This window comes from Populus euphratica, unplaced genomic scaffold (assembly GCF_000495115.2).
Source record: "Populus euphratica unplaced genomic scaffold, PopEup_1.0 scaffold116.1, whole genome shotgun sequence".
NCBI lineage: Eukaryota > Viridiplantae > Streptophyta > Magnoliopsida > Malpighiales > Salicaceae > Populus > Populus euphratica.
The window spans coordinates 94,309-150,381 of record NW_011499995.1 but is presented as its reverse complement, the minus strand read 5'-3'; the positions used below and the strand labels follow the sequence as shown (position 1 = coordinate 150,381).

General features: G+C 30.9%; 6 protein-coding genes across 7 annotated transcripts; 2 read left to right on the top strand and 4 right to left on the bottom strand.

Moving 5' to 3' along the window:
- Positions 1 to 100: 100 nt before the first annotated feature.
- On the bottom strand, positions 101 to 2,536 carry DRB3 (dsRNA-binding protein 3). The gene is made up of 4 exons (XM_011047458.1): positions 2,187 to 2,536; positions 1,748 to 1,995; positions 1,374 to 1,593; positions 101 to 1,281 (listed from the first exon to the last, which is right to left on the bottom strand). The coding sequence occupies exons 2-4, from the start codon at positions 1,991 to 1,993 to the stop codon at positions 320 to 322; spliced, it is 1,428 nt and encodes a 475-aa protein (XP_011045760.1). The 5' UTR covers positions 1,994 to 1,995; positions 2,187 to 2,536; the 3' UTR covers positions 101 to 319.
- A 999-nt stretch (positions 2,537 to 3,535) lies between these two features.
- On the bottom strand, positions 3,536 to 10,446 carry LOC105140579 (DHHC-type zinc finger family protein). 2 transcript variants are annotated; one of them, XM_011047457.1, is made up of 5 exons: positions 10,078 to 10,446; positions 8,752 to 8,934; positions 5,248 to 5,544; positions 4,531 to 4,674; positions 3,536 to 4,405 (listed from the first exon to the last, which is right to left on the bottom strand). In XM_011047457.1, the coding sequence occupies exons 1-5, from the start codon at positions 10,171 to 10,173 to the stop codon at positions 3,881 to 3,883; spliced, it is 1,245 nt and encodes a 414-aa protein (XP_011045759.1). In that variant the 5' UTR covers positions 10,174 to 10,446; the 3' UTR covers positions 3,536 to 3,880. The 2 variants fall into 2 exon arrangements, with proteins under 2 accessions (XP_011045759.1, XP_011045758.1); XM_011047456.1 differs by having other exon boundaries at positions 4,531 to 4,764; positions 10,078 to 10,444.
- A 6,031-nt stretch (positions 10,447 to 16,477) lies between these two features.
- CDG1 (Protein kinase superfamily protein) lies at positions 16,478 to 18,649 on the bottom strand. The gene is given in 5 exon segments (XM_011047519.1): positions 16,478 to 16,858; positions 17,068 to 17,324; positions 17,327 to 17,452; positions 18,090 to 18,279; positions 18,461 to 18,649. Coding segments are annotated over 5 exon segments (1,143 nt in total).
- Positions 18,650 to 25,815: 7,166 nt separating this feature from the next.
- On the bottom strand, positions 25,816 to 29,187 carry LOC105140578 (uncharacterized). Its single transcript, XM_011047455.1, has 7 exons — positions 28,673 to 29,187; positions 28,420 to 28,582; positions 28,096 to 28,296; positions 27,773 to 28,018; positions 27,025 to 27,172; positions 26,449 to 26,680; positions 25,816 to 26,351 (listed from the first exon to the last, which is right to left on the bottom strand). The coding sequence occupies exons 1-7, from the start codon at positions 28,998 to 29,000 to the stop codon at positions 26,017 to 26,019; spliced, it is 1,653 nt and encodes a 550-aa protein (XP_011045757.1). The 5' UTR covers positions 29,001 to 29,187; the 3' UTR covers positions 25,816 to 26,016.
- A 12,882-nt stretch (positions 29,188 to 42,069) lies between these two features.
- On the top strand, positions 42,070 to 44,448 carry EXO70C2 (exocyst subunit exo70 family protein C2). The gene has a single exon (XM_011047518.1). It carries the CDS (start codon positions 42,070 to 42,072, stop codon positions 44,221 to 44,223), a length of 2,154 nt encoding a protein of 717 aa, XP_011045820.1. The 3' UTR covers positions 44,224 to 44,448.
- A 1,823-nt stretch (positions 44,449 to 46,271) lies between these two features.
- LOC105140577 (ENTH/VHS family protein) lies at positions 46,272 to 52,903 on the top strand. Its single transcript, XM_011047454.1, has 8 exons — positions 46,272 to 46,483; positions 47,349 to 47,476; positions 47,928 to 48,175; positions 49,372 to 49,491; positions 49,595 to 49,751; positions 50,262 to 50,401; positions 50,500 to 50,535; positions 51,829 to 52,903. Exons 2-8 carry the CDS (start codon positions 47,401 to 47,403, stop codon positions 52,627 to 52,629), a joined length of 1,578 nt encoding a protein of 525 aa, XP_011045756.1. The 5' UTR covers positions 46,272 to 46,483; positions 47,349 to 47,400; the 3' UTR covers positions 52,630 to 52,903.
- The last annotated feature ends 3,170 nt before the right edge of the window (positions 52,904 to 56,073 follow it).

Sequence of the window (56,073 nt, the reverse complement as noted above, 5' to 3'; positions counted from 1 at the left end):
CCCCCATCTCTCTCTCTCTCACCTTCTGCAACCCACTCTCCCAGATCACATTTAATGCTCTCCTCTCTCTCTCTCTCAGCAGTTAATGTAAGGTGAAGTAGAGTAATATTTATAGGAGTATTATATAATCAGGAGTATAAATACAAAAATTTAACCTTTAGACCCCATGAGACAACACCATGGTTTGTTTTTGAAAGGCAAAAGAAAAAGGACCGATTTTGTTTAACAACCAGCCCCATCAAGACACAACAACTGGCAAGAGATGCTTAATTATGGGGTTTAAACAAGATTTGTCTTTTCTTCAACTTATACTGCTAATTCATAATAATTGTAGCTTGTTTTTGAATTCGGTAGAACTCGGTTGAGGATTTGACTTGTTGAGCATTGATACCTCAGCTACTCCCGTGAAGTTAGAAAGGGAAGGAGCACTTGTAGCTGGTGATGATTGTGGGGGTCTGGTTGGTGATGGTGCTGCTGCACAAACTGGGATCACTGACCTTATTTGAACAGCTGGTGCAATCCTGTGAGGGTTAAACCCTCCAGTGAACATAGGCCTTGGAACATGGGTACTTGAAGGTGTATTGATGGAAATGGATGCCATTGGAGATGGATTTGTAGACCCAAAAATTCTGCTACTAATGTGGGTTGATTTTTGCTGGCTAGTGTTATCAAGCAAGGAAGTGACCGGCTTCCCAGTATTGGAGAAAGGAAATGGCCTGTATATAGAACTGGATCCGTAAAGATTACTTGAACTTGAATTGCTGGCACTCTCCTTTTCAATGTTTTTCTTGATGACATCTGGTTTAGTACCTAACCATTCTTCTTCATCCTTTAAATGCTCTTCAAGTGGGACATGAACTTGTGATTTTCCCTTAACTTGTACTGGAATAGGCCTGTTCGATGAGCATGGAGATGGATTGTCTATATGTGAGGGCGGTGGCAAAATCTTTGAACTTGTTCTGGGTGGGGGTGGAGGAAGGAGAGACATAAAGGAGGACTTCTGCATTTGTGTTGAACCATCTAAGGTAGAATCCAATATAAGATCCAGGAGCCTCCGATGTGGATACAGTAGAAAGTTATTTGGGGTGGTGGAAGATGATGCACCGCTACTGTCTTTGTGCCCTCTAACCATTCTTCTTCTTGCTTGATTATGATCCCTCTTTCTTGCATATCTACCTTCATCTTTGGATCTGAAATTTGACAGTACCCTTGCCACAACTGCTTGATCTTGTTCTTCACGAGTGTCCACTTCTTTGCTACTCAGAGAGTCCAAGTTTGGAACTGCACAAAAATATACATTAATTACACAGAAAATGCAAGTAATGATATAATGGATGTTAGAACAAACAGGAAATAGGAGATAGAATTTTTACATCTTTTCAAAGCAGACCAGGCTGCAATAGCAGCATTCTTCTCAGCTTGTTTCTTTGTCTTTGCAGGCTCACCTGTGAAATTCATACCAGCAAGCTCCACGGTACAAGTGAAAACTGGGACATGACCAGGACCTGATCTCACAGTGGTATATGCAGGGAGGTTAAGCCCAGCTCTATGGGCAGTTTCTTGAAGTAGGTTCTTGTAAATTCCAGTCTCATCCTTTATTAAATTCCCAGAGAGAAACAATAAGACTAGACTTAGAGTAACCAAATTGAAGACAAAATGGGTATCCATCGTTTAAACACAATTAAGCAATCAAGAAAATTATCTAAAACAAACCAAAAAAAGAGGGATTTTGACAAAAGAAACTTACAAGAACTCTTGCTGTTAGAGACCTTGCAGGACCCCTTAAAGACAAAACATTAAGGGCAACTTCAGCAGCCGCATGCTCTGCCTGTCTTAATGTAGTGCAGTAACTGGGACTTTCAAAGATCTCACCATTAAAGTTCACAGAAGCTTTGAATCTTGGTGCATGATCAGGTCCTTCTCTAATGCAAGCATAAGAAGGGAGGTTGAAACAACTTCTTTGTGCAAGTTCTTGCAGCTGGTTCTTAAACATATCTATGCCAAAAAAGAACCACACAGTACACACATAAATCAAACCTCTACTTGCATATGTATATCCATCATTCCAGTCAAAACAAATGCCAGTAAATGACAAAAAAAAACAACATAGAGACAACATAGGGAAAAATCCATAATCTAAACGGCCAAAAAAACCCTCGAAACTAAGACAAGATTAACAAACTCACCTACCAAGGCCTGATTTCTCACTGCATCCACATTGGCATATGCTCAAGACAAAAAAACATTTGCTGTTGCTATGTCCTATTGATGTCTTGTGTGAAGAAGAAAGAGGTGGAGAAATGATATGGGGTGCTGCAGTGAAAAAAAGGTCAAAGCGAAGCTTCAAGCCTAGAGTTCAATTGCCTTTTCTCATCTTTATAGGTTTAATTACAGGCATAATAAATCTTCAACAATGTGGTTCAATAAAGTAATAAAATAAATAAAATTTCCTAACTCTCATTAAAAGAGGGGCGATTCTGACACCGAGGTGTGGTGTAGGCAAATTACAAAACACTCCGTGGGTTAGGTTCACTGGCTACTGAAATGACAGGTTTGAGGTTTATGGCCGCAATAAGCACCCCAAAGGACTGGCTTTGACCACACCGTTACCTCCTTGTAGACTAGTCCCCTGAATTTGACCTTCGGATATTATAATCTTAACTTCTTTATCCAATGGATATTACATGAGGCTAGGCTTATGTGAGCCTGAGGTCAGGTTGATATGAAAAAATTGAAATTGGCCTAACATCACAGCTGTGGACCATCTTCCATCTGCCAGCCATGGCCAAGCCCAGTTTGCAAGCTATTGCTGGTCATAAGACCCAAGTGTGTTTATCCCATGATGCAATTTAGAAATTGCTCAGGGGCAAAGCAATTTGACAATTTTCCAAAATTTATAGATCCCACCTGCCATCCAAGCCACATTAAAAAATTTTAAACATTATTTTTAGTATTATTAAATCAAAATAATTTAAAAATATCAAAAATATATTAATATAAAATAAAATAAAAAATAATTTTTTTCAAAAATGATTTTGAAATACAATGACAAACAAAACCAAATTAGAATACCATGTTTGATACCTTGACGTGTTTTTGTAGCAAAATAAAGAATATTTTTTAAAGTATTTTTTATTATAAAAAACATTAAAATATATACATATATTTTTTTTTTTTACTTTTGAAAAATTAATTTTGCAAGTCCAGGCTGCGGATCGTTTTTCTGAGCTTGAAAAATATTTGTGCGCTGAATGTTGAATTGAATTATTGCAAAGTGTCATTTACCTGAATTGACTATAGAATGCGGATGGTTCGAGCATCAGTACAATAACACGGCAAAGCGGCGCTACAACTCTCCTAAAACCAGGTTCTGGTTTGGACTCTGATGCATGTGCTTACCACACTTCATCGATGCCTCCCTTTCATCACCCTAAAACAATGAAGCTGCCGTTAGGTAAATTTAGGGTTATGCATGCTTGACCCCATTATTAATTGCGGGCCCGAAGGCAACAAAATGAGGAATCAAGCTAGTGGCAGTCAAAACCATTGGCTCCCTGATTGAAAGGAGGAATCATAGGAAAACACTGACTGATTCCTCAAATAAAATGAGATTGAACACTAACTAATTCCAGCAATACATGAGTCAAAACTGACAATAGCTCACTCATACTAACAACACAACATTCCATTCCACACCCTAAAAGCACAATGGTCAAACCAACAACGACTTTCAAGCACCCCCTCTAAAGTTTCCCCATATTCCACATAATATATAGTTTGGAGGTTGAATAACCAACCATCTGGTCAGCAATCACCACCAGCACTCATCAAATCAGTTAATCTTCCACTTCCTAGGTTTGGATGGAGGTCAAATCCACAACTATGATTGTCGGTTCTCAGTTGTTAAGCTGCCAACACTGCTCCCACCACCCACACGGTTAGATTCCCCCACTCTAGCTGCCAAAGCAAGAACTTCAGGTGACATCTCCCAGCTTCCACTTTTTCTTCCCCAACTTGATCGCCTAGGATGTAATCCACCACGGTCCCCAACTTCATCTACTGTGGTCCTGATATCCGGGGATAACTCGCCTAGTTCACCATCTTTTATGTTCAACCGATCATTGTTGGCAGGTTGTCCTTCGCTATCAGCCATAGCACTCATGTCTCCCCATACAGTTTTCCTACCCATTTCTATGTCACCGCCAGCTTTACCCATATTTGGACTCATGAAGCCCCCGCCAAGTGTCCGGGTGGGTAATGCAGGTTCCCGGGGCACCTTCGCCCTGAAATTGTTCTTAGAAGGGGGGATACTGGAGCAAAAGATCTCCTTGAAGTTCTCCACCAATCCTTTATAAAAAGGATTTGCCCGCCTATCATAGCGATATCGGAAATTCTCATAAGTGGTCTGAACAAGCAAGGAGAACATTAGTGAAAGTGTACAGTTGATTACAAGGACGAGTTCCATTCAGAGAGTGAATGAATGTACTTCTCCATAAAAGAATTATGAAAAGAGGAACCTTATTCTCTTACCTGATTTGTGCTGATGAGATACAAATGGAAGGCAGTAAGACCACCGACAAACCACATTGATATGAACGTGTAAACTATTAAAACAATGGATGAAGGGGTTTTCATCATTGCTTTCCAAGTTGAGATGTTCTCTGATCCCATGATCTTCCTAATGTAGACCCAGCAGAAAGCAAAAACATATATACAAAGAAGGGTCGTTGATAAGACAAACATGAAGAAGAATCGATAATTTCTCTGCACCCAGAAGCATATCAATCAATGTAAGGAGTGATGACACTCAAAAAGACCACCAAGACAACAAACAAAATCCAACTATTTTCCATGCCAACAACTTGAGAAAAATTAATTCTAGAAACTTAACATCAGAATCTGCTAGTTTATATACATGAACCATCTAGATTCAATATGTTGATATTTCATTAAGTTTTCAGATTATCAGTAAGAAGTGGTGACCATATGTGTTCAAACACATCAAAGTTTGTGATAGCATCAACAAGAAAGGACTGACAGGTCCATATCAAGTTGAATTTTCCTGGTTAAAGAAAGCAAAACCTAACTTCAAGCTTGGGGTCCATCTAATTGTCACCCTTCAGCAGAAACAGCATTTCAGGAGGAGAGATGCACTGCAATATAACTACTTATCCTATCCCATTGATAGTGCTGAAGATCATTTTTACTGCTACAGTCACAACCACTAAAAAAAAAAGGATCACTTACCAAGCCAATACATTGCCCAACCCAAGGGCAGTGATGGTCAAATCTTTCAACACAGTTATTGCATATTGAACAATGCGAGCAGCGAGGTGGTCTGTAAAGCATGCAAGTATCACAATACTTAACCTTCACAGTCATTCCATTGAATTCCACCTCCTTAACACGTGGCAGACGTAATTGTGGAGTCTGACCAGACCCAACATCTGCACTCCCATCAAAGCCTTCAGGTTCTGGTGGATGTGCATTGCGTGGAATTATGCCAGGATCCCTTCCAGATGTTAGCAGGAGAAGAACTAAATCCTGAGACATCAGAGACATTTATGAGCTTCATGTTCAGTATTACAGAAACAGTTTCCCTATCATGCCCAGGAAAGACATTCAAGAGAGATTTCAGGACAGATTTAGAGCTTTCTCTCCAGGAAGAAGATAGCCCTTTACAACACCATCACCATCTTCAAAATTAGGGTAACAAGTGCTTTACATGCATGGCATGAGCTACATAAGTGTACACAGGTCAAAACAGCGTGGTGCAAGGTCTGAAATGCATTGGTTGTAGCAGATGAATCAGAAAAGGCAAAAACAGAATAAAATGGGGGATAATAACTGCACATCCCCAAACAATAAGGACATGGCATGATCCAATCATGGCATTCACATGATATTTTGCTAGACAAGGCCACATAAACTTACATTTCATATCACAAGCTACCCTAGCTTAACATGGTAACCCTAACACCAGCCTATCCATATGATATACAAAAGAAAAAATGTAAAAAGGCTTTGGTAGAGACAAAATGAGCATTAACACCTGATGAATTATGTATAATCAGAACATCCTGAAATTGAATTATTATGATCAGTTGGCAATTATGGTATAAGGCTGCAAATACCCTTTTGTAATTCACTTGTAAATCTAATTGGACTTGGTTGGTTATTAATGATGACATAGATGGTTATTCATTGTTAATTCCCTAAAAAAAATTTCTATTGCTAACAGTAATCCAATAGTTCCTCGATTGCTTTAAGCATATAATCATGAAATTAAACCTGGACCCATAAAACTCTAAAAAGATATTTCAGTCAAATTGTAACTAGAAAATTACTTTAAACTCAAAAGATATCAGTCAAGATGTAACTAAAAATTTATTTTTACTCACACATTAGTGTCGTTATCTTCTGATCTATTGCAATATTTTAAATTTCTTTTCAAGATATTTCTTGTGCTTTGAAAGGAAGTCTTTTGGGTGAAACTTCATAAGATTTGAACCATACAGTGCAACAATTTTCTTACAAGAAAATACATTTCTGTTACAGGAACCTCATCTTATGCAGAACAATAACATTCTTATTCAGTTCCAAAATTTCCTTTCCAGGTTCTCTAATGCTAAACATTTTGCCAATGTGATTACCACTGTAAAAAAAAAAAAATATATTGTCATAATTCACATATACATGGTCAAATCACAAACTCAACCCAAGGTATTATTGATTTCTAATTTGTTAAATTATTATTGTCTAAAGTTGGTTGTTCTTGTTAATGTTGTTCTGTAAATGACTATTGATAAACAATAATGATATTGAAATGATCAAAATCAATATATGTTTAATAATTAAATTTCTTGCTTTTATCTTATTTTATTAAGATTCACATGTCAAGAACATATTGTATCACAAGCATCACATCACGAGCTGGTATACAGAAACACTTACAATGATTTATTTCAAATTTTTTCCAATAATATTTAGGTACATAGTATGCATATGCCCGTGTGACAGAATACATGATATATGTGAATGCATATATCATTGAAGTGCAACCTCCAGCTTTTTTGGAGATTGGTTAATTGACAATACCTAGAATGCTATGCAACGAATTTGCTTGAAACAAGTATGATCATTATTAATAATAAGAAGAGTCTATGCAGTAAAAGCAAAGCCAACATGGTAAGAAGAGGCAACAAACTAGGGTAGAGACAAGCTGGGGTTATGTATTGGATATTCAATGAGATTGCACGGAAAACTTCAGAATGGTAAGGCACAGCACATCGACTCACTACCCTCTGCCAAAACTGGTGAAATGGTGATGCATAACAGCATAATAATATATAATAAACCACCAAACATTTATCCCTCTTGAAAACTCATCATTCTAAACTACTAACAAAATCAAGAAAGTACCTCAACAATGCACACCCTTGAAGCAATATCTTTTACAGAAGACATTCATCCACTAAACCTGCTCTACAAATTACGATAATCAGTTCCCACAACTCACACCTCTTATACCCAATCTATATGATTAAGCAATATTTCCTATCCTGTCCAGCTTACAAACAACCTACTGTATATTTAACTTATGCTCTAAATTTCAGCATGGACAAATCTTAATGCCTACCCTTTAACCCCCACCATAACAACCCCCTTTTTTCTCCAGACATCCTCTTTAGATGGATGAACAAGACTGGTTAAAATTGTGCTTAAATCTTTATTGGTGGCTCTCCAATAATCCCTGGCAGTGTACCAAAATAAAAACTACCCCATCTGGGTTCTCTGATATCTGAACCACATGCCAGAATTGGCTACCACTGTTGCCAAGAGGCTTTGAGGCACTCTGGTGAGGCCACGACGCCTTTATTAGCCTCAGGTGATGAATTTCAATGAAGCGCTGCCAAGGTGAGCACCCTGTGAGTGGGCACCAGGCATTAAAGCAAGCACCTGCTTGAAATACTTCCTTTTCTGTTGGATTTTTTTTAACTGATTTATGTTTTGACCTATTTGTCTATTTTTTAATTTACCACAAGAAACAACTTAGGGGTATTTTTGAAAAAAAAAAAAACAAAGCTTAGGATAAAAAAGAATAAAAAATCAATAAAGTAGGAGACATGCAATCAAGAAAGGACACTTGAAGAGAAACACCAACCACACTTTGCATTGAAAAAAGTCAGAGAACAACAACATAAGTATAGAACAAGAAAGCATGGATGACGATGTTTTTGAAGATTAATGAATAATGATTATGATAATTAAGTTTTCTTTTTAATCTATTTAGCTACTTACTACTTTAAATTATCTCATTTTGTTTTAAGGGTGAGAAATATAACTTTATACAACTATGTTATGGTCATTTATATTTTCTTTTGATTTTCTAATGATCAGATCTTAATTGGGAAGATATATATTTTAGATTTATATAATATAATATAATACAGTATATATATTTTCTTTTAATCTATAGCATATCGCCTTGGTTCATTCAGGTGTGCACCTAGCACCTCGTGCGTCTTTTAGCGCCTTTCACCTTTGACAACACTGTTGGCTACTATAATCTTTACCAATAAAATGAAAGGGGGGAAATACCAGGTCAACAAAAACATTGTTGAAACTGCTATTTTCAATTACTAGGTAAATTAAAAATATAAAAGGAACCTAAATGTGTTTGCAGAGAGAGCAGGAGTGGCAGCGGGATGTGTGCGTGTGTGTCTGTTGAGCAAGAGAGAGAGAGCTCACATAAATAGTGAACACAACAGCAATGACCATTATTGATATTCCCCAATCATCTGAAAAATCATCCATCAGCTTTCTGGCGACAAAGATACAGAATAGTGCTACTGGAGCAACAATCAGGAATATAGTCAACGCAAGCGATCTTACATCTGGTCCAAAAATAAACCTTCCTTGAAGAAAAAATATCTGCAGAAGAACATAATTCCAGTAAGTTCTTTGGAAAAAAATTGAAAAAACTCTGCATTTTTAGAATAAGAATGCAATTGTGGTCAATGCTGACTCTAAGTCCTGGGATCAACTGAAGTCTCACCATAAGCACGTTGGAAGCTGAATACAAAACTTACAGTTCACCAATCTCAATTTCACATAGTTTGCCACATGGTCAATCAACCACAATTCAATCAATATCAGTTTCACTAACATTATATCACTATTTACAATGAGAAACAGGGTTAAGAAGCTCTCATATATTGTAATAACTCAACTAGTTCTTGTTCAGCATCTAAAACCTCTGAATCAAACAATCAATTATGCATGTGATTTTGCTATTTCATCTTTCTTTATTTCTTATTCTACTTTTATTGTCAAATTTCTACCAATCCCAAAGGAGGCAGCATAGATTTATAGCGTGCAGAAGAATAAGTTAATGGATTCCCAACAATCATTTCAATTTCCGATATAACAGAGAGAGAAATGAGAATCACATATATTAAACAAACACAAAAAATAATTGCCCTTCCACTGGTTGATTATAAGACCACCCCTGATTTAAGAAAAAGCCAAATCACCCCATTACCATTCAAACAATCCTGAAGCTTAAGCTACCAATTTTGAAGTCAAAACCACATCACATATCATTTTTTCCCATCAATCCCTTCGAACTTCTTATTAGTTTTACTCGCAAAAAGTGCAATTTGTTTCCCGGGTGCTGAATCTTATCATCACGCTATTGACTTAAACAATCCCTTTTCATTTAATTAAAGGCCAAATAACTACAAAACCGAGTTCAACCTTGCCAAATATAGCTGATAATTGATACACTCAATATTTTACTGAAAGGGGTTCATCAAAACTAGATTTATTGTTGTTGCTGCAAACATTAACTCATCTGAAACTAGCATTTGTTACATTTTTTTGTGATTTGACATGTACAGTTGAAAGTAGCTCTAAAGTCTGCGTCTTTTCTTTTTTCTTTTTTTTTTCTGATTCAGATTCTCATTGAAAAGAAACAGAAAAGGCGTAACAAAATATGAGAATATTGGCATCTATCAGTCAATAAAAGGTTTAAAAACACAATAGCGAAAGAAAAATGATAAATGAGTGACTTACGTTACTGCCTTTCCAAGTTTGATAAACCCGCAAATCACCCGACCCGACATTGGATCCAGTGTCCGATGATCCCTTTGGTGGTGGCACCACATACATTTCTCAATCGAATCTCTCTCTTCCCCTATCTCTATCTCTAAAACTCTCAATTCAAATCCCTCATAAACCCTATAAAACCATTAAAAATTACAGCTTTGACAAAGACTCTCGCTCTTTGTTAGGCTTTCATGAACGTGGTGGGGCGGCTGCCGGCGGTGGAGGGGGTTTGCCCGGTGTATTCGGGAGTGACAGAATGAAGGGGAGGGGAGAGTTTGATGTGGTGTGATGTGTATGTGTGTGCATGTGTATGTGGTAGCTTAACGGGAATGGAGAGAGGGTGATGTGGCGAGAAGTGATTGCCTGTGATTGAGTGAGATGGACCGGGGTCGTGGTGGACCGGGGATGGTTGGTTTTTTAGCTAACAGGGAAACAGAGAGGTGTGGTTTTCACTCTGACTTCTTTTTATCGTTTTTCAACATTTAAATATTATTATTTAATTCATTTATCTGAAATATAAAAACTAATTTAATCGGGTTTAAAAAAACGAATGACTTTACAAATCATCTCACGACTTTGTTAATCAGGCCACAATCCATATTAATTTTTTTATTTTTTAAGAATAATATTATTTTAATTAATTTATATTAACCTGAATAATAATAATAAATCGGGTTTAATAACTTTATGTAAGGGGGAAAATGCAGTCTATTAATAATTATTATTATTTTTTGTTTCCATGTTTAATTTGAAGTCTGTTTGATGTAATGTTAATAGTTGTTTTTCAAGATTTTATTGAAATAATAATTTTTTTATTTTTAAAAATTTATTTTTGATTATAGAATATTAAAACAATTTGAAAATACTAAAAAAATAAATTTAAAATAAAAAAATAATTTTTTTTATTTTTTTAAAAATACTTTTAAAACACTAAAACAAATCATCAATACTACTAAACTGAAAACCTCATCAATTCTTTTAAAAATTAAAAATATAATTTATATTATTCTTCCACCTCAAAAATACTAAATCCACAAAGTTTTTGAATGTTCATCAGTATTAATGTTTTTCCCTGTTTTGTATCTCATAGCCCTCATGTCACAGTGATGGAAACTCCATCCTCCTATTCTTCTCTAACTTCATTTCTAGAAAAAAGAAACTTACACTCAAATCTTTGTGTTCGTTGAGCTAAATCTCACAGTGGTGATCGATGCTAAAGTTCTTTCTAGCTCAAGAACAATTATTTCTCGTGTATGAGCTCCACGGATCGATCTTCCATATAATTATGTGTCTTTCCAATTAATCTTGTGCTAGCTAGAGCCTCAGAGGACAGGCAACCTCCTTTAATTATCAGTTGTGTAACCTACGGTTCGATGCAATAAGTAGTTGTTACTTGAAGAACAATTTAGCTGGACGTACCTTGACTGTGAAGCTTGTGATTCCAGACTAGCAGGCTAGGTAGTGCCACTTCTGTTGGTATTTACAAGAGATTAAACAGTATCTTTCGAGCTGGAGCTGCGCGCTGTGTCTTTTTATCCAGAAAAGTTTAAGTATAAAAGAGAATCACAAAATCTTGAGATAAATGGACAAAGCACCATTAATCAAGTAAAAGAACAAAATTTATTAAACCCCGCTAGTCCATGGTCCAATTCAACTCTTGTTTTATTAGCATGTTGACTTGAGATAAACTAGAATAATATTATTTTATTTAAAAAAAATCAATCTAAGTTTTGGAAGGATTTTGACCTAATTAAGAGTTGACTTGATATATCAAGTTAATTTTCACCAGTTTAATCTAAAATTAATCATATATCAAAGACTGAGGCAAATAGTCGTTGAAATGGCCCATCAAGCTAGGTTTAATAACATTGTTCCCACTTAAATAACCCTTCAAACTAGGTTTAATAACACTGCTTTTGAAGGTTTTAGTTTAGACAATAATTTATTAATCACTAGATGTAGGTTAACACTAAGCCACGGGGCTGCATTTTTTTTAATAAAAAAATAATATTTATGTTTTGTAAGAGTGTTTTAAAGAAATAAAAAAATATGTCTCATGTTATAAACCAGAATTGACAATAATAATAAACAAATCAAAATAATAAAAAAATAATCAAAATAATCTGGAAAAAAAACAATAAAGTTCAATTTTTAACCAATTAAATATGAAAGAATGAAATTGAATAAAACATGGACAAAAAAACCTAACTCGATTTAACCCAAATTAGTATGATAAACATGAACTTAGATAATAAAAAACAAGTCAACTCAGGTAAACTCTTCATATCCGCGATCCAAATCATGAGATTGAGGTAACCTAATAGAAAAATAAATTTTAAAAAAACAATAGAGCCCATGTTTTTTTAAAAAAAAAATTGAATGATGAAATATGAAGAAAGAATTAAGTAAAAAAAAAAGAATAAAGATGTTAATTCATGTTAATTGTTTAAACTCATGACTCAAGTTATTATATTGGAAGTACTATGCATGAAAAAACCATGAAACTCATTCCTCAACCAATTAAATATTAAAAGATAAAATTTAGAAAAAAAATTTAATTATATAAAAGGAAAAGAGACAAAAATAGAAATTAAAAAAATAAGGATAAAAACTGAAATTAAAAAATTAAAGAGCAAGATCAAAAAGAAAAATCATTTTAATAAAAGAACTAAAAAAATAAGGATCAAATTAAAAAATAATATACCATAAATTTGGATTGAAAACCGATAAAATTTTTACAAAAAATCAAAGAAAAAAATAAAAACCAAAAGAATAAGGTCTCGGAAAAAATAATATATTACAAATTGAGATTGAAATATGAAATTAAAAACAGATAAAACTTTTATAAAAAGACCAATAATAAAAATAAAAAAATCAAAAGAATAAGAATTGAAGTTGAATATCAATAACGAAAAGGACCAGCCTGAAGTTTTTTAGATAAAAAAAAAAAAAAGAAACAAACCTTCACCATTAACAAACCTCCCCACCATTATTGGCAAGCATCATACCAACAAGAAAATAATATATAAACACTTTCAACAACATGATAAAAAGGTATTTTTTGCCACTTGAAAGTGTTATATACACTACCATAAATTTGTGGACATCTCTCATGCACTGGCGCATGCGCTATATTTGCCAACAACTTTTTCAATTTAAATAATAATTATTTTTTATTAAAAAATCAAATTACCCTTAATAAACAAGATAATAAAAAATAAAGAGTGGAAAATCAAAAGGCTTATAGGTATATGATTTATTTTTTTATTTAAAAGATAAACTTATTATTTTAATGCATTTAAAAAAATAAAAACATAAAAATATGCTTGTGCTTATTTTTTCAGAAATTTATCAGGGTAATTATACTATGAAAATAAATAGTAAAATATGTCTATGAATAAAATGAATTTACCTTTTGTTTTACTGTTTTTTTGTATTTTTTTTTTAACAAAAAGAGAGATCTGAATGCAAAACATAAATTATATTTCATTCATTTTGTACATTATAATTAAGGGTATCTGTATTATAGGTACGTGGTCTATTTTGTTTGTCACATGATGCATCTAACGGGATTTGGTCTTTGATTATCTATGAATCGGTGAAGGACAATATTTTGCTCCATTTTTGTAATTTGATGGACTCTGAAGGACTTCTGCTGCATAGGTTGAGTATATTTAAATTCCTTCCTGGTTCTTATAGTATTTAAACATTTCATTTCAGTCCTTGATGTCAAAATATATTTATTTTGGATTTTCTTTATAGTTTATTAAAACTTATCAATGCTTCAATATTTTCATTTATAAATTACGGTTGGCTCTAATTTTATATATGACTTTAAAATCACAAATTAGTAGGTAATTATTATATATGTATACTTATATTTAATTATTTATCATGAATACACTAGAGTTGTTGATATGGATGGTTAAATTGAACAGTAACAAAAAAAAGACCCTATCTTAACATAGTTATTAAACAATGCTTACTCCAGGTGGTTGATTTGATTACTTAGTGACACAAAGTCTAATCATTCTAGGTTAATTCATGTTTACTCAATCAAAATAAAGAAATAAAGAAATAAAGAAATAATATAGTTTTAATAAAAATAAATAAATTGGTCGGGTTAACTTGATAATCTAATTACTTGAATTTTAAATTCATTTCAATCCCAAACCAGATCATCTTGAAATTGGATCCAAGATACTGCAACCATTAAAAAAGAAAAATAAAATAAGAGCCCATTTTTTTTTTTGCATAAATAAATTTTTTTATTTATTTGTTTCCAATTAAGTTTTTTAGATTTTTTTAATAGGTTAATGTCATAAATAATTTTTAAAAAATAAAAAATATTATTTTAATATATTTTTAAATAAAAAATAATTTTAAAAAACAGTCTTTATATATTAACAAGCTAATTACATGGATTATCTAGCATCTCTCTTGTAACATAAATAGACAAAAAAGCCCGAAAGTGAAAAATAAAAAATCCAAGCAAGCACAATGATGACAATGGTTCTTTCAGATGAATCGGGCATGACATTAACTCTGGTGTTACAGTGATGATTATGTTTTCTTTTTCTTCCTTTTTATAAATGGATTCCTTTTTATTTTTTATTATTTTCGTTAAGAGAATGTTCGAACTAAAAGTGATGCACAAGCTGAGGGGCGTTGGAAAGGACCCCTTTGAAAGGATTTAATTGCAAAGGGCTGGGTCCAATTTACATCAATACATGGCCTTAAAAGTCATACACAAGCCCAGTAGCTTCCAAACTGCCTAATTGGCCCATAATGGGCGTCCAAGATCAATTACAACTTTCCATGCCAAAATAAATAAATATTGATATATTTACCCTCCCACCCCCTTTTTTAATCGTTTTCCCTTTTTTTTTTACAAAAAAATTTCTTACTTAAATTTTTTAATATTATATAAAAATAATTCTTATCCAATTTAATTTTAAACTCAAATTAAATAAAAGTTTTTTTTCTATTAATTTCATTATTTTTTTAATTTTATCTTTATATTTTATTTTTGCCGGTTAACTAGGTTGTCATTGGACTCATCAAATTGATTGGGTCACATCAAAATAAGTTTTATATAATTTAATTTAAATTCAAGCTAGGTAAAAAGTTAAGTTGAAATATTTTTTATTTATTTTAATTTTATTATTTTTTTCAATCCCATCCTTAAACCTTTTTTATTGATTGATGAATATCTTTGAACTAATCCAGTTAATGAAATCATATATGAATAAATTTTTATATGATTTATTTTTAAACTCGGGTTAAATAAGAATTTGGATAAGAAGATTTAAGGTTATTATACTAGTTTGGATTTAATAAAAATGTTAAATAACTTTTTATAACCTCAATAATTTTTATTATGTTTAATTTTTTTTATCTATGTAGTGTGGCATGAGATTGTAAACTAGTATATTCAAAGGAATTTCCAGAATTAAAATTCTTATAAAGCAAATAACAGAAACATTCAGCTATACAATTCTTTCTATTTTTTGGCACATAACCCCTCCACGACCGGGCCAACCTAAGTTTTGCACTAATCGAAGTTAACGTAAACATGTAGCTATATATGAACTAGGAAAAATTGAAGGTAAACTTGGTGAAAGCACAGTTTAAGATATGATCAGGGATTAACTACTTGGTTTAAGGATTAGGTTACGGGTTTAATTTGGATTAATTTAAGTTTTTTTTTTTAAATAAAATTTATCTGAAATAATATAATTTCAAGCTGTTTTTTTTGTAAAGAAAAAAGTGAAAAAAGTTCTTTAAACAAGATTGAATCTTTACACTGATCTTAGCTCAGATCAGGCCTTGGTCAATAGGTTAACTTGCCTCGCAAGGTCTTATAACTATATGTAAAAGTCTCAATGGATTATCATAATTATTGAATTATGGCGTTTACCTGCATTTCCAATTTTTTTTAATTGAAAACAACTAGCAAATTAAGCCAAACCTCAGGTTCTGCAAAACATGTTCGAGTTGCCAACACTCATTGCAGCTAAATCTCCGATCCTAAAGGATGGGAAAGACATCGAAGGTATTGCTTTTGCAACATTTGTTTGAATGATAGCGAGATTTTTCTTTACCATGCATGCAGCTTCTGCCATCCTTTGATCAGCCAGCCTATCAGAAATGCCTTCAAACTACAGTCCGTTCTGAATTTTATTCCCCCAACTGAAGGAAAAATAAAATTTTAAAATTTAGCCTAAAAAAAAGGCAAAGTAATAGATTACTAGGGGGGGTCTTAGACTGCTAGTTTATTAACAAAGTTTAATAGTCAGAATCCTCCTTAAGGGGGGAAAACTCAGAAAAACAAAGAAGAGTGCTTTGGGCGTCTTTCAATGGGTTCCTACCGGTTGTCGTCATCCAAAATACTTCGCCGGAGTTGTTCTTGCTTTTCTCTCCATTCCTCTCCCCAACGCTTGGCCTCTGCCACTGCATGGTCCCGGTCTAAATCCCTGTCTATTACCATTTTTGTGCGTCTTGGAGTGAAGTCAGGCTCTGGCCATTTGGCACAGTAATTCCTGGCCTTCTTTGGTTCACTTTTACGGGACAACAAATAATCCATGGCTTGCACCACTTCACTCGAGGAAGGGCGTAAATTGGCATTTTCACCGAGGCACATCGATGCCACCTCTATAACCTTCCTTAAGACAGACATTGGGTACTTGCCTCTCAGCAATGGATCTGCTAACTTTGAAAAGTTGGGCTCCTTCATCAAGGGGAGTGCCTACATAATCCATCATGAACAGAGCCAAGGATCATTCTCGAAGACACTATAGAAAAATAAGATGCAGAGGTCAAATCTTTTCAAGCATATTGACTTGATGCAGTTAGTGCAGCTTCTATTCCTTAAGACTAATCCTCAAAAAAGTTACCTAGGATATGTACAGGTTTTGGCAAACTGATAGATATGTAGAATTATAGGAAGTGAATTACCCAATGAACAAGATATTCTCGATGACCGTTAACCTCGTACAGTGCTCCACGTCCAGTAATTAGCTCTAACAAAACAATTCCATAACTGTAGATGTCAGTCTTCAAGTTCAATCTTCCTGATGATGCATATTCAGGAGCACAGTAACCATAGGTACCCATGACCCTAGTAGAGACATGGGTCTTGTCGCCAACGGGGGCAAATTTTGCGAGTCCAAAATCGGAGAGTTTTGGGTTAAAACCATCATTCAATAATATGTAGACGCTTTCAGGTCCCTGAATATGATAGGAGGATTTGCAGAATGTAGAGAATTCAATCCCCTGGCCGTACCTGCTGCTATCTTCATTCTTGTATTCCAGTCTAGAGGCTCCATATCTGGCGTCACATCTGCCCAAAAACATGATATGCCATCACATACATGCTAAATCCTTGAAGAATTGAGAAAGCAGATGTTCTGTGGCATCTCTATTTATCCAATAGGTACTAAATACTGTCTTAATCGCACTATTTATGGGAAATATGAAGTTTCACTGGCATAAGTATGTTTATCTGTCTTACTTAATTCTAGAATGACGAAGAGAAAAACAAAACAGCCAGATACAATGAAGCAGAATCGTCATCTTTCGTATCGGTTCACTGTACAGAGGAAGGATAGCAATTGCTCATGACAAACAAGTAATATTATGACATGAATTCCAACTCATTTACACTTTTGAATGATAAATTGCCGTTGGTAAAATGCATAGAAGATATCTCTTCATCTAATAAATTTGAATGAATGGACTTTGCTATAAGATAGCCACCAACTGCAATTTTGTTTTATCAAATCAGATAATTTAATCACTGAATGCATTCTACTGTGAATTTTGTGTTTCAGACGAGAAAGATCTTCCATGAAATCATTCATTCCGTCATAAGCTGTTTTGAATTGTTTTTCATTGCAAAGTCTAGTTACTCCGGGGTGCTTCGAATGATGTTATAGCACGCAAAACTAAACATCTTGTGACATGGAAGGAAGAAATACCAAAAAGGTGATCTTCCAAGGATCCCAAGGGCATGTATTCATAAACAAGAAGGCGATGGTCTGCATCACCACAATAACCAATCAAGTTGACAAGGTTAGGGTGATGCATTAGGGAGAGCATGAGAACCTCCACCAGAAACTCCTTGTCACCTTGGATACCTGATGGATCTAGCTTCTTAACAGCTACAACCTGCTACAGCCATATTAGATGTGATCAAGGAAAGAAGAGACCTAGTCCACTGGTTCACATAAGAAATAACATGATAAGTAAGATTTGGGAGTAAATGAGAAAATAAATGAAAAAAAGCCTGTTTGTATGAGAATGGCGGAACAAAATAAAAAATATTTTGAGCCAAATGAATTTTAATTACCTGACCAGTGCTTTCTAATTTTCCTTTATATACAGCACCGAATCCACCGCTTCCAAGGAAAGATTCGGCCCTAAAGTTATTTGTTGCAGATGAAAGTTCTTTGTAGGTGAATATTGCAGCCTTGAGATCACCGGGTCCATCTTCTACGACAGATGATGTAAATCTTGTCTCAACATTCCTTTTTGACATGGCTCCCCATCTTGGTTCTGTGTGAATTTTAGTAAAAGAGGATCAATCAAGTGGAAGTATAAATTCTTAGAAAGAAAGAGTATGATTGAACGAACAGGAAAGAAACTTTCGAAGAGAACATAGTTTATATTTAAACCCCGAGCTTCTCACATTCAAATGCAGCGAGCCGCATGAAATTCCGGAGGAGCAAATTATATTTTCAACCAGCTCAAACAACAGCAGGTTACCGATAAGTGGTAGCTATTATACAAGAACCCTATGGCAGCAATATTATGAATCAAGTAAAGCCAAATCCTAATTTTACTTTTACTCCTCTTTAATGATGTTCAAAAATGTCGATAACAATGTATGCACGTATCCTCTGTAAGATTCTTGCCAGAAAAGAAGTCCCGGCAAAACGGCATGTACTAAGATTTGAGGAAAAATCCCACAAATGAAAATACCATTTGAAGTTGTAGAGCGCCTGCCAAGCTCATGGCTATTAAGAAGCAAGAGCTTAAGTGTTAAACCAAATTAATGAAGGCATTTTCAGTTTAAGTTCATTGCATCTCTTGTAAATCACATTTTAAAGACTTTCTGTGCCATCTAGACAAATAAAAGAAAAGCTTGTATAAGGTGAAAAAAAAAGGCAAAAGAAGAATAGAAATTCATACATGGAAGCCATAACATCTCCCAGTATAAGCAGGTTCTCCTGGTCATTGGGATAGCAATCTAGTATTCTTCATAAATTTCAAACAATCTACCAAGGCATGATATTTCTCTAAACAATCTTGTCATGGTTGATAAGACTTTCAAATAAATTTTGTAAAATAACATCTTCACTCAAAAACTTAAACATTAAGTAAACATTAACATTAAATAAACATTAAGTAAGGTTCTATTTAATTTATTGTCTAAAACATTATTTTTTTTAGTGAAAGTTTTTTTAATTAAATGTTTAAGTTATTAATTGAGATTACAAAAATATAATTTATATATTATTTTTTAACATATTTTTTAAGTAAAAATATTTTAGATTTAAAACTTACATATATGTAGTACTATTTTAATTCAAAAACTATTAAATAAAATTTTAAAATATAATTTATATTATTCTTTAATATGTTTTTGTGCAAGAATCCATGCTTATTTGTTCAAAGTGCCAAGTTAAGTTGATGAACTAAAGTAGTAGAGCCAATGGCAAATCACTTGCTGACATGATTAATTGCTAGATTTATTTCCAGCAGAAATGATGAGTTATAGCAGGGCAAAAATGATGAGTTAAAATTTAGATTTCCAGTCTACAGAATTGGAATAATAAAGCAAACTAAGAAAACTCAAAAGGGATAACTCTTAAAACAACCAAATTTTAAGAGATCCACTCATCCCTAACCTACATTGTGTTTGTCTATCAATTTTCATGCATAATCAAAATGTCTGCAATTTTGTCATTCCCATAACCATGGTGCATGCCTATCATCAAATCAAGAACACAAACACAGAATTCAAAACATGAAAAACAAACAAAATGTAAGAAAAAAAAGAAAACACCCTTTAGAGATTGCATGAATAAGCACATGATTGTCAAACAAGACTCACCATAAGATGGTTATTTCTTGATATGATTGCTTTTCACCTTATTGCCTTCAGAAAAACCAAAACAAGAGCAAAAACCCATATCCAGAACAACAATGAAAAACCGAAACCAAAATGTGATTTCCTGAAAGCACTGAAAGTTCTTTAGTGAACTTGACAATAGCTAATATACTGAAAAAACTGAGAGTTGGTTCCTGCAGGTTGTGATAATATCAGGTTAAACGTTGAGAGATAAAGCCAAAAAAGTAAAGAACCATGAGAGTTTTGCGGGATAGATTAGCTTCTTCAGTTCAGATTATTTACGTGTAAAGATTTTCTACATGCTTTCCTAGAAGGAAAAAAAATGTAAGAGAAAACAAAAAACATCAACACGCAAAGTACTAGTAGTCTACTACCGTACACGGTTGTGTTTTCAACAAAATCTAGTTGTTGTCTTAGATGACATCAAAAGAATTAAAGTTTACCTTTTTCTGTAAAATTAAAATATTGGAAGTGTTCTATGAACTCTTGAGTGAGTGAAAGATTTTCATTACTTTCAAAAAATAAAACATTTCTGCCACAATTTAGATTCCTTGATACCTGGTTTTAACTGTTAATTTGTCGTCGTATGCTAATGTTCTTAGAGGATTTACTTTCATTTTGGTTTGTAATAACATTGAAATATCATCATTAACTTGGAAATAGCTTGGTTTGTTGAGTTTTGAGTTTTTGTATACTGGTTTTGAATTGTCAATTTAGTATAATTAAGTAAGAAATTAAACAAATGAAGCAACCCAGAAAAATTCTTTATTGGAAGAAGAAAATGGAATAATGTTGTATGATTTAAGAAAATGTCATAATTTGATGACGTATGTTAATGTTTTCACTTGATAATTAAGTAAGAAAGTTCATCAAACAAATGGGGCAATACAGAGTAAATTATTTATTATAGAAGAAAATAGTATAATGCATTTGCTAGAATAAAAAATGGCATAATGTAGTTCTTATGTGTAATTAATTATTTAATTGGTTTGGTTCCCAAACTTATCATTCAGTGTAGAATCTTTTAAGTTATTGATTTGTTTCTGCTTTTCTTTTTCTTTTTCTTTTTCTTTGTAATTTGGATTGTGTAATATGATATGTGAGGATTTTTAGTATAAAAGGTATTTTTCTAAGTTAATATAATTTTCATTTATTTTAAGAAAATATTTTTATGGTAATTTTTTTTTTTCTGTTTAGTTTAGAAAATCAAGTATTGAGATTGATGGTTTTGTTTTTTCTAATTTGACTTTTATTATTTTCTTTTTATTTTTGGGTTTTTTTAATTTGTTTAGATTGGTTTTTGGATTTTATTTAAAGTATTGTAAACCTATTAAAGAGGCATATTATTATAGAGTTTTCTTTTAAGTAATAAAAGTACAAATTAAGGATTTTGTGTTCAATCCTATTTTTACCATTAATCTATTTTCTTTTTCTATTTTTCTCTTGCTTGTTTTTCTATATGCACTGAATGGTATTAGAGTCCAATAATTCTAAATTATTGCTTATAATATGCTGCAATCCTATGACTCCTATAACTGTTTGGTTATTGTGTGCTCCTAATAACCATAGTAGGAAGAAGTCACAAAGTAGGGTATGGTTAAGGAGTGGATGCAGGGGTTCTCCCTCATAAGATAAATGTTTAGGAGCTTGTGATAGAGTACATGCAAAGACAAACCACACAATTGACTTTTTGTTTGAAACAAAAAAACCTACCATGATAGGGCTAGGAGAATAGTGATCATGGATCCCTAGGTAGTACTGGAAACCCATTCCAGAGTTAAGAGTAAAGGATAAAGTCTCTTGATTGGGAGGAAAATAAAACTGGGGATTTTGGATTTCATATCAAAATTCATGAATCTGCAGGAGCTTTATAGGTTGAAAAGTTCATAGATTTGTTGAACGAATATCTTAATATAATGGGGTTTCATAATATATAAGGATGAAATTACTTGCGATTAGATTGAAGGGTCAAACTTCTTTCTAGTAGGAATAGTTAAAAAAGTCATGAGAGAGGAAAAGGGAAGTAAAAAATCAATGACTGAGATAAGATGAAAAAACACTTGAGACAAGAAGATACATCTTTCAATGATTATACTAATGAGTTCTACCAATTAATGGCTAGAAATGACTTGATAGATACGAAAGAGTAGTTGGCGATGAGATATTTGAGTGGTTTACGGTGGTCTATCTATGATGTATTGTGTTTGTGGTCTTTGCGGGCATTTCCAAAGGCATATCAAAGGGCTTTGACATTTAAGAAACAAAAGGATATACAGGGTAGTTAGTAAGAGTTCTTGGATTGATCAATATAACAAAGAAGGACCCAACAATAATCAAAAGCCAACCACCCCTATTCAACAAACTCAACAAACTCAACAAACAACAAGATAGAGTATAGGTCACGATTCTTGTTTAACACTTTAAATTCATTGTTATAATTGTGGTGAATTAAGACATTGGGCTAATACGTGTAGCAAAATAGAAAGTTATTTGAGTAATAATATGTTAATAAAAGAGCCTGCATATGATGTTGTCGATCTTATATATGATGACTCAAATAATAGTCAAGAGATTCTGCATGGAGATGGTGGTGCTAACCTAGTCATCTGAAAAAGTTTTTCAATTCCCAGTAATGATTCAAATGAAGATCAGTTTCACATCAACATCTTTCACTCGACATGCATCATAAAAAATAAGGTTTGTAACTTAATAATAAATAGTGAAAGTTGCGATAATATAGTATTTGCAAAGATAGTAAAGAAGCTCAAATTGAAAATCATGAGCCACCTTATGCCTTATAAGATGACTTCGCTGAATAAAGATACCAAGGTAATTACGGATAAATGATGTCTCGTTTTATTTTCTCTAGGCAAGAGATATTTTAATAGTGTTTGGTGTGATGTGGTGTCTATGAATACATGTCATTTACTATTAGACATGTCATGACAATATAATAAAAATATTATTTGTGACAAATGACAAAATACATATACCCTTAGTATAAAAAAAAAATATATAGTAATGGCACCCATAAGAGGAGATGGTTGTTGAAAGCAAGAATAAAAATACATTATTTTTATCTATAATTATAGAGAAAGAAGAAAATGAGGTGGTTCTGAATAATATGAACAAGAGTACAATACGGAATGCATCATTAATGATTAGTAATGATTGTTAGCCTATCTTATTTAAGTATGTGTCGAACAAGTCAAATAAGCACAAGGACACTAGCATCGTTTTAAATGGTTGATAGCAACGACAACGTGATGATGAGAGTTTGAGGACGAGTTCTTTTAAACCTAGAAAAATTAATGCAGAAGGATTTTTAGGGAAAAAATAATTTTTAATTTAGTTTTTAAAAAATATTTTTTTATGGTGATTTTTTTTGTATTCAGTTTAGGAAACCAAGCATTGCTATTGATAATTTTAATTTTCTTAGTTTGTTTAGGATTTTTATTATTTTTCTTTTATTTTTAGGTTTTTAAGTTTGTTTTTGGGCTTATTTAAGATATTATAAATATCCTAAAGAGATAAACCCTAATAGAGTTTTCTTTTAAGTAATAAAACTACTTAAAAAGATCAATTAAAAGCTTAAGATTTGACAAAACCCCTCATGTTAAAAAAAAATCACATAAACCTTATTTTATTGCCAAATTATTATTTAAAAATGTAGTTATACTAAAATCTTTAAAGAATTAGATAAAAATATAAAAAGGGACATTTTTTAGTACAGAAACAATACCAAAAAAGGACCTTTTTTATTACAGAAACAATACCATTTTTTTTCTTGTTATTGTTATATGCTTCTACCTTTGTTATAATATATTTTCTCTAAATGAAAAAAAGGGGATAATAATGGTTTTTTTTTAAAAAAAATGATGTGGGTAAATTATAATGAAGTATTGTGAAATTATAGAGATCAATTAAAAGCTTAAGATTTGACAAAACCCCTCATGTTAAAAAAAAATCACATAAACCTTATTTTATTCCCAAATTATTATTTAAAAATGTAGTTACATTAAAATCTTTAAAGAATTAGATAAAAATATAAAAAGGGACATTTTTTAGTACAGAAACAATACCAATTTACTATTTATCTCCAATCTTTTTTTTTAATATTGTTTTTCTAATTTGTATTTTAATGATTTTTTAAATTGTTATTGAGGATATTTTAGATATAATAGAGAATTTAAGCCGAATCTTCAAAGTTCCATGGCTCCTTGGAGACACTAGTAATTCGAATCATCACTCGATTGTCGGGATGGTGATACAGGAAAACTGAATGTACAATGCATGCAGAGCATTCTCCAAATAAATAATTATTCTACAATTACAAACGATGTAGTAACATAAAGGACAGATATATGATCACCCTCCTGTCAAGGTAGGTTGTTCTGTTTAAAATTATACCAGTGGTGATTGTTTAAAATATTTTTTTTTATTTTTAAAAATTATTTTTAACATCATTACATCAAATAATTTAAAAATATATATAAAATTTTTTTTAAACAGATGTTTTTAAAAATTTTAAAAACCGGTTAAAACCCACCTATGTAAAGGAAAACAGGAACTTAGCAATGTCTTTGAGTGCTTGAATTATGAGAAACTTAGCGGAGATTTGTCTTTCAAATTTCCAAAGAGTGATGAGTTCTCTAACTGGGCAAATCTGCTCCTCCGAAAAACATGTCAAAGTACAATGGGTGTTGCAAATAGTAGGGAGAAAATATAATTAACGTATCGCATAAAACATGTATAATTAGTCAAGGCATAATTATATTAAATAATAATTAATCATGCTTGTTATTTATTATCTTAAATGTACCTTAATTTCATAAATAATAATGAATAACTCAATGTCCAAGTACAAAACTACTTTTATGAAGATCAACAGAATGGATTTTTTTTTTTTAGTGAATTTAATTTGAATATCAATAAAAAAAGATTTTTTTTAATTATTTTATTTATTTATGAGTATTTGAATTATCTTACACCGTATCTTAACTAACTTTTATAAATTTTAAAATTAATAATCAGATAAATTTTTATTAATTACCAATATTAATAATCATAAGATTCCAACCTAAAATCACACAAAAAACACAAACCTTTTGATATTAAATTCTTACCACTGGCCACCTATAAATGGTTGTCCCTGGCCATTTTAGTCCTTCATGTGGAGGATGAACACGTTTCTCGACAAGCAATTGTTCCCCACAATAATGATATTATCTTTGAATGTGAATATCATGAATTATTTGGTTGCTAATATAGTACCCAGGCTGTCTAAGGCTCATGTTTCAACAAAGAACTTTGTTTTTAAAGAATAACCGAGGCCATAGAAAACCCCGCATACAGGCTAATTATATTCTAGCCCAAGACACATTCGTGAAAAAACCCAAATCAGTCTAAGAATTTTATGACTTATTTATTTATTATTATGTTGATGAAACCAATTTGGTGTGTTACTCAAATATCATTTATTATTATGTTGATGAAACCTAAATAGTGAATTACTGAAATTTATGACAGTCCCTTTTTCTCTTTAATAAAGAGATTTTTTCTTAGATTTGTTTCAAAGCAAACTATCAATTGATTCCGTGGGGAAAAAAAGCTCAGATTCTTCTCTAGTGCCTAAGAAGCTGCATCATTTTAATACATTTCAGAGTTTTCTCCTTGATGCTCTCTAGTACATTGACAAGCTCCATCAAATCTTGCCTTCTGGATCTCTTTACTGAGTTCCTCAACTATAAGAATGGAATCCAACAAAACCGTTACAAAATTAATGCAGTGTTTACCGTATTCTTCTTTGAACTGCAAAATGACTGAAGATATTTTTCATCAATTGTGCCAAAACCAGATAGTTTGATTCCCAAGGCTTCTAGCCTACGGATATCACGTGGAATAGGAGATTGCCAAAGACCATCCCACCAAGCTGGAGGGAGAAGTGGCGTGTGAGCACATTGGTTGGACTGGTTTTGGCAACTCAATGGACCAGCAAACCTGTTCCAAACATGTCCCCAGCCAACCTGTAACCTTAAACCATCTGCTAGCAAATTACTTTGGAAGCTGCTTAAGAACGAAAAACTGGAACCATTAGAGTTTTCTTCTGCAAAGAGAAATAACCATCAAGTTACAGAAGAGTATATTTAGAAGGATGGCCCAAATAAATATATTAGATATAGGAATCAAGAGTAAAAGAATACCAAGGTGGTTGGCCGCAGCCAGTGCTGCAATTAACTGAGCATATGTAGTCCCAACGCGCCTGTGAGCCCCAGAAACAACAGCATGTTTCGCCCGTGAAGCAAGGAAGAAGTCCACAAATGCAACCCATCTGGGTGCAGGGCCCCAATCCTTTACCCTAAATTCTAAACTATGGGATGTATTAACAGCGCGGGAGATATTTCCTTGGAAATGCTTATAATCAAAATGGAGAACCTGAAAAGGTACATCTGAATGAGATCACATGAAATGGAAGGTTTTAAAGGTTTGAAAGATGCTATCTCAAGATTTTGAATCAACTCAATCAGTAGTGGTGCAATTAACCACGCATGTATAGTCCCAACACACCTCTGGAGCAATACAGGTTTGAAACCTTTATTGTTCAATTATCAGCATCAGAGGAGGTGGGTATGAATAACAAAAGGTTAACACTTTAATAAGGTTAAGCTGATTATTGAACAATAAAGGTTTCGAAAGAACATCAATAGATGGCATGTATTCTAATATCACGGGTGAAGAATTGCCATTGACAACATGATCTAACATGTTGAGTTAATTACCTCTGCAAATTCACTTATGTTTGGAAGAATGCTTTTTACAAAAGAGGGGGTATCTGTTACTAAAACCACTCTAGGTCTTGAAATCTGACGTAGCTTGCGCAGAGCTCTCCTGATGCAGTTCAATGCAGCCTGTGGAGCTCTCACAGACCTGCAATACAGGACCCAACTTACATAATGACACTAATCAGTTCAAAATTCAAATTATATCCTAAGTACATCAAGATAATTCTTGGCATCCGAAGAATATCTTTTTGTCTGCATGCATACAAATATTTGTGTCCGTGTCTTTTTGATTTGTGCAAATTAACATACATGGCATATTTCTGTCTTTTGAAGAAGAATTTCCAATTTCATGGTCCACAGTGTTACGAAAATCATTTGTTTTTTGGAATCCATGTTACTTGAACAAAATCCACAGTAATCGTATGCACAGATATCTTTGTTTTTGCTCAGGAAAACATTGTAGATGATGCATCTCTGTTTTCAAGTTGCAGTTTATCACGTGATTGCTCATCTGAGGGACTTCCAGATGCACCAAAATAAGCCATTGGGGGTGGGTGGGTGGGGGAACCACTCACTAATGATCATTAAACACTACATTTAGCTCAAATAATGTAGTTCTCAGTTAAAGCTTTAGCGGTGATTCCAGGGCAAATCTTTTCCAAGCAACAAGTATCTTATCAATCACAATGGGTTAAGCCTGCATGTCTTCCGATTCAGGAGTTCACAAACAGTTATTTAGCAATACCTGTTCATAAGCATCCGCATGTGCAAAGAAATATCAGGATCCACCCCATCATGAAGAACCCAATTGACCACTTCCTCAACAATTTCTGAAGGCGATATCAGAATTCTCATCAGCTCCCCAAAAACATTTGGGCGCGCCTGGAGCTGTTCAGGTTGTCCAAACAGTTTAGAAGCAACATTCCTCATCTCAGGGTGTACATTCTTCAAGAAAAATTGACTGGCCACAGCATCAGTTGTGTTCTGAAACCTGCAGTCCAGTAGTTAGTAATCAACTAATAGCACCAAGAATGAGTAAATAAATATCAAAAGAAATTCTCATTTTACCATATGATAGGCTGGTCCCATTTCCTCCAATTGCTACAAAGCACATTGGTTTTCGTTGGCTTCCCAAAATCATCAATCCTCATAACCAAATGCCTTTGATAATTCTTTACGCAACCATTTCTTCTCCACAGATGCTTAACTTCTTGCATCGTAAAGGAATGATTTGAATACGAAATATAATCCCCAAAAGGATACTTACCCCTGAAGGATAAAAGTAAAGTAAAACATCAATCACCACTCCAACAATACAAGCCACTGGTGATAATTTTGACAGCAAAAAGAAAGGGTAAGTGAGGATTGAGAGAGAAAGAACCAATAATATGCCTGGTTTGTCCAATGATCAGCGAACGATTCAGCATTACGCTCAATGCTGCAGCAGTCAAGATCTTGTACATTTCATTCCCTAAACCTGCCTCCGATGCTTTCGCCAACACAAAACCGTGTCTGCAAAACTGCTCTGCTGGAAGATCTCGCACTCTTGAAGCCCCTGAAACCAACAAACAAAGCCACCCAAATTCGTTGCAGCAATTTTTCAACAAAATATAAATAAATAAATCTCAAGAAACAGAAACTGTACCGTTTGAGTCGAAGTGGTCGGCGATAATGTTTCTGACTCTAAGACTCTCTTTCCAGACACGGTCTCCTTTGAGGTTCTCGCCCATTTCTTCAACAGTAGCGCACGATTTCGCTCCTCCTCCAATACTTCTCGCAATCACCGGTCCCACGGAGGAGCTTGAGCTCGATTCTTCTTTGATATTTGGGAGAAAGCGAGTAGGTTCAGGTGGATCAACGGATTTCAAAGTGAGAATTAGCAAGCCTAATCCAGTGAAAATGGCTATTACAATGAAAAGAGAGTGTACGGTCACTCTTCTCCTCCTTGATCCATGATAGTAATAATGCTTCATTTTTTCCCCTTAATATTATATTTTTTTATTTAATTTTTTTGATTCATCGTGATAATACTTTGGGAGTTTTGGAGATATTGAGGAAGAGGAGGAGCACGCTTTTGTCGGTGGGGACTGGGTGGCTGTGGCTGTGGCTCTGCTCTGTTATTGTATTGTTTTTTTCCCCGTATACGCGCTTAACTGCTAACTGATAAGATGAGCTCAGATTGAAATTAATTACAATGTTTTTCAACTTTTTACTACAAAATCTTTCTTAAAAAAGAAAAGAAAATAATTTTATTATTATTATTACGATCAATCAATAATAATGATTGATGGAAATAAGTGACTTCAGCGTTATCATTTTACATCAACCTATCACAAAGCACAAATGTTAAAATCACGCACAATGAAAAAAATTACAAAATCCTTCTCTAGTGAGAATAAAAAAAATGCTTAATCAGTGCAAGTTTTATGAATCTTTTGATACGTGTAGGTTTATATATTAATTATTTAATTATATTTTTTTATTGATTTAATTAGATTCTTTTATTATATTAGATTCTTTTATTTAAGAGTTTATTGAGTTTTTTTATTACATTAAATTATTTAAAGAGTATTTTTTTATTAAAAAATAATTTTTTATATTATTTTAATACATTGAAATCAAAAATATTTTTTAAAAATATATTATTTTAATATATTTTTAAATAAAAAAACTTTGAAATGCAATATTTACTGGAGTCTCAAAAAACAATTAACGAGTCCCACAATTTTTTTATTTCTTTTTTAATAAAAAATTAAAATTAATAAATATATCCCATTAAATAATTTATTGTAGACTTTTTTTTTTGCTTTTATTTTTTTTACATGGTGATTTTTTCTTTTTCTTTTTTTTTTTCTAACATTGATTTTTTTTAAAAAATTATTTTTTAAAATATTAAATTAGTTGAGAATTAGCTATGTAGTTATTTTTTAAAAAATATTATGGATTGTTACAATATTTTCTAATATGATTTTTTTTCTTTTTTTTAAATTAAGATTCTTTTATTTAAGAGTTTATTGAGTTTTTTATTACATTAAATTATTTAAAGAGTATTTTTTTATTAAAAAATAATTTTTTATATTATTTTAATACATTGAAATCAAAAATATTTTTTAAAAATATATTATTTTAATATATTTTTAAATAAAAAAACTTTGAAATGCAATATTTACTGGAGTCTCAAAAAACAATTAACGAGTCCCACAATTTTTTTATTTCTTTTTTAATAAAAAATTAAAATTAATAAATATATCCCATTAAATAATTTATTGTAGACTTTTTTTTTTGCTTTTATTTTTTTTACATGGTGATTTTTTCTTTTTCTTTCTTTTTTTTCTAACATTGATTTTTTAAAAAAAATTATTTTTTAAAATATTAAATTAGTTGAGAATTAGGTATGTAGTTATTTTTTAAAAAATATTATGGATTGTTACAATATTTTCTAATATGATTTTTTTTCTTTTTTTTAAATTAATTTTCATTAATTTTATTTTTTTCATATTGAGCTGGTTGAGAATTTAGCTTCATATTAAAAAAAAAAATCATTGTAGATTGTTATAGCGTTTCCTCCATATGATTTTTTTTTTTTGCTGTAGTGTTTCCCCCGTATGGATTTTAATATATTTTTAAATAAAAAAACTTTGAAATGCAATATTTACTGGAGTCTCAAAAAACAATTAACGAGTCCCACAATTTTTTTATTTCTTTTTTAATAAAAAATTAAAATTAATAAATATATCCCATTAAATAATTTATTGTAGACTTTTTTTTTTGCTTTTATTTTTTTTACATGGTGATTTTTTCTTTTTCTTTTTTTTTTTCTAACATTGATTTTTTTTAAAAAATTATTTTTTAAAATATTAAATTAGTTGAGAATTAGGTATGTAGTTATTTTTTAAAAAATATTATGGATTGTTACAATATTTTCTAATATGATTTTTTTTCTTTTTTTTAAATTAATTTTCATTAATTTTATTTTTTTCATATTGAGCTGGTTGAGAATTTAGCTTCATATTAAAAAAAAAAATCATTGTAGATTGCTATAGCGTTTCCTCCATATGGTTTTTTTTTTTTGCTGTAGTGTTTCCCCCGTATGGTTTTTGTTTTGCTGTAGTGTTTCTCCACATGGTTTTTTTTAATTTTCTTTGTCAAATTTATTTTTTCAATATTGAGTTAGTTGATAATTTAGCTTTAGATTTAACCATATGTTTTTTTTCTATTTTTTTCTTTTTTATTTTTTTCTAAAATTATTTTATTTTTTATTTTAAAAAAAAAAATTGTCGATTTTATTTTTTTACTATTGAGCTGGTTGAGAATTTAATTTTTTAGTTTTTTCTTTAAAATATTGCGGATTACTATAGTGTTTTTCCATATATTTTTTTAATGATTTTTTTATTTTTTCAGAATTATCTTTGTTGATTATTTTTTCATATTAAGCTAATTGAGAATTTAACTTTGTAGTTCTTTAAAACCCCGTGGATTGCTACAGTATTTTTCCACATGTTTTTTTTATTGATTTTTTAAAATTATTTTTATTAAATTTATTTTCTTCATATTAAGCTAGTAGGGAATTTAGTTTTGTAGTTTTTTCTTTAAAATATTATTGATTACTATAGTGTTTTCCCATATAGTTCTTTTTTATGATTTTTTTTCTATACGGTGTTTTTCTAATTTTAATATTGAGCTGGTTGAGAATTTAGTTTTAACTTCCTCACAAGTTTTTTTTCCCATTTTTTTATTATTATTTTTTGCTTTTTGTTCCAAAATTGTCTTCTTCTTCTTTTCATTTTTTTGTGTTGTTTTTTTCAGAATTAATTTTTTTAATTTTATTTTTTTAATATTGAAATGGTTGAGAATTTAGCTTTGTAGTTTTTTTCTTTAAAATACTGTGGATTGCTATAGTGTTTCTCCATATAATTTTTTTTATTATTACTATAGTGTTTTCCCATATAGTTCTTTTTTATGATTTTTTTTCCATATGATGTTTTTCTAATTTTAATATTGCGATGGTTGATAATTTAGCTTTAACTTCCCCACAAGTTTTTTTTCTCATTTTTTTATTTTTACTTTTTACTTTTTGTTCCAAAATTGTCTTTTTCTTCTTTTTATTTTTTTGTGTTGTTTTTTTTAGAATTATTTTTATCAATTTTATTTTTTTAATATTGAAATAGTTGAGAATTTAGCTTTGTAGTTTTTTCCTTTAAAATACTGTGGATTACTATAGTGTTTCTCCATATAATTTTTTTTAAGATTTTTTTTAGAATTTTCTTTATCAATTTTATTTTTTTTCATATTAAGCTAGTTGAAAATTTAACTTAGTAGTTTTTTTTCTTTAAAACACTATAGATTGTTATAGTGTTCCCCCCACATGCTTTTTTTATGATTTTTTTAAATCTTCTTTATCAATTTTATTATTTTTAATATTGAGCTGATTGAGAATTACAACTTTAAAATTCCTCATGAAATACTATAGATTGCTATAGTATTTCCCTGCTTGGTTTTTTTTCCTTTTGTTTTTTCTAATTTTTTTTAAAATTATCTTTGTTGATTTTATTTTTTAAAATATTAAGCTGATTGAGAATTTAGCTTTATAGTTTTTTTCTTAAAAATATTATGAATTGCAATCATTTTTTTCCATATGATTTTTTTTACAATCCCATGACAACGAACAAGCATGCATACTAGAAGCCCGCAGTATCATGCGAACATGACATCTAGTTATAATCTAAATTGAGTGTACAACTCTCTTAAAGTTAAAAATCCATAAAAAGTACAACTAAATTCAAATAAAAATCATATAGATAAAACCCATAAGTTAAACCTAACTCACAAAGCCTAATAAATAAATAAAACCAAAAAATTTGTAGCTTCATTTTCTCGTGAAATTGAATATATAAACCAAATGCGATTGAGCTCCATCTGATCTAAAAGGAAGAAAGAAAGAAAAACCTTCAAACTCTATGGTATTTCAAATAAAATTCAAGCTTACATTAGTTTTCAAGAAAGAGCCAAAATTTCTTATTCATTAAATACCGATAAGTACCAAGATTTTAAGCTACCATTTTTTACTGAATAGACGCATTTTAAATTTTGTATTTAACTAAGAATTAGTGTTAATGAACCAAGTTAGAAAATAATATAGATTATATCCTAAGATGTCACTTAATAGTTTAAGTTATTGGGTTAAGATGGTTCTTTGACATAGTAATAGAGTCTTGATGATCAAATGGTCATAAGTTCAAATCTCACCATCTCTATTTATTTGATAAAAATCAAACACAAGGTAATGTATGTCTATGCAAGTTTCAAACCCAAATAATTTTTACTTAAATGGTGTGTTATAAAATAATATAAAATATATCCTGAAACCTCAGCTAACAGTTTAAAATATCGGGTTAAAATAGTTCTTTGACTATGATTGATAAATAGGTTTTCTCCATGTTTAAATTTTGGGATTAATATCTAGAAAATTTTGTTAAATTTTCCTAGATGTGCTAAGCTTAAGGTGATGTTGGGATGCACTCTTAAAATTATAAAAATAATAATTTAATCTTAGTTAAGATACAAGTTAGTATAGGAATACCTTTACCATTAAATTAAAATTTTCTTTCAATTGTCACTTTCTCTTTAACTTTACATATTCCACTCCTAGTTCACTTCCTTTATTAACCAACAAGAAAACCTATCAAAAGTTTATAGCTTTGATTTTAATTTTTTTGTTTTTCATACTTTATATCAAATTAAAATGTTAAACTAATTAAAATTCATTTTTATTGGCTAAAGTTTTACACGTAATTTTAATTCATTGACGGGTATTCTTTTTTTAGTTATGATTTGTACAACAAATTTAAACACTCATGCCATTTTCACATCAATAAAAAAAGTGCTAACATGTGAAGAGGAATGGAGCAAGCTAGAGATCATTCGAGAGAGCATCTTAGAACATTGAAAGATATGGAATATGTATTTTTTTTTAATAATATGGTATTATTTTCTAATTATTTAATGATATAAACAAACCATATAAGTATAAGATTTGACTAATTATAGTTGCTTTTTTTAATTATCTTCAAATTTAATTATCCAGTAAGAAATGCCAAATTAATTTTTTCTTCGATTCTTTTGTTACTATAGTAGTTTTCTCTACGGATCTTCTCTCTCACATCCTTTTTTCTATAGTGCATGGAAACAAAAATGAGGCCAATTTAATTGTTAAAAATATTTTTAATTATTGAGATAATTTCTATTTATATGGGAGATTATTATAAATTTATTTAATTAATATGATTTAAATACAATTATGAGTGAATAAAAAATTAATCTAAAAACATTCTTTGTTTTTTACTTAAAAAAACTATTTTTTCATAATTAATTCTTAATCTATAATAGCTAATTAAAAATTAAAAATGATGAGAATTAATTCTTAGTGTTTTATTTTTTTTGTGCTTGGGTTTTTTCTTTCAAATATAGAGCTTAGGTTCATATTTTGTTAAAATATATTTGAGTTTTTTTATTTTAATTCAAATATCTTCTTTATAAGTGTATCTAAAATAAGATGGTGTCGTGGAATATTGAGGAGAAAGTTTTTCCTAAATGTATCTTATTCATATAATTCCTTTGTGATCCTTTTAATTTTTTATAGAAACTTATTTATTTAAAATATTATTCACACAATACTACTTTTATATACGATACAGTTCACATATGAAATAATGATAATTGAACAAATTACAATCAACAAAATAAGGCTTAACTTAGTAATCCAAGAAAAGAAAAAATTATTTATTTTATCTTTCATAGTTTAAATATTTGTATTTATTCAATTGATTTATTTCAATTTTTTTTATTACTTGCTTATTATAAAGCTAAAGTATTTATTTATAAATATTAGTATCAATTTTTTTTATAGAATATATCATGTCTTATACTCAAGACTTGGTTGTGTCAACTAATATTGCTTCGACAAATACTATTTCGGTAGTGAGGATTCCACCATCATCTTTTGTTGTGCATGGTGAAAAACTTGAAAAGTTTAATGGATTAAATTTTAAGAGGTAACAATAAAAGATTTTGTTCTATATGATTACATTGAACTTGAAAAATTTATTGACTAAGAAAGCACAAAAATCATCATAAAATGAATCTAACCCTACTATTATAGTGGTTGTAGATGCATGGAATCATACTAATTTTATGTGTAAGAAATACATTTTGAATAAGTTGGATAATAGGATTTACGATGTGTATAGTTTAATCAAGAGTATAAAAGTATTATAAAAAGCTTTAAATAAAAAGTATAAAGTTGAAGATGTTGACATAAAAAAACTCATAATGGATAGATTCTTAGATTTCAAGATGGTTGATTCAATAACCATAATAAGCTAAATTCAAGAGTTTCAACTCATCATGTATGATATAAAGTATTGGAGGTATGTCTCGAAGTGAGTCATTATAAGTGGTTACAATAATTGAAAAATTATCATCATCTTAAAAAGACTTTATAAACCATCTTAAACATAAACACAAGAAGATGATAATTAAAGACTTTATTTTGAGGTTTACAATAAGTTATCCAAAAATAAAAGCCAACTCATTGGTGCCCTAAAATCAAATGTTATGAAACAAGTGGTAAAGTTTATATATATAACTTGTTATAAAAGGAGAAAGAATTGCCAAAAAGTTCAATGCCAAGTGCATTATTTGTAATAGACCAGGCATTTGGTTAAAGATTGCAAAAATAAAGATGAGGTTAGAAACCATAAGAAAAGGATTGTTTAAGCTAACGTAGTCAAGGTTAATCATTTTATTAATAAAATCTTAAAAATGAACATATCTTGTGGTATTTTTAGAGTCAACTTGAACAATAATCCTAAGTAATTATGGGTTGATAGCAGTGCTATAAGACATGCATGTGTCTATAAAAAGATGTTTTCCACTCACAAAGAAGTGGATGAAAAAAACCTATACATGGAGAAATCATAAATCTTCAAAGTACTATGTGTTGAAAAAGGTCATACTAAAAATAACCTCCTTACCCTTAATATATATTGTATGTTACTGACAATAGGAAAAAAAAACTTAGTTTCTAGCTTATTATTAAGCAAAAATAGTTTTAAGATTTTTTTTTTAGAATGATAAATTTATATTCACTAAGAATGATATGTTTGTAGGAAAAAAGTATCTCTATGATGACCTATATAAAATCAATGTAATGACTATTGTAAGCATTGATGATGATGATACGATTATATGTTCTTCTTATTTGTTTGAGTTTTGTAATATGTGTTATGGCATGTTATATCATATGAATTATAATTCTATGTAAATGTTAATAAACCATGAATTATTATAAAGAATGACTTTTGAGAAAAATCATAAGTGTAAAATTTGTGTAAAATAAAAATTAACAAAACCTTCTTTTTAAATAATTGAAAAAAATAATGAATCTCTAATTTAATTCACTTATATATTGGTAATTTGAAGTTTGTGCAAATGAGATGTGAAAAAAGGTATTTTATTATTTTTATAAATAATTGCACAAGATATTGTTTTACCTATTTACTTAGAAGCAAAGATGAAACTCTTAAAATGCTTAAACACTACAAAAATGAAGTTGGAAATAAACTTAACAAGAAGATAAATATGAAGAATACAAAACACTTGATTGTGCATCAAAAGTGTCATTAAGTCTTTTATTTTACATATATATTTATTATTTTTATTTGGTTGTTTTTATAATAATTGATGTGTTTTTTAGTAATGAAGTTTGTTTTAATGTTTCGATAGGTTTTTGAAGCTTAAATGAATTAATTCAGAAAATTCAACGTCGGAATTCAGAACAAAGAATTGAAGAGACATTTAGTTGAAGATTGAAGCAAATCTTGGTTCAAATAAGTGCTCCAAATTTGTCCCAAAAATCAATTCTATTCCAATTCTAGAAAAGAATATCATATGATTTATTTCAAGCCCAAACTTGCCTTATGTTGTGTGCAAACTTCAACCATTAAACACTCAAGGTTTCAATGTCAATCTTAGCCCAAATAATAAGTACATTTGTATACTTATTTGATGCTCAAATTCAGCCCAAAAATCAGCCCCAAATCAGCCCTAAATCAACCCCAAATCAACCTTCAAATCAACCCAAACACAATCCATGATCTTACATGTCCACACAACAAATAACAATTGATTTATTTTGGGCAATCCATTGATCCAAGAAGGCAAGCACATGGATGGAAAGCTGGAGGGGATATTTTAACATTATTTTGGGTCAAAAAGAAGAAGGAGACACCTCATAAATGAGGAAGAAAAACGTGCACCAAAGTAGTTGTAAAGCTGTCTTGATTTGATTTTTCAGAACACCTTTCGGTGTTTTGCCCATAACTTTTGACTCAGGTGTCCAAATGAGCTGTTCTTTAATGATCTGGAAAGGTGACAGAATTGCCTATAAATATGTCTCTAATAGACTTCTCCAAAAAAAGCTTCTAAGAGGGTCGAATTGCTGTCCAAAGTTAGAGTCAGATTTGTGTCCGAATTTTTTCTGAAATTGTATTGTGTTCTTCTTTATAGATTTCGGTTCTTTAGTTTGTAAAACTTATTTTTTCAGTTGGATTCAAGTTCTTTCATGTTTATTGAAGTGTTCTTATATATAATCATGGTTGGCTAAACTCTTTCTTGGATCCAAATCAAGGATAATGGTGATTGAGGTGAGTTCTTTAGGATATGAATGAATCTTAATGTTTATCTTCTTATTTTCTTCATGAATGATTTATTATTGTAAAGAAATTTTAGAAATCATTTAGGTAATGTTATAATCTTGAATTTTTATGCACAAACTTTAGTTTTGGTATAGAGATTGCTTGATTCAATGTCTTACTTAATATGAAAGTACTTGTTCATTCTTAAGCAATAATCAATCTTCATCTTTCTAATCTTCATTGTAATATCTTCTGATCTAATATCACCATCATTGATATTAGGTTGAGTTATCTTATATATGTTGAAGAAATCACCAATACATCACCATTAAAATTGATTTGGACCAAGACTTACTTTTCTTGTCATTTAAAATCTATTTACATTTTTTTTTTATCTTTAAAAACAAATCCATCAATTATTTTCAACCAAGTTATTGTTAATTTAATTTCTCTTGAGTTTTTTTTTGTTACTTAGCTTAATTTCCAGATCTAGCTCTCTGTGGATATGACCTCGATCTTACCGAGTTAATTGCTACATCGCACACTCGTGCACTTGCGAGTTAAAACAAGTCGATCATAAAAAGCGGTCAAGCAACACTATTTAGTGAATTATATTCTCAAAATAGTATTATTCATCAAACAACTACTTTTTATTCACCATAATAAAAAAGTGTTACAGAACTTAAAAACCAAATATTAAAAAAATGATAAATATCATGTTGATAAGTTCGGGTGGATCTCAAAACTTGGGAGAGGGGAAGAAATTTTAATTGTCACTTCACACAGTGCCCAAAAAAATTTAGAAAAGACATCATATGATTTATGAAAAGGTAGAAGACCTTCTTAAAAATATCTCAAAGTATAGGGATCCTAAAATTATAGATTGTATTTTTATTGGACATGCAAACAATAATAGTGTATATAGATTTATTGTACATAAGTTAAGCATTGAGGATATTCATTCAAATACTATTATTAAATCAAAGAATTCTATATTCTTTAAAAATGTGTTTCCATTAAAAGAAACAAGAGAAAATTGTTTTTTTAAAAAAATAATTGAGACTAGCTCAAGTGATCATTATCAATCATAAGATCATGAAATTGAGCTTAGAATGAGTAATAGAATGAGTAACAGGACAAAAATAACCAAAATATTTGGTCTCGTTTTTTCTACATACTTATTAAAAAATAAATCTCGAATATACTTTGAGACAATATTTTATTCAGAAGCTTCCTATTGAAAAATATTAATAGATAAATTAAAATCATTATGAATAATCATACATGAGAACTAGTGACTTTTCTTTCACAAATAACCTATTAACCATAAATGGAACTTCAAAATAAAGATGAAAATTAATGGCATTATCGATAAATATAAAGATAGACTTGTTGTTAATGATTTAGACAATAAGAAGGTGTGAAATATTTTGACATATATTCATTTATGTCAAGAATAACTTTTATACAAATGTTACTATCTATTGTAGTTATTAATAAGCTTAAAATACAACAAATGGATGATCAGGTTTACATGGAACAACCCAAGAGGTTTGTTGTCAATGAACAAGAAAATAAAGTTTGTTAGCTTGTCAAATTATTATATAGTTTGAAACAAGCACCTAAATAATGAAATAAAAAACTAGATTGCCAAAGGTTATGTCATTGTATGTCTCTATATGGATGATTTGTTAATTTTGAATAATAATGATCACATGATTAAATTTACTAAGAAAACATTAACTAATAAGTTTGACATAAAAAGCTTGGACATTACATATATCATACTAGAAATATAAATTTCTAGGATATTTGATAGATTGATATTGTTGTAATCTTATTATGTTAATAAAATTCTTGGCAAAGTTTCTAAAGGTGACTACAACACTATTAAAACACAATTTGATATAAGTGTATACCTATTTGCGAATAAATATAAAGGAATAAATTAATTAGAATTTTCTCGAATAATTAGAAGTCTAATGTATTTTATGAACTATATAATGCCTAATATTGTTTACCCGATAAGTAAACTGAGTAGATTTAAAAGTAATTTAAGTATGGATCATTGAAAGGTAACAAAAAATGTATTTAAATATTTAAGAAACATCATGGACCATAAGTTGTACTATATTGGTTAACTAGTGGTACTAGAAATGTATAATGATGCCAATTGAATATCCATTACTAAGAATTCAAATCCCCAAGTAGATATACATTTGGTATAGAAGTTGTATCATGGAAATCTTTCAAATAAACATGTATTGCTAGATTCACAATAAAATTAAAGTGATGGATAATAAAGTTTTAAAAATAAAGGTTTCATTCTCAATAACAATAAAAATTTCATTTCTTTAAAATACTTTAATAAGTAAGTATTCTTTTTTGTTTTAATTCAAGCATTGCTATTTTTATTATTCGTATACATGCTAGGACTTTGATTTTATATATATTGCAAGTTTAAATATATGCTTAATATGCATAATAATATTCTTTTTATTATATCTACATTGAAAACATATTTATCTTGAATTTTATTTTGCATGTTTATATATTTAAAAATATATGCATTCTAATTTATCTTAAATAATTTTTCATGTTTTGTATGCTTTTGTTATGATAAACTAAATATCCTAGCTTATAGTCTAATATAATACAACATATTTTGACAACATGTAAGGTAAATGAAGGTATTTTTATATATAATTTTGGTAAAAATTATTTTCTATGTTTGTAATTTTAAATTGTAAGCTTGACGATATATAGGTAAGTTGCCCTATATAGAATGTTTTGTTTTTTATATTATTTATCTATAACATTTCTATTACATTGTACAGAAGACATCTCTTGAATTTGTAAGATGAAAATAAGGAATTTCTAATATACATGTTTATAAACCGGAAAAAAAATTTAGTCAAGTCAAATAAATTTATTGATGAAAATTAGATTAAACTAAAATCTTAGGAATGTATTTTACAAGCTTGATTTGGCTTGCTAGTATACGTTAAGGGTTATATATATATATTAGATTTAGAAGTTGTTGTTTTGAAATTTTCTTTATTTTCATTGTTATTTTTTAATCCATTTCCTTTCTAGCTAAGGCTGGTTTAATTTATTTTTTAAACAATTTTATATGCTTTTAGTATTAAAATTATTGACATTTATAATTTGCTTCTCTTTACAATTTAATTATAAATTTAGAGTTTATAAAATCCTAATTTCTTTTTTTTTTTATTATAAGCTACATGATCAAACTTAAACATAGTTTTTTAAAGAAATGTTTCAGTCATTTAGATCCCGCTCGGGACACGGTGCAAACCATGTTTTCAAAAGTTTTGATTTTTTATTAAAAATAATATTTTTTATATTTTTAAATTATTTTGATATATTAATATAAAAAATAATTTTTAAAAAATAAAAAAATATTATTTAATACATTTTTAAATAAAAAAAATACTTTAAACCATAACTAGTAATATAATCTCCAACAAAATATTAAACATACCCTAAAAAACTGGAAATGTTCAAGCTGCTTGGACCCATAGCTACGAAATTAGCCTAAATCGCATGCATCCTCAAGATTGAAGATGGATTGTCCAATTGAATTGAGAACTTCATAAATATAAAAATATTTCATCTCTATTCAAATCAATCTTTCCTTTGGAATTTATTCTGTATTTTTCAAGAGTAAATAAGAATAGTAAATATTTTATTTATTTATTTATATCAAATCCATTTTTTTATATTTTAGAATTGAAAGTAACTCTCTGTTTTTCTTTATAATGTTTTTTTGCTTTTTTTTCTTTAAATTTTAACGTGTTAGGTTTTTTAGTCAATTATTTCTGAATAAATCTCAAATTCCAATCTCTTTTTTTATATTTAAAAAAGAAAATACTTCGGTTGCTATCTAAATTGGCACAGCATAACACACCCTAAAAATTAGCAGAAAAAATAGAGAAGAAAAGATTATCAAGGTCGTGGGAAGCACACACAAACACAAAGGAGGATCTTCTTTCGTTGTTTTTTTATTTATTATTATTTTCTTTTAATTGTTTAATCCAGTCAACGGTCAACCATTCCAAATAGATGGATAAAATACACCCAAGATTTTCTCTCATGTTTCCTACAGAACATTTGTGTCCCTTCATTTCCTTCCAGCTCTCCCCAGCCTCTCACAACAAAGACCATTTCAATAATTCATTCCCCACCAAAAAAGAAAGAACCAAAAAATACGTTGAAATTAGAAACTCACTAAAATTAATGCACGTCCCTCTCTTTCACCTTCTTTCTTCTTGAAACCCCCTCCCCACCTTGACCTTTCATTTGCTTGTTTTTTTGTACCAGAACAATGGAAAGAGACTTGTCTGAAAAACATCCGCCTGAGAAACAGCTTTCTAATAATTCATACGGTTTTGACAACGAAGAAAATGCCACCAACATTACTACCAATCCCAATGCCAATCATCATGATCAACCTGAGACTGAAACCTGCGATCAGTTGGTGTCCCAGTCACCTAAAGCAGGGGTGAAAGTGGAAGAATCAGACAGTACAGGTCATGAGATCGAGGAAGTTTTACATGAGGAGAAAGAAAATGATGAAGAGATTGGAGACATCTCTCCTCCTGAAATTCATTATACCCTTGAAACTGTGTCTCAAGACATTGATCAGTTTATTACAACACTGTCAGCCACTCCGAAAGATGCAAAAGAAACAATTGTAGAAGAAGAAAAGGAAGAAAAAGATGAGAAGGTGCCTATGGAGATTCCCGTGTTTGTTGAGAAATTTTTGGATCTTGTTGAAGAAAAGGTGGCGAAACATGAGTTGACTGAAGGGAAAGGGAAGTGGGGTCAAAATCCTGAGGAGGATTCGTCATTTCTTGAAGCTGTGAATCGGATTTCCAAGCTAACATCTTCCCTTGATGGATTGAGATCCGATCCAAATCGTGCAGCATTGATTAGCCGCATTGGAGGGATTCAACAGCGAGCAATGGCATGCTTGGAGGATGAATTCAGGTTCACTCTTGAAGATATTAAACACAATGATCAAGATCCTAATACTGATGCAAAAGGGAAGCAACATGAAGCTGACCGCTGCGTACTGCCAGAATCTGAATCAGCAGAAACTGACAACTTCTTAGGATATTCTGATGATGCTGTTTCAAAACTGAATAGAATTGCCAAGGAGATGATTGGAGGTGGATTTGAATCTGAATGTTGCCATGTGTACATGATGATTAGGGGGCAAGCATTTGATGAGTGCTTCACCGAGATAGGATTTGAGAAGATCAGCATTGATGAGGTGCAGAAGATGCAATGGGAAGCTTTGGAAAGAGAGATCCCTTTATGGATCAAGGCCGTCAAGGAATATGCAAGCATTTACTTCGTGAAAGAGCTAAAGCTCGCCGAGGCTATTTTCTCCAATCATTCCTCAATCTCCTCTAGCCTTTTCAGCAATCTTACGCGCAGTGTGTTGATCCAGCTCCTAAATTTTGCTGAAGCTGTTGCAATGACAAAGCGCTCGGCAGAGAAGTTATTTAAGTTTCTTGACATGTATGAAACTCTGCGCGACAGTCTTCCAGCAATGGGGGCTCTGTTTTCAGAGGAATATGAAAATGAGCTTAAAACAGAGTCAACAACAGCTCGGTGTCGGATTGGAGAGGCTGCAATCTGTATGTTTTGTGATTTGGAGAATTCAATCAAGTCTGATACAGGAAAAACTCCAGTGCCTGGCGGTGCGGTTCACCCGTTGACTCGCTACACGATGAATTATCTGAAGTATGCAGGTGAATACATAGCAACTCTTGAGCAAGTCTTTCGAGAACATTCAAAGATCGAACGTGCTGATTCAACAAGCAGGCCACGCTACGAAAGTGAGTCACAAAACTTTAACAATGACAATGATGAAGAAAATCAGTCTCCATTTTCAAATCAATTGGTGAGAGTAATGGACTTATTAGACTCCAATTTGGAGGCCAAGTCGAAGCTTTATAAGGATATTGCATTGAGCTGCATTTTCATGATGAATAATGGACGCTACATTGTGCAAAAGATCAAAGGCTCCACAGAGATCCGTCAAATGATGGGAGATCCATGGTGCCGCAGGAAATCCTCGGAACTCAGGAACTACCATAAGAATTATCAAAGAGAGACGTGGAGCAAACTCCTGGGTTGTTTAGGCCATGAGGGACTGCAAGTGAATGGAAAAGTAATTAAGCCAGTCTTGAAAGAGAGGTTCAAGAGCTTCAACGTGTTATTTGATGAGATCCACAAGGCGCAGAGCTCATGGGTGGTGAGTGATGAACAACTTCAATCAGAGCTTAGAGTTTCAATAACGGCGGTGGTGATACCAGCATACCGGTCCTTCATGGGGAGGTTTTCGCAGTATTTAACCCCTGGAAGACAAACAGAAAAGTACATAAAATATCAGGCTGAAGACTTGGAGACTTATATTGATGAACTTTTTGATGGAAATTCTGCCTCCGGGGCCCGGAAGAGACCATAATATTCATGATCTAGCTCCTTTCATGAACAAATTGAGCATTCAAAGGTTAAGTTAAGGATGCAATTTGGAGGAGTTGAAGCATACATTTTGTTATTTTTCAAAGGATTTGCAGTCAATTGTAGCCACCTTGATAATGTAAGGGTGCAACATGTTGTAAGGAGGCCTCTTGTTTTTCTGCTGGAAATGCATGGGTAATGCTAGCAATTATTCATGGAACTCCATCGGTTGAAGTACTGATAACTTCTGCAGGGTTGGCCTTTAATTTCAATTGGTTCCCCCATGTAATTTGTTTTTTTCTTGAATTTTTGTGTTATGAACAACATGATTCTGAATCTTTTTTAACGTTGTGATTCTGCTCGGCTAATTAATTCTTACAATCCTATGTTTTTTTTTTCTTCAATTTATTTTCTTTTGGTCATATTTCCAATCTTCCTTTATTTTCCTTTTGAGTTTATTTGGGACTTGGGGGGCTGGAAATGCAAATGCTGAATTTTTATTTTTATTTTTTATCATTTTTCATGAATATTAAAATTTTAAGTGTCTACCTAATTAATCAAGAGGCACATTAACAAGCTGAATTTGTATTTATGACATTGCTTATATATATATATATATTATATAAATGAGTATTTTATTTTTTATTTTATATAAAATTTTAAATTTAGTATAAGCTGGTGTATAAAAGATAATTTTTCAAATGTAAAATATAAAGTGTAATAAAAAACCTTAAAATGTTTAACCTGATTCCCTTTTTTTTTTTTCATAATACAAGCCACCATGATTAACTTACGTGGGGAAACGGTAAATTCGAGCAGAAAGCTTGGTCATTTTAGATTTTTTATTTTTTTAAGAAATATTTATTTTAAGTAAAACAACCATTATCACAAATTAGTTTTGAAAACTATTTCCTTTGAATTTAAACACTTTTAACAATAGATCCTAGCAGTTTTGGCATTTTCAAAATAAATACGAAAAATAAAAATGATTCGGAACAACTTCTGAATTAACCATATTATCTTTATATTGGTTTAACCGTATAAGACAATGTTTATTATCAAGTAAAGAAATTAAAATAACTCAATGCTAAGTTAAGTCAATACATAAAAAAACTTCTTTTATCTTATAACAAAATAAATTTATTTTATTTTTTTAAAATCAAAATTTAAACTGACCTGTTGCGGGTCTTATAAATATTTTTTTATTAAATATAAATCTTGAAATATGCAATTAAAAAATCTATTTACTTAGAAAGTATTAGATTAATAGAATGTGCATTTAGTCTCAATAAATTATTCCTTATTCGAATAATAAAAATAATAATTTTTATTGATTTTATGGAAAAAAATCTGAATAAATGATACTTATATTAAAAAAAATGTTATAGATAAATTTTAAAAAAACAAACATAAGAGAAGTAAAATAATTTTATCGTGTTTAGAAAGTAACTCATGATATTTTATTAATTATTTTATTTATTTATTTTAAAATGATAAAAACATTGATGAATCATGTATTTTATTTATTTATCTGTTTTTTAAATAATTATAAAAAATAAATAATAATATTTTATTATTTCTTATATATATATATAAATATCTGTTTTCTTTAATAATTTCAAAAAATAACTAATAAAATGTTATATAAACAACGTTAAATTTCATAGAGGTGCGTGCTTGAAATAAACGACGTGGCGGCGAAGATTTGCTCCTACCATGAGCTGGAATATTCAAGCGTGCGCGCGTGGGTATTTGGATATTTTTTAAAGTGCTGTTTATCTAAAAATATACTAAAATAATATTATTAAAAATTATTTTAATATTATTTTAAAAAATTAATATTAGCATATAGAATATTTAAAATTACTTAAAATATATTAATTTAAAATAAATATAAAATATAAAATTTTAATTTTTTTTAAAATACTTTTAAAACATAAAAAACAACAGTTCAATCACACGAATTAAGCAATCACCAGGGAAAAAATATATATATATAGAAACACCGCACCGCACCGCACCGCAATTTAGCGTGATAAAAATAATATAGAAACACCGCACCGCACCGCAATTTAGCGTGATTACTGCAGAAAGCTAAAAAGCTCACAACTAACTGCCTCTCTCACTTTCGAAACACAAGAGATGAGTGGTGAGGGGGTCTTAAAATCCAATTCGCGCAGTTACATTAATAACCATCTCTGAGCTGAAGAAATTTTGAAGCGCTGATTCGTTCTAACCGCATTATTATTACCCTATATTACCAGGTTTCTCTTTCTCTCTCTCTTGTGTTTCTTTCCATTTTCTTTTTCTATTTTTTCATTATTTGCTTGAGCTTTTAGGTTTTGAATTAATTAATTAATTAATTTCGGTTTTTTAACCACTTGCTAATTTATTTAGCTTTAATTATAATATTATCCTGCTCTCTTGAGTTTTTCTTTTTCTTTTTTCTTTTTTCGCAAATTGAATTTAGTGGAAAATTTGAAGTTTTGTTTTCGGCAATTGAAGAGAAGGCTGTAGGGTTTTGAGTGGAGAATTAGTTATTATTAACTGAAAGTAATATTTCGTTAATGTAATCAACATTATTATTAAGAAATTGAATATGATATTTTAGGAAAAAATAGAAATTCAGATAGAAGCTTATGACTATATATACTGAATACTAAGATGGAGGAACTTGGTGTTGGTTACTTTCTTAAGTTTCTGTTGATTTTCTCTGTTGCAAATAGCTTGTTTATTTGTTACCCAACATTAAATATTTTTTTTGAGATTTTTGGTTATAATCTGTTATAGGTTGCGTTGCCAAGGACAAGTAATTAATTTCTCTAAAATCGAATTTTCTTCTGTTATCATATTAGTATTGTGGGCTTTGAGTTTTTTGTTTTACTGGATCCTTTTAAAGTTTGAGTAATTTATATGTAGAAAAGCTTCGTGTCTCAAGATGTATGGGCAATATGGAGTTCCTGTGGAAGGTGTTCTATAGTTTTAGTTGTAGTTAACTTATTTGCTTTGGTGTTTAATTATATGGTGCGTGGTGATATCTACGGGTTGTGTTTTAATTTTTTGCTGCAAAATATTGAAGTGGGATTAACAGTATTTCTCTGTATTTCTTCTCTTATTATGATTTCTAAGCTTTTAAGGTCAAGGTCTGCTCTGCCATTTGCTTCATTTGTTGGGACAATAAATGGGAAGTTCGTTTAATCCTCAGATTTTTGTGGAGAAGCTTGCCAAGCTCAACAGTACACAGGCAAGCATAGAGAGTATCCTCTTTATAGTGTTATCCAATTAAACTTATGTCACCAATCATGTTTATTCATTTCTGTTAGAAAGTTTTGCTGGAACCTTTTAAATTTATAGATTTTTAGCTTCTGTTATTGAAGTCCAGTTGGTAATAACGTATGGGTTGTCACTCTTTTCTAGAACTATGCCTTGTTATTGAGGTGTATCAAGCAACAACTGAATTCTCTTGGTGAGGTTGTCTAAGGTAAAAGTTAATTCTGGAGATGTTTGTCCTGCTATAACCTATATTATATTGCTGGTTGTTGCATATTTTCTTCTTGGTTCAAGTGAAAAATTCAAATGTTGTTTTAATATTCTTTTACTGTATATTTTATTGGTATGTATTTAGCTGTCTGTCTTTCACCATCTTATGTAACCTGCAATCTCCAATATGTGGTGTGACTTCTTCATTGTTATCCTTGATTTGCTAAGCTCTATCGCATTGGTGTATCTTCCATATGAATAAAGCAAAACAGGTTGTTGAAACATGGGCCAGACAATTTCATTCTTCTCCACGTGACCGCAGATTGGCCTTTCTATATCTGGCAAATGATATATTGCAGAATAGTCGTCGAAAAGGTTCAGAGTTTGTTGGGGAATTCTGGAAGGTTCTTCCAGATGCTCTTCGTGACATGATTGAAAATGGGGATGAGTTTGGAAGAAGTAATGCTCAACGATTGGTACTGGATGCTCACCTGTCTTATATTTTCTGTCTTCAATTACCTTAATTGTTTGTAGTGTTTTTTCTTTTTCATTTTGTCGTTTTCACATGAACCAATCTTAGATTAAGCTCATACCACTTATTATTTGCTGGAAATTGCACAGCATATATTCTATTTTACATGGACTTGTGTTAGGATTTAAACCAATTCTACTGGTAATTATTATTATTATTATTATTATTATTATTATTATTATTATTATTGTGTGTGTGTGTGTGTGTGTGTGTGAGACTGTGGAAACATATAGCGAGAGCATTATGGTGATTTTTAAACAAACTAGCTTGGATTAAGTTTTAGAAGCAGAACATTGTTCCAACTAAGAGATAGAGGCAGATTGAATGTAGTGCTGGAATTGGGTGGATGTCAATTCTTGTATATATTCACTTGTCCATGTATTACCTGGAATGATATATTTGGAGATGGCTTATCCAAATTCTGCTGATATCCTGTGGGAATATACTGATCGAAGAATATTTGAGGAATGGATTCACTTAATTGGTTGAATCATATTTTGCCTTTATCTTATTAACATCTCAATTATAGTCAGTCCTTTGACATGAAATTTATCCACATGGGGAGTTGTATGTAGTATGAAGATGAAAAATCATGAAATTGCTTTAAACCAAAACAACACGGGTTTCATCTTGTCAAAAAGAACTCTGAAACCATCAAGAACCAACATTGACAAACCTAGAGATCTTCATCAAACATGAATCTCATGCAATTTCAGTTCTCAACATGATTGGAATGTAGATACATCAATATCTACATTGAGCTAAGCTAGTTTGAATCCGTAGGACTAAATGAGGTGGGGCACTGTCAACAGTCTGGTTTTGATGGTTTGGATATTTCATTTTGGTTCAACCATGCTTGCCATGTTTGATGAGATTTGCTTTTGATTGCATGGTCTTATGTATTTGTTCTTTTGTTCTTGAGTGCTGAGGTGCTCTTTAATTTTTAGACTTAGGATGCTTATTTTGCCTCTGAAATTGCTGGGAGAATAACATTCCCTGAATTATGTGTTAAGTATTTTTCAGAATAACATTGCATGCAGAAATTTACATATGTACTTGAATTTTTTAGCATCAACATCTGCCTATATTGCCAAATTTAAATACTTCTTATTACTGCATTTCTGTTGTCTTTACATGCAGATTGGCATATGGGAAGAAAGAAAAGTTTTTGGTTCCCGAGGGCAAATTCTGAAGGAAGAGCTTGTGGGAAAGCAAGTGGAGAACAATAATAGAAATGGGAAGCATATAGGAACCAAAATGGTAAGTTGAATTTTCTATGCTGATTGCATTCATCATTGGTGATTATGCTATATTGCTATTGTGTTCCTTCCGATAACTTCAATTGTTTTTCTTCTTCAAACAGAAGCAGCCTACTGGAAGTGCAATAGACAAGATAGTTGCTAGTTATCATGTTGTTTATGGTGGCCAGATGGATGAAGATGCTGTATTTAGCAATTGCAGGAGTGCTATCAGTTCCCTTGAGAAAGTTGATAAGGAGATCGGTGGTGATTTTAATTCAGGTAGTAGTTGCATTTGGCATCATCTTTCAGCCACGGAATCTAGTCTTTAAATGTTTCTACTTACAATAAACGTTAATCAGACAATCAACCTGTGTATTTTTCTATAACTTTCTGCAAACATATTTATTGCCTTTCTTCATCCCTCTGTGACTAGTCGTGGTGTATCAACTCTTTTCTGTTGAACATTTTTGTTGCCATGCATTATTTATTTGGCATGATATTTATCTCGAAAGTTTAAGCTTATTGCACATGCATTTTGATGTAATAAGAATAACTAAAGGCAAGGAATAATTAATTTGTGCATCTGTAGTATTTATCATGTTCTGCCTGAAATTTTGAAAACGTTCCTTTAATATTTACTTTGCTCCATCCCTTTAGCAAGATGTAGATGAGGTGTAATTATTCAAAATTATGATTAAAAAAGCCCTTCTAGTTGTCCCATCTCTTAAAGTTTATCTAGTTGTCCATGAAGTCTTGCTATCATCCTTAACCATTCTTTCTGTTGAACAGGGCAATTCCATGGAGCTGCATTTGTGGAAGAGCTGCAGGGGCAGCATGCTATTTTGAGGGACAGCATTGAACAACTGACAGCCATTGAATCATCAAGGGCAAGTCTAGTGTCTTATTTGAGAGAAGCTCTACAGGAGCAGGTTGGTTGATTAAATTGTTCTTTAGTAGCAAATAATATTTTCCATTATAATCAAAAAGAATCTGACAGCATATTAAACCGGGCATTATTTTGTGGCAGGAATCCAAGCTGGAACAAGTCCGTCATCAGCTTCAGGTGTGGTACTTATATGCCCTGTTTTGGTCTGTTATTTTTCTTTCTTATTTTGAACAACTCCTGACATGATGATAAATTATAACCGGAAAATAGGAAGTTCTATTTTCATGATGACTATAACCACAGTTTTTACTTTATGATATCCTAATAATAAGTAGAGATATATGCTTGATTGTAGATCATTCGTTCATTACATTTGTAAAATGATTGTTGATTTGTTTTCCTACTTTTCTATAGGCTTACATTATCAAATATTCTAGACAGTGCAAACATACATGTTTACCAAATTCCTAACTCCACTTCAACTAGATTAACCTCCCAGCCTTTTAATCTAATCTTTTGAAGGCTGCAGGCATTAAACTTTAGATTTTGCCTCAGTTTCATGCATTCAAAAAATTTGATGGATTGGCAGTTCATAGCATATTATATTCTCTCTCCACAACTTTGTAATCAGATCTTTTTAAGGCTGTCAACCTTAAACTATAGATTTTGCATCAGTTTCATGCATTTTAAGTTTTTAATTAGTTAAATGATTTGACTTTTTCAATCAAAAATTTGGTGAACCACTTTGTACAAAAAACTCAAAACACCTCAATTCCAAAAACTGGATGATTTCTCTTACTTTCAAATATTCATCTGTCAAAAGTTTTCTTTTGTTGCAACCATTTCTTTGTTATTTTACCCTCACTATGTATGGCTGTAGGTGCAAATTCCAACATTTACTTTGGACAATGCACTGAAGTTGATTCCTTCATAGTATGATTTATGATGCTTTGTCTTTGTTTCTTTAAGTTCTGTTGTATTGCCTTTGATAAAATTTTGAATTTCAGCTTTTGATTCTGTTTGAAATGTGAAATTTTATGCGACTTTTGTACTGGTCAGATAAGTATCTACATTGAGGTTATGGATATCTAGTATGCAGGGTGCTTTTTTTTTCCCCTTACTTGCTATGAAGTGTTTTTTTTATTGCTCTTAAACTCGCGCGCGCGCGCGTGTTATGTGTTCATTTGGTATGGGCATGTGTGCAAATACAAACCTTTTCTTTTGATTGAAGTTTCTAGGTTGATGCTTCACAGCATGAGAGGATAAAAGATGGCTTTTCGTCCCCTTTTAAGTGGTGATGATTTAAGTTCAGAGAATTTAAAACTTCAGTTTTCGAATTTAAAAAAATTGTGGAAAAATAGGATATGATAAGTGTATGCTGCTTCAAATAGCTTTCTGTTGGAGTATATTTTCACTCATACCAGCTCCAAGCATGTTTATAATCTCCTTCCCATTTGTATTGTTCTACAGGCTGCACATTCCCATTCAGAACATGCTAGTCGCATCACCCAACAGTTGTTGCATTCTAACAATGTTCCATTAGTGGCTGAGCAAAGTGCAAAGGAAGCTAACACCTCCATGGTACCTCAAAGCTTTATAGCTGGAGACAGGGAACAATCAGCTCCATCTATGTACACCCAGCAGGTATCTTTTCCTGAAAACACCAGCCATGTTGAGGAAGATCCCCGGAAGTCTGCTGCTGCTGCTGTGGCAGAAAAACTAACTGCTTCAACATCCTCAGCCCAGATGCTTTCTTATGTCCTGTCTTCTCTTGCATCTGAAGGTGTCATTGGCAATTCAAAAAAAGAATCTTCTAGTGATTACCCTGCTGAAAAACGGGCTAAGCTCGACAATGATCAGCCTTATATACCAACTCAGAACCCTTCACATCTTCAAATTCCCACTTTCCAGCATCCTGAGTCTTTCCAGCAGAATGTTGCAGGTAGTACCCAGCAGTCAACTCCAAACAACCCACCACCTCCCCCATCATCTCCTCCACCACTACCCCCACCATTGCCACCTATGCAACCATATTCCATGCCCCAGTTCATGCAGACTGCTGGGTCAATAAATGGTGTACCGTACAGCTATGCCATGTCGCAGCTACAACCACCTTCTTTGGCTGGGTATCCATCAGCTGGAGCTCCAATGACCGGCATGGCCCCCTTTACAATGCCTCCAGCTAATACGTATCCAAGTTATCAGGGTTCAGATGGTAATTTGTACACCCAACCATCATCCATGCCAATGGCACCAATTTCCCGGCAATAGAATGCTTCTTCGTGGCTGCTGGCAATGTAGGTGGTTTTATCCAGAAAACATTAGAGATTTTCAAAACTAATGTAGCTTTTTGTCATCCCGATCCTTTCTGGGTTTTGTTCCTTTGGTTATACACCTAATTAGATCTGCACATAGTAAGTGCTTGTAACTTGCATGTTAATAGCTGCTGTTGGAAAAAAATTTATTGGGTTGTTCCATTGAGAAATAGATTTGATTACTTTATCAGAGCCATTATCTAGTGGTGGTTGCTGCGGGGAGAATGAGTCAATCCTTTGTCTGGCTGGAGTGTTTCTTTAATGTGTGGTTAAGATGGTAGATTTGTGGCTTCCTTTCCTGCTGCTGCTTGGATTGGATGGTTATGCCACTTTGTCCAAAATTCATTCGGGATTTTATAAATCATACAGGATTCCAGTATTGGGGTTAGTTCCTACCGACGTGAGCCATTGGCGTCTCATTTTCATCTCTGAATTAGCAATATCTGCAACATGGCTTCGTGTTTTAGAGTAACAAGTTGTTTTTCAGGATTAGTTCTTTGTCTCTTGGAACAATCGTTGAAGCACTTGACTTTGGTTGTTTTTCAAAATTAATTTCACAAGGGTATTAGTAAGTGTACAAATCCTTGATATACCTGACGATAAAATCAATATAACAACCAATCGAAATGAAAACGATAAGTTAAAAATCTTGATGCTGTTGGAAGGCAAAGGGCGGTGGTGATGAAACCAATCACATGTACATGACGTGTCTCATGGAAGGCAAAGGACGGCCTCTGTATACGAAGGAAGAAAAAGGAAACACAGTTAGCATTTGGTTATAACAGTAAAGATGCAGATACTGCATATAGAAATATACTAGTTAGCTGGTCATGCTACGTCGCGGGAGATTTTTTTTTTTTTTTTGCATAAAAAAATATAAGAAAAAACTAAAATCTAATAATATTATACCTACCAGCAAAGTTAAATTCAAGGGCTTTGAATCTTATTATAATACTTGATTTCAGAATAATATTTGTATTATTAATTATAATATAAATAATAATATTAATAATATTATTAAATTTATATAATTTAAGTTTAAGTTGATTTTATAACTCCAGGTTTAAGAATCTTAGATTTCATTATAATATCAAACTCAAAAGTTTTGAATAGGGTCTAGCTATAAGGTCGTATCATAAAAATATAATAACTAAATAGAAAAAAAATTTAATATTAAAAGATAAAATTAAAAAAAAAATAAAAAATAAAAACAAAGCAAAATACTATTTTAATAAATAGTGCTTTGCAAGGAGGGGTATAGTAAAATCCCCTCATGATATCATAATAATCTAATTAAAAGTAAAGAAAATATATCATAAAGTTTTATTCTCAATCAAATCGATATTAAAAGATGAAATTGAAAGAAAAAAATAAAAAATCTGAATTAACTAGATTAACCTGCCAAACTAAATTAACTCATCAAATTTGAGATCCATGTCACGAGAATATGATAACTAAATAGAAAAAAATTAATATTAATAAACTAAATCAAACAACAAAAAAATTAATTAAAAAACAAAGAAAAAGGCATAAAAAACCTATAACCAAAAGGCATCTGTTTTTCACTGTGGATTTGCATAGTATAATCCACAATGAGGAAAAAAAATCTATAACTAATAATACTTTTTTAAAATTTATTAATGATTAAATTAGCAACATTTATTATTATAATAATAATAATATTTATAATATCAATATTAATATTAAACTTGCATGCCTCGAGTTTTAATCAATCCAACTGTAACGCTAACGCTAGGCATAAGAGCCTTGGACTGTCTGCAACACCAGATCCAAGAGCCTTGAATGCGGCTCTGACAGTAAGGTCGTATCATGAAAATATAATAACTAAATAGAAAAAAAATATAATATTAAAAAATAAAATTAAACAAAAAAATTAATTGAAAAGGAAAAAACAAAGCAAAGCATTATTCTAGTTAATAGTGCTTTGTGAGGAGAGATGCAGTAAAATCCCCTTATGAGATTACAATAATCTAATGAAAAATAAACAAAATAAAATATAAAATTTAATTTTCAATCAAATCGATATTAAAGATAAAATTGAAAGAAAAAAACTAATTAAAAAAAATATGAATCAATTGGCTTAACTTACCAAACTATAACTAAATAAAACAAATTAATATTAATGAACTAAATTAAAAAATAATAATTAAAAATATTTTTTTAAAAAAAAGCATTAATATTTTCAATGTGGAATGCACAGTGTAATTCACAGTAAAAGACCGATGCCTTTTAGTTATAGTTAATTTGATGAATGTATAAAGATAAAGATATAAAAATAAATTTGTTTTTGAGATAATTTTAGAGTAATTTTTTTATTTTCAAAATTTAAGGTACAAAGAGGACATATTTTCAGTTATTATTTTTTATTCCTAAAATATCTTTGTAAAAAACTCATTATTTCAAAATTCTTCAAATAAGATATGGAAAGATTAAAATGATTATTATTATAATTTTAAAACCTAACTCGATAGTCAATCCAAGGGAAAACCCGAGTCATGAGTCACAAGTTAGGTTAACCAGGGATAGTTTAAGAATAAAAGTGATTATTATAATAATTTCAAAACTCAATTTAGTAGTTGACTTGGTTAAGGCTCACATATTGAGTGGAATTGAGCATTAACCCAGATCAATATAAAAACAAAAATGATTATTATTATAGTTTTAAAATCCAACTCAGGGGTTAATCTGAGCTAAGACCCTAATCACATGTCAAGAAGGTCAACCCAAATTTACCCGGGTCAATATAAAATAAAAGTGATTATTATCATGATTTTAAAACTTGATTCGAAGACCAACCTAGAGCAAGACTTAGGTTAGGAAGGTTAACCCGAGTTGACTTGAGTCAATGTAAAAATAAAAGTTGTTATTATTATAGTTTTGAAACCCGATTTGACGGTCGACCTGGGGCAAAACCTAGGTAGGTCACGGGCCAGTAGAGTTAACATTGATTGACCTAAGTCAACATATAAATAAAAATTATTATTATTATAGTTTTAAAACTTGATTAGGAAGTTCGACTAAAGGCAAGGTTTAGGTAATGACTCGAGACGGTCAATTCGGATGACCTAATTTATTTTTGTAATAATCAAAGTAACCTTGTTTTCACCTTTTTTTTTTTCAAAAAAGTCAATAGATTTTTGATTAATTCAGGTCAAGTCAATTCTTTTTCTTTTCTTTAAACTCAAATTAGTTCGAGTCTCGGATCAATCCGTCAAGTCAGTCTTAGTTTTATAACTAAGATTATTATAATATTATTAATTTTAATCAATATAAACTAAAGTAAAAATAAAATTAATTTTTTTTTAAATATATAAGTTTTACAATAATACATATTAAAAAAAATAGATATTTTTATTATAATAAAAGTTTAATCATGTAG

Bases quoted from the DNA above. Each gene is read 5' to 3' on its own strand.
- LOC105140579 (XM_011047456.1), bottom strand. From the start codon at position 10,173: ATGTATGTGGTGCCACCACCAAAGGGATCATCGGACACTGGATCCAAT. The intron at 4,765-5,247 runs GTAAGTGATCCT...TTCTGGGTGCAG, and splicing joins TTGGGCAATGTATTGGCTTG to AGAAATTATCGATTCTTCTT. The intron at 4,406-4,530 runs GTAAGAGAATAA...TTGCTTGTTCAG, and splicing joins ATCTCATCAGCACAAATCAG to ACCACTTATGAGAATTTCCG.
- DRB3 (XM_011047458.1), bottom strand. From the start codon at position 1,993: ATGTTTAAGAACCAGCTGCAAGAACTTGCACAAAGAAGTTGTTTCAAC. The intron at 1,594-1,747 runs GTAAGTTTCTTT...AATTTAATAAAG, and splicing joins CTCTAACAGCAAGAGTTCTT to GATGAGACTGGAATTTACAA. The intron at 1,282-1,373 runs GTAAAAATTCTA...ATTTTTGTGCAG, and splicing joins CTGGTCTGCTTTGAAAAGAT to TTCCAAACTTGGACTCTCTG.
- LOC105140578 (XM_011047455.1), bottom strand. From the start codon at position 29,000: ATGAAGCATTATTACTATCATGGATCAAGGAGGAGAAGAGTGACCGTA. The intron at 28,583-28,672 runs GTACAGTTTCTG...TGTTGGTTTCAG, and splicing joins CGACCACTTCGACTCAAACG to GGGCTTCAAGAGTGCGAGAT. The intron at 27,173-27,772 runs GTATTGCTAAAT...CCTGTATTGCAG, and splicing joins ATGCGGATGCTTATGAACAG to GTCTGTGAGAGCTCCACAGG.
- EXO70C2 (XM_011047518.1), top strand. From the start codon at position 42,070: ATGGAAAGAGACTTGTCTGAAAAACATCCGCCTGAGAAACAGCTTTCT.
- LOC105140577 (XM_011047454.1), top strand. From the start codon at position 47,401: ATGGGAAGTTCGTTTAATCCTCAGATTTTTGTGGAGAAGCTTGCCAAG. The intron at 48,176-49,371 runs GTACTGGATGCT...CTTTACATGCAG, and splicing joins GAAGTAATGCTCAACGATTG to ATTGGCATATGGGAAGAAAG. The intron at 50,536-51,828 runs GTGTGGTACTTA...ATTGTTCTACAG, and splicing joins AAGTCCGTCATCAGCTTCAG to GCTGCACATTCCCATTCAGA.